Source organism: Protopterus annectens, chromosome 6.part0 (assembly GCF_019279795.1).
Source record: "Protopterus annectens isolate FY-2018-M chromosome 6.part0, PAN1.0, whole genome shotgun sequence".
Classification (NCBI taxonomy): domain Eukaryota; kingdom Metazoa; phylum Chordata; order Ceratodontiformes; family Protopteridae; genus Protopterus; species Protopterus annectens.
Window position 1 is genome coordinate 409,719,067 of NC_056737.1, and position 72,089 is coordinate 409,791,155.

Sequence of the window (72,089 nt, forward strand, 5' to 3'; positions counted from 1 at the left end):
TAGCTTCTTCCTTAGTTTTAGGATAACCAAACTATCATAAGCGATTTTTCCAAACTGTAGACTGTAAGCAAGGTTATATGACATCAGTGTTAACACAACAACATGGGGACAAACAATGCCCCATAGCTTACTATTCATCACAGTTAGACCCAGTGGCGTGATCCTTGCCGCACTGTGTACAAGCGGTAGTCGCAGCTGCAATGGCAGTGCAGGCTTTAGCCTCAGTAGTATTGTTTCACCCTCTCACATTGAGAGTGCCTCATGCAGTCGCGATTATTTTACTGCAAGAAAAAGTAGCATATCTTTCTCCTGCTAGACATCTTTCCTGTATGACTATACTGTTTAGCCAACCTCATATGACAATTGAATGATGCACAACTTTGAATCCGTCAACCTTGCTCCGAACCCCTGCAGATGGCAAACCACACTGCTGCCTGCAAGAGATTGAGCAAAAGACACTACCTAGAAAAGACCTTACAGATGTTCCCTTGGATGATGCCGAGGTGACATACTATGTGGACGGCTCGTGCAGAAGGGGTCCTACAGGACAGAATCTAGTGGAGTATGCAGTAGTTTCTGATACCAAGATTTTAGAAGCGAAGTCTTTACCACACAACTTATCTGCACAAGCAGCAAAATTAATTGCCTTGACGAGGGCATGTACCTTAGCAAAAGGTAAAAAAGTAAACATTTTTACTGATAGTCAGTATGCTTTTTCTACTGCACATGTTTTTGCGCAGCAGTGGAAAAATAGAGAAATGATAACATCTACTGGTAAACCAATTAACCATGCGCAATTTATTTTAGATCTGTTAGACTCTATTCGGTTACCTCAAAAAGTAGCTATTTGCAAATGCGTAGCTCATACCAAGCAACAGAATAGAATTTCAAAAGGTAATGCGAGGGCTGATACAGCTGCAAAACAAGCAGCTTCAGCTTCAGAAGTTTTTCTTTTGAGTGAGGAATTACAACCATCTGAGATTTTAAATTTAGAAATGTTAAAAACAATGCAGACACTTACTACAAATGTAGGAAAACAAAAGTGGATAAAACGAAAAGCAATCCTTAAAAAGGGACTGTACATCTCCAAAAAAAAAAACAATCTTACCATCTAACTTGTTTAGATATGCAGCTTTGTTGAGCCATGGGCAGTGCCATGTCTCAACAGGGGGGATGGTACAGTTAGTGAATCGAGTGTTTACAACGTATGGATTTACTAATTACACAAAAAATTTTTGTGCAGCATGCCATGTTTGTAACAAGCATCATGCACAAGGGACATTGAAACCTAAGCAAGGAAGTTTCCCTATACCACCATATCCATTTCATACTATTTATATGGATTTTACAAAACTGAACAAATGTGAAAATAAGAAGTACTGCCTTGTCATTATAGATATGTTTTCCAAATGGGTGGAAGCTTTTCCAACTAAAAATCCAGATGCAGCTACTGCTGCAAAAGTCCTTGTTAAAGAAATTATTCCTAGATTTGGCATACCGGAAAAGATTTATAGTGACAATGGCACACACTTTGTAAATCAAACTATACAACAACTTAGTCACTATTTCGGGATATTGTTGAAAAACCATTGTGCATACCACCCCCAATCTGCAGGATTAGTAGAGAGGCATAACGGGGTGTTGAAGAATAAACTTAGGAAATTGATTAGTGAGACACAAAAGAACTGGGTGCACTGTTTAACTCTGGCACTGTTGAGCATGAGAACTTCCAAATGCAAAAGGGTTAACTCTTTTTGAAGTTCAGTTTGGGAGGGCATATTATACACCTCAATGGAAACCTCTCATGTCTGCAGAGCAGGAGGCTGACAGTTCACTTGCAGGGTATATGAGGCGATTTTTGAATAACAAACTTTTGCAGTTAAATTCTGTTTCAGATAAAGAGCAAACGAAACCATCAGAAGCAGCAGTAGCCCCAGGCACCTGGGTCTGGGTGAAGATAGTGAAGAGAAAAAACTGGAGTTCTCCGAAGTGGGAAGGGCCGTACCAGGTACTACTGTCGACACCCACTGCAGTCAAGATCACGGAGCGAGCATCCTGGATTCATTTGACACACTGTGAACTGGTTAAGAACTTTGAACTGGACAAAAACCTTGTTACTGTTGTACAACGAGAACAAAATGACCAGGTATAGAGCAAATAGAGACACTGAACAACCTCAGAAAACTTGCATGATTATTCTGGTAGCTATACTGATAACATTGTTCCTTTTGTTGTGGCCTTTCCTTTTTTCTGCCACAAAAGTTGAACTGATTAAACGTGATGAACCGAACATAGACTGGCACCCGAACTTTAACACTTCTCAGGCAATTACGCGTGTGTATGCTGAGACTTTTAATGTTTCGAACTGCCGGATCTGCACAGCCATACCAACAGCATACAGGGGGTTATTAATGACTGCTATTCCCCTAGGGGTCAATGATACCTGGGAAAATCTGGTTTATGACACAGTATCTATTAAAGCATATGATAAGGTAGCACTGTATTTGCCTGTGACACAAAAGGGAATTGTATGTTTTTATAAGAATGACACAATTCAAGTGGGTTGGAGCAAGTGTAATGTGACTGTACATTATAAATGTTATACTAAAGCAAACAACATGGGTGGAACTTGTAGTTCAAATTATGACTCATTTCTTGCGTCGATGCATAAGACTATTGACCAAGTGCAACGTAATCCTGTACTTTTTAAACAGTTATCTGTAATAGATAGGAAAATGTTTCATGCAGGGCAGCCATTTTGTAACAAAGTAACTACTAAGGTAGAGGATTGTTATTTTGTGTGTGGTAAAAAAGCATATAAATGGTTACCTGAGAATTGGTCCGGCAGTTGTTTTTTGGGGTACCTGGTCCCGGCCATACGACACACTGCAGTCTTGCCACAGGGAAATATTCGAAATACCCGAGATGTGACCAAAAAAGCTGTTAAAAAGCCTGAAAATCCAGTGGGACAGATCGAGGCAGGCTAAAAAGACCATCATACTGTGGGTACCAAAGTGACGCACATGGACTTGAGTAATGCTGTCATATTGTGGGCAGGCATATTACCTGCATATGGCACAGTTAAATCGATTTGGGAGCTGTGAAAACTGTCTAAACTTCTCAAAGTAATGAGTAATGCAACTTTCTCTGCTCTTAAACTGATAACTGATGAACTGAATGCTATGAGAACTGTAGTGCTCCAGAACCAAATGGCTCTTGACTTCACCCTAGCGGCGAGGGGTGGTACGTGGGCTTTAATCAAAGAAGAGTGCTGTGCGTATATACTAGATCATCAGCATGAAATTAATGACCACCTTGAGGTGATACAGCAAGTGTCGGCCATGACCAAGCCAGGCCCAAACCCTCTGACAGACTTTTTCCAAAATTTGTTTGGGGGGTGGGGTTCCATCCTAATGAACATCTTGATTGCCATTTGTGTGGGTTTGCTCCTGATAGGAGCTTGTGTTTGTTGTGGTATCCCCTGCATGAAAAAATTAATCAAAGAGTTTATAGATATATCAGTTTCTGAGACTATGTATCAGAATACTGAATTTGAAGAACTGCTAGAATGTAAACCACTTTCATAAAGTTTTAAACTAAATGACTTTCTTAACTGCAAATCCTGAATGAAAGAGGTTAGGAAAAGAAGCAAACTGTTTATTCTTTTTAAAAATAGAATTAAAAAGTATTAACAGGGGGGAATTGTCAGGAAAATATGTATTAATGTGTGTATGCTTAATGCTAATTAGAAACCAAATAAGTTAACACGTTTTTCATTCTATTTTATATGCACTGTTTTATATATAGTTGAGTTTCATATGAGACGGAAAAGATGCTTTTTGAAACTGCAGTGTGCTTTCTGAAACTTGCAAGATGCCCTCTGACCTAGTAATTGCTAACACAGCAATATTCATGTTTATGCCTTTTGGAAATGTACTAGAGAAGCAGGTGGTTATCTGCTAGGTCAGGAGAGAATGAATGAACAATGCTATATCCTGTAAATGTAATGATCTTAAACAATCATCTCTGTTCGAAGTATGAGAACATGTGCAGCTGCAGAAGTTTAGAGATAGTGTAGACAAAGGATTGTTAGATAAATGAACTGCTTGCTTTGTGCTTGAATTAGCCATAGTACCTTGAATGGTAACATTGCATGTATCTAACGGGTGGTAGCCAAGGCCACGTTGTTTTCCTTAGGAAGTTTCTCACAAAAATTGATAAATCAGCAGAATTTTATGAAAGCAATTATTAGTAAATGATGATGACTAAACTTGTGATTCACTACGTCAGCTTGGTAGGCAATATCTTATTAGAAAGTGTATAAAAATGTAAGCATTTCCTGTTTCTAGTTAGACAAACTCTGTATTAGCACGTTTTTGTCTCCTTGCTGCAAGATTAAAGTGCCTTAACCTGAACCTACCGTGTTTTGATCATTTTTAAAGTATATTTTTCCTTTGACAGGTGTCTATAAATGTTGCATTGAAATGGTTTACTGCATCATCTAAAGGTAGAGTTTTTGGAAAGACTGTTTCATGATTTTTACTGAGTCAAATAAAGAATGCTGGTTAAATTTTGAAAGATTGTGGGTAGCATAACATTTATGTTCTTTGGTCAACTGAGAAATAGTTCTATAGATATCTGCTGGCAGGTGGTCATCTAGGGTATCTGGAAGTGTACCAGCTGTAGTAAAATTGCTTAGGACTGTAAGCAGTTTCCAGTCAAGGGTAGAATGCTGGTTGTTAATTTTACTATATCTAATTGGTGTTTTAATAAGTTATATGAACCCAAATAGGTTCCTGCTGGAAGATGGAAAGTCAGTAGATAAGATCTGCCAGTCGATATTAATGTCACTTAGAATGACAGTTTCAGTGGGAATTATTATTTGTTCAAGGATTGGAATGGTATGTCCTGGAGGGATTTCAAGCTCTCCGATGCATGAACATTTGCATCATTTGGTTTTAAGAAGGTAATAAGAATTTCAGCAGTGGCAAATTTTGTGATGGTATTTGAATAGGGAGTTAATGTAAAGGCATTAGGGAACAATACAGCTATACCACCTCCTTTCTTTTGCATTCTAACTGATCTGATTGTATTTTAGCTCGGTGGAAAAAATTGCCATCTTTTACATTAGGTTTAAGCTATGTCGCAGTAGTAGCTTGGATGCTGGGGTATATTGGGTTATGCAAGACTGAAAGTCAGTCAGTTTTATTACATATGCCTTGCAAATTTACTTTAACCACATTTACGGCCTTATTATGGGGGTGGGGTGGAGATTGTATAGGACCAGGCTTTAGGTGTATGTCACCTCACTGTTGGATGTAGGAGAAATAAAGTCTGTCTATGACAAAATTCTTTGCAGTTATGGGAAAGAACTTTAAAATTAAGAAGCTATGTGTAAAGTATTTTTGGTTTGGAATAGTAGAATGGACTTATGTGAAATAAGTCTGGGGATTTATCACAGAAACTGTTAAAAATAATAATTAATTGTAGTTGAAGTAACAGTTGAAGTTTGCATTATTAATGCTGGGATGATAAAAATGTGATATGTGAGAGGAGAAGTAAGGGAAGGATGAACGGAAGGAGCATTGTTTATGTAAGAGTGGGAATAATGCTATAAGAGGCAGAAGAAGAAGTTATGAGAGGCTTGTAGAGGAGTTAAGGAAGTGAAAAACATGAGGAGAGGCAAGAAGGGATGCTAGAGTGGTACGGGGTAGGGAAAAGGGGAGGAAGTGAGGATTTGGGTAGGAGTCACTAATAGTTTAATTATGTGTGAGAGGGGACTGGAGAGAAAGTTATTGGGTGAAACAGACACGGGTACAAGTGTAGATGATGTGGGGGTATGTGTGAATTGAGGGTAGGGAAGCAGAGTGAGCCTGAGGGCCCACACACTAGAGGATGGAGTGAGATATCAGTTCTGTGGAAACAATACGTACAAATTTTTCTCTCTTTGCTGACAAGATTGCAGTACTATGGGAACAAAAAATGAAGTTTTGCTCAGTTAGCAAACTGGTTAGAGACCTGCAGTGTATATTTATATTATTTATGTCTATTTCAGAGTACAGGTTAGAACTATTAAGTACAGGACTCAGTAAGGACAGATGAAGGAAGATAGTGAAAGGTAATAAGATTATCAGGAGAGATGGCAGTAACTGTGGTGCAAAAAGCAGAGTAAAATGTGATGGGGGTTAGTGGGAATTTTTTTGGGGGGAGTGCATCCTCTGGGAGAATGCAGGATTAAGGAATAGCAAATTAACTGAGAGCAGCCAACAATTATTACAGTTTAAGTATTAACTCTGCTCCTACTTTATAAAATAAATATTTTTTTGAATGGGCTAAAGTTTACAGATAGACTAAGGGTCCACAAACACTGCAGTAAAAAGCTGTAACATCATTAGGTGAGAGGAGGTTTATTTCCTGGGATAATTGCAAAATTTCCAGATGAATGTCCCAAGGCCATGGAGACACATTATTTATAAGGAACCAACTAAACAATTGCTGTTTGAGCATTGTATGCCGGGTCTATATTACATGATCGAATATTTAGTTGATTGAATAACTAAAGCTCGATCACTAAATGTCATAATCCCAAAACAGAGAATGTCAGTTTCCACACAGGGAAACAATGCTGTTGCCCCAACTAAAAAAAAAAAACAAACAAACAAAAAAAAAACATTAAACACAAATAAAGTGGGGGCTTCGACCCCCACACCCCCCTAACTAAATATACCAACTCCGAGATTGCTCCACATTGTAGAAAGGCAAAAACTGCGTAACAACCAAACAAATTGTTTCCCTGTGTGGAAACTGCCATTCGCGGCTTTCAGTCTTTGACATTTAGTGATCGAGATTTAGGTATTCGACTACTAAAGCTTCGATCATGTAATATAGACCCTTGTATGCCAACATAGTAATCTTACCAATTGCAAAAAATACAGATACATAGTGTAACCACAGAAATGGAGTATACTAAGTGAGAACTGCTGATAAATCATTGTCAGTATATGAAGTCTGAAACTTCAATCCTTTTTATGAGGAATAGACGAATAATATGGAGGAAAAATATGGACAGTCTGCAAAAATATGGACAGTTGAGAGGTATGCTACCTACCTACCTACCTCTTACATACACACACACACACACACACACACACACACACACACACACACATCCCTACCCACAGATCTTAACCAAAAAAGGACAAATCCCAACAGAATCAGGGACAAATCCAAAATTAAACAGGGACAATTTTAATATATTAGTATTATTAACTTGAGGCATTGACAAAATAACAGAACATGAGTGAATATGCATTTTCTAAAGTAAAAGAAGTCTGTAACTCTAATTATTGTCGTTAAGTGTAATTCATCATATTTTTTTCAAAAGTCACCAGTTTTAGGTGGGATTAAGAGGTTCAGAGCTAAAATGTCAGTAAAAATCAGGGATGCCCCTGAAAATCAGGGACAGCTGAGAGGTATGCACCTACCTCCCTCCCTCTTAAACACACACACAAACACATACACCTACCTCCCTCCCTCTTACACACATATACACACATGCCTCTCAACCTCTTAGCAAAGCCAACCATAAGAACAAACTTTAAATATTGCTCTCACAAACTTATAAAGTTGCTAGAATAAAATGTATTATGTTACTATAATTTTCTGAAGGATATGAAGTCTGAAACTCAAATGCCTGTCATTATATAGTGAACTCTGTCCTCATGGATTTGCCACAATATACCCTAAAAAAACACAAATTTTATGAGGAAAAGACTAAAAGTATGAGGCAAAAAATCTGGGGACTCTCTGAAAATCAGAAATGACAGTTAAGAGACACTTCCCTCCCTCTTTTTACACACACACACACACACACACACACACACACACACACACACACACACACACACACACACACACACACACACACACACCATACTGCTCAACCCCTTAGCTCAAGAAATCTGGATGAAGCATAAAATAATGTGGGGACAACTGCCTAAAAATAGGGAAGGATTTTAAATATTACTTTTATAAACTTAGAAAGTTGCTAGAATAACAGGATTTGTGTTAGTATGTATTTTTCTGAAGGATATTAAGTCTGAAACTCAACTTTATGCCATTATTTAATGAATTCAGTTATAAGTAATTTGCTAGAAAACCGCTCATTTTATGAGGAACAGACCAAAAATATGAGACAAAAATCTGCACATTATGCAAAAATATGGACAGTTGAGAGCTATGACACACACACACACACACATATCCCTTCCTACCTACTTCTTACACAGACACACACACACACACACACACACACACACACACACACACACACACACACACACCTACTTACTTACATGCACACCTATCTACCTACCACTAAAAGAAACACACATCTACTTCTCACATGTCTGTTTGTGGTCTACATTTCAAACTTGTAGCATTCAAACTGCCGGTCACACAGTAGTGACAGCTGTTGTGTGACTGGATTAAAGAATGCCCTTAAAAAATAATAAAAATTAAAAAACAAGTCTCCTGTTTCAAGGACTGTCAGGAAATTTCGGCTGTATCAGACCCGGTCCCCGAACCAGCAGTAGAAAAACACTGAACTAACTAAGAGGAAAAAAGTGGAGCCAGCAAATGTTGATACAATAAAGTCCAAATTTATTATGGGTTAACAAACCTACACATTTATGTTACAGACCGGTTTCGGTAGATAAACACAACCTTCTTCAGTGTATTGAAACAAAGCATAAATGTGGTTAGTTAATATAGAGGCATCTAAGTCCCTATTGGTGGGTCATAAATTCTCATTGAGACCAGGTGGGAATAATCCCCCAAGTTTAATTATCCATTTCTTCTCTTTATTATTGAGAATTTGGTGCCATCCTAGTTTGTTTGTCCTGTTTCCTGATATGATGTCAATAATAATAAAAGTGAATTTGGCAGAATTATGTACCAAAAGATGTTTATACAGTGCACAACTAGTTTTCTTGTTACGAATGTTACTGGTATGCTCTGATATTCTAATTCTGAATGGTCGTGACGTTTGTCCTATGTAAAATGCGCCACAATGACAACTGGCCAAGTAAATGATCCAATCACTACTACAGTTTGCAAAGAAATTGATGTCATATACCTGTGGACAGTTCCTGCTAGAAAATTGTTTAGATTTATTGATTTTGTCGCAGTGGGTGCAGTGTCCACATGGAAAACAGCCTGTTAAAGGCTCCCCAGAAAGTGTAGTTTGTTTGAATTGCGTACCTATGGTCTTGTTGCCATGTTTGAAATGATTAAAGAAACCACCTAGGTTTTTTCCTTTCCTGTATGAAAATAGACATTGGTTTGGAATGAAATTGGAGATGTCTGGATCATACTGTAAAATGTTCCAATGTCTATTGATGCTTGCAATCAATTGATTGGTATTGCGAGCATATGTGGTGGTAAATCTAAGTGTGGTACAATCCACATAATAAATTTGGACTTTATTGCATCAACGTTTGCTGGCTCCACTTTTTTCCTCTTCATACAGCTGCTTTGAGGGCCGTGCAGTTTCTCACCGTGCAGGAATCCTTTTTTGGTTACAGTATCTATTAAAGCATATGATAAGGTAGCACTGTATTTGCCTGTGACACAAAAGGGAATTGTATGTTTTTATAAGAATGACACAATTCAAGTGGGTTGGAGCAAGTGTAATGTGACTGTACATTATAAATGTTATACTAAAGCAAACAACATGGGTGGAACTTGTAGTTCGAATTATGACTCAATTCTTGCATCCATGCATAAGACTATTGACCAAGTGCAACATAATCCTGTACTTTTTAAACAGTTATCTGTAATAGATAGGAAAATGTTTCTGCAGGGCAGCCATTTCGTAACAAAGTAACTACTAAGGTAGAGGATTGTTATTTTGTGTGTGGTAAAAAAGCATATAAATGGTTACCTGAGAATTGGTCCGGCAGTTGTTTTTTGGGGTACCTGGTCCCGGCCATACGACACACTGCAGTCTTGCCTCAGGGAAATATTCGAAATACCCGAGATGTGGCCAAAAAAGCTGTTAAAAAGCCTGAAAATCCAGTGGGACAGATCAAAGCGGGCTAAAAAGACCATCATACTGTGGGTACCAAACTAATGCACATGGACTTGAGTAATGCTGTCATATTGTGGGCAGGCATATTACCTGCATATGGTGCAGTTAAATCGATTTGGGAGCTGTGAAAACTGTCTAAACTTCTCGAAGTAATGAGTAATGCAACTTTCTCTGCTCTTAAACTGATAACTGATGAACTGAATGCTATGAGAACTGTAGTGCTCCAGAACCAAATGGCTCTTGACTTCACCCTAGCGGCGAGGGGTGGTACATAGGCTTTAATCAAAGAAGAGTGCTGTGCGTATATACCAGATCATCAGCATGAAATTAATGACCACCTTGAGGTGATACAGCAAGTGTCGGCCATGACCAAGCCAGGCCCAAACCCTCTGACAGACGTTTTCCAAAATTTGTTTGGGGGGTGGGGTTCCATCCTAATGAACATCTTGATTGCCATTTGTGTGGGTTTGCTCCTGATAGGAGCTTGTGTTTGTTGTGGTATCCCCTGCATGAAAAAAATTAATCAAAGAGTTTATAGATATATCAGTTTCTGAGACTATGTATCAGAATACTGAATTTGAAGAACTGCTAGAATGTAAACCACTTTCATAAAGTTTTAAACTAAATTACTTTCTTAACTGCAAATCCTGAATGAGAGAGGTTAGGAAAAGAAGCAAACTGTTTATTCTTTTTAAAAATAGAATTAAAAAGTATTAACAGGGGGGAAATGTCAGGAAAATATGTATTAATGTGTGTATGCTTAATGCTAATTAGAAACCAAATAAGTTAACACGTTTTTCATTCTATTTTATATGCACTGTTTTATATATAGTTGAGTTTCATATGAGACTGAAAAGATGCTTTTTGAAACTGCAGTGTGCTTTCTGAAACTTGCAAGATGCCCTCTGACCTAGTAATTGCTAACACAGCAATATTCATGTTTATGCCTTTTGGAAATGTACTAGAGAAGCAGGTGGTTATCTGGTAGGTCAGGAGAGAATGAATGAACAATGCTATATCCTGTAAATGTAATGATCTTAAACAATCAGCTCTGTTCGAAGTTTGAGAACATGTGCAGCTGCAGAAGTTTAGAGATAGTGTAGACAAAGGATTGTTAGAGAAATGAACTGCTTGCTTTGTGCTTGAATTAGCCATAGTACCTTGAATGGTAACATTGCATGTATCTAATGGGTGGTAGCCAAGGCCATGTTGTTTTCCTTAGGAAGTTTCTCACAAAAATTGATAAATCAGCAGAATTTTATGAAAGCAATTATTAGTAAATGATGATGACTAAACTTGTGATTCACTACGTCAGCTTGGTAGGCAATATCTTATTAGAAAGTGTATAAAAATGTAAGCATTTCCTGTTTCTAGTTAGACAAACTCTGTATTAGCACGTTTTTGTCTCCTTGCTGCAAGATTAAAGTGCCTTAACCTGAACCTACCGTGTTTTGATCATTTTTAAAGTATATTTTTCCTTTGACAGATGTCTATAAATGTTGCATTGAAATGGTTTACTGCATCATCTAAAGGTAGAGTTTTTTGGAAAGACTGTTTCATGGTTTTTACTGAGTCAAATAAAGAATGCTGGTTAAATTGTGAAAGATTGTGGGTAGCGTAACATTTATGTTCTTTGGTCAACTGAGAAATAGTTCTATAGATATCTGCTGGTAGGTGGTCATCTAGGGTATCTGGAAGTGTACCAGCTGTAGTAAAATTGCTTAGGACTGTAAGCAGTTTCCAGCCAAGGGTAGAATGCTGGTTGTTAATTTTACTATATCTAGTTGGTGTTTTAATAAGTTATATGAACCCAGATAGGTTCCTGCTGGAAGATGGAAAGTCAGTAGATAAGATCTGCCAGTCGATATTAATGTCACTTAGAATGACAGTTTCAATGGGAATTATTATTTGTTCAAGGATTGGAATGGTATGTCCTGGAGGGATTTCAAGCTCTCCGATGCATGAACATTTGCATTATTTGGTTTTAAGAAGGTAATAAGAATTTCAGCAGTGGCAAATTTTGTGATGGTATTTGAATAGGGAATTAATGTAAAGGCATTAGGGAACAATACAGCTATACCACTTCCTTTCTTTTGCATTCTAACTGACCTGATTGTATTTTAGCTCGGTGGAAAAAAAATGCCATCTTTTACATTAGGTTTAAGCTAAGTCGCAGTAGTAGCTTGGATGCCGGGGTATATTGGGTTATGCAAGACTGAAAGTCAGTCATTTTTATTACATATGCCTTGCAAATTTACTTTAACCACATTTACGGCCTTATTATGGGGGTGGGGTGGAGATTGTATAGGACCAGGCTTTGGGTGTATGTCACCTCACTGTTGGATGTAGGAGAAATAAAGTCTGTCTATGACAAAATTCTTTGCAGTTATGGGAAAGAACTTTAAAATTAAGAAGCTATGTGTAAAGTATTTTTGGTTTGGAATAGTAGAATGGACTTATGTGAAATAAGTTTGGGGATTTATCACAGAAACTGTTAAAAACAATAATTAATTGTAGTTGAAGTAACAGTTGAAGTTTGCATTATTAATGCTGGGATGATAAAAATGTGATATGTGAGAGGAGAAGTAGAAGTAAGGGAAGGATGAACGGAAGGAGCATTGTTTATGTAAGAGTGGGAATAATGCTATAAGAGGCAGAAGAAGAAGTTATGAGAGGCTTGTAGAGGAGTTAAGGAAGTGAAAAACACGAGGAGAGGCAAGGAGGAATGCTAGAGTGGTACGGGGTAGGGAAAAGGGGAGGAAGTGAGGATTTGGGTAGGAGTCACTAATAGTTTAATTATGTGTGAGAGGGAACTGGAGAGAAAGTTATTGGGTGAAACAGACACGGGTATAAGTGTAGATGATGTGGGGGTATGTGTGAATTGGGGGTAGGGAAGCAGAGTGAGCCTGAGGACCCACACACTAGAGGATGGAGTGAGATATCAGTTCTGTGGAAACAATACGTAAGAATTTTTCTCTCTTTGCTGACAAGATTGCAGTACTATGGGAACAAAAAATGAAGTTTTGCTCAGTTAGCAAACTGGTTAGAGACCTGCAGTGTATATTTATATTATTTATGTCTATTTCAGAGTACAGGTTAGAACTATTAAGTACAGGACTCAGTAAGGAGAGATGAAGGAAGATAGTGAAAGGTAATAAGATTATCAGGAGAGATGGCGGTAACTGTGGTACAAAAAGCAGAGTAAAATGTGATGGGGGTTAGTGGGAATATTTTTGGGGGGAGTGCATCCTCTGGGAGAATGCAGGATTAAGGAATAGCAAATTAACTGAGAGCAGCCAACAATTATTACAGTTTAAGTATTAACTCTGCTCCTACTTTATAAAATAAATATTTTTTTGAATGGGCTAAAGTTTACAGATAGACTAAGGGTCCACAAACACTGCAGTAAAAAGTTGTAACATCATTAGGTGAGAGGAGGTTTATTTCCTGGGATAATTGCAAAATTTCCAGATGAATGTCCCAAGGCCATGGAGACACATTATTTATAAGGAACCAACTAAACAATTGCTGTTTGAGCATTGTATGCCGGGTCTATATTACATGATCGAACATTTAGTTGATTGAATAACTAAAGCTCAATCACTAAATGTCATAATCCCAAAACAGAGAATGTCACTTTCCACACAGGGAAACAATGCTGTTGTCCCAACTAAAAAAAAAAAAAACAAATAAACAAAAAAAAACATTAAACACAAATAAAGTGGGGGCTTCGACCCCCACACCCCCCTAACTAAATATACCAACTCCGAGATTGCTCCACATTGTAGAAAGGCAAAAACTGCGTAACAACCAAACAAATTGTTTCCCTGTGTGGAAACTGCCATTCGCGGCTTTCAGTCTTTGACATTTAGTGATCGAGCTTTAGGTATTCGACTACTAAAGCTTCGATCATGTAATATAGACCCTTGTATGCCAACATAGTAATCTTACCAATTGCAAAAAATACAGATACATAGTGTAACCACAGAAATAGAGTATACTAAGTGAGAACTGCTGATAAATCATTGTCAGGATATGAAGTCTGAAACTTCAATCCTTTTTATGAGGAATAGACGAATAATATGGAGGAAAAATATGGACAGTCTGCAAAAATATGGACAGTTGAGAGGTATGCTACCTACCTACCTACCTCTTACATACACACACACACACACACACACACACACACACACACACACACACACACACACACACACACACACACACACACACACATCCCTACCCATAGATCTTAACCAAAAAAGGACAAATCCCAACAGAATCAGGGACAAATCCAAAATTAAACAGGAACAATTTTAATATATTAGTATTATTAACTTGAGGCATTGACAAAATAACAGAACATGAGTGAATATGCATTTTCTAAAGTAAAAGAAGTCTGTAACTCTAATTATTGTCGTTAAGTGTAATTCATCATATTTTTTTCAAAAGTCACCAGTTTTAGGTGGGATTAAGAGGTTCAGAGCTAAAATGTCAGTAGAAATCAGGGATGCCCCTGAAAATCAGGGACAGCTGAGAGGTATGCACCTACCTACCTCCCTCCCTCTTAAACACACACACAAACACATACACCTACCTCCCTCCCTCTTACAAACACATACACACATGCCTCTCAACCTCTTAGCAAAGCCAACCATAAGAACAAACTTTAAATATTGCTCTCACAAACTTATAAAGTTGCTAGAATAAAATGTATTATGTTACTATAATTTTCTGAGAGATATGAAGGACATGAAGTCTGAATCTCAAATGCCTGTCATTATAAAGTGAATTCTGTCCTCATGGATTTGCCACAATATACCCTAAAAAAACACAAATTTTATGAGGAAAAGACTAAAAGTATGAGGCAAAAAATCTGGGGACTCTCTGAAAATCAGAAATGACAGTTAAGAGACACTTCCCTCCCTCTTTTTACACACACACACACACACACACACACACACACACACACACACACACACACACACACACACACACACACACACACACACCATACTGCTCAACCCCTTAGCTCAAGAAATCTGGATGAAGCATAAAATAATGTGGGGACAACTGCCTAAAAATAGGGACGGATTTTAAATATTACTTTTATAAACTTAGAAAGTTGCTAGAATAACAGGATTTGTGTTAGTATGCATTTTCTGAAGGATATTAAGTCTGAAACTCAACTTTATGCCATTATTTAATGAATTCAGTTATAAGTAATTTGCTAGAAAAACGCTCATTTTATGAGGAACATACCAAAAATATGAGACAAAAATCTGCACATTATGCAAAAATCTGGACAGTTGACAGCTATGACACACACACACACATATCCCTTCCTACCTACTTCTTACACAGACACACACACACACACACACACACACACACACACACACACACACACACACACACACCCCTACTTACTTACATGCACACCTATCTACCTACCACTAAAAGAAACACACATCTACTTCTCACATGTCTGTTCGTGGTCTGCATTTCAAACTTGTAGCATTCAAACTGCCGGTCACACAGTAGTGACAGCTGTTGTGTGACTGGATTAAAGAATGCCCTTAAAAAATAATAAAAATTAAAAAATAAGTCTCCTGTTTCAAGGACTGTCAGGAAATTTCGGCTGTATCAGACCCGGTCCCCGAACCAGCAGTAGAAAAACACTGAACTAACTGATATTCGGAATTGAAAGATAAAACATGCTAAACTAAACAGAAAAGTAATGCCGTTAGTACATTCAGCCACACATGGCACTTTTCTGATCAAATTTCTTTGTTAAAAAATTCTAACATGCTCTTATAACATGGTTACTATTGAATAACAGGTTATCAATATGAATGAACTAGAGCAGCTGAGGCTACAAATTAGCAGAAACACACAAACTTAGATAACAAAGATCAGTCTATTAGTAGAAAAAAATTAATTTTAAGAGCTAATGTTCCCTCCCATCATGTCTAGTATATTGTCTGAAACCTGACCATGTTACACTATATACTTTTTCAATATACGCAATCACCTGTTACATAGAATGTAGGAAATTTTACCACTGTAACAAATTTGCCTAGGAAGGTTTTATAGTATTTCTAGTATAAATCAGGGTCTCATAAACAGACTGAGACTGTAAAATGAGTAAATGTTCCATTTTTATTTATCACTACTACTGAATATCCTAACTGATGCATGTTAAAAATGAAACTCTTGAAGAAAGGCAGCAGAACAGCATGCTTCCCATTTAGTGAAGCACACACCAGCAGTACATAAGTAGATTTAACACAAGAAGAACAAAGATTTCTATGTTTGAGAGATGCATTAACTTAGTCCTGCAAACTGGTCCATTTCCCTATATACTTGATAAAGTACTGACTCTAATTAAAGCAACTGTCTGCACTGCTCATTTCACATCAGTGTTATGTGTGTCCCACTCAGACTTGAGTTCTCCCATTGGTCTAGCACCTACCTTGCAACCTTCACACTTTAGCGGTCAGTTAACACGTCACTTTCAGCCTCTACTTAAAACTTCATGTTTGTCCCTAGGGCACCATTTTTTCCAAGATGCATAAAACAGAAAATTAACCTTCCCTTTACATACCTCTCAAAAGTCCCTGATGTTGGCTCAAAGATTTGCTCTATCCCTCCTAATCCCTTCTAAAAACAATGATTTTGAGAGAAAAGGTGGCAGAGTACACTTGACAGATAGTGAAAATTATTAGAATTATAAACTGCTTTTACTTCAGAAAATGTATGTTGTCACATTCTTGTATTCTGTCAACTTTTTTACGTTAATATTACAAATATTTTAAAATGTGCCCCCCAGGCATTTGTCCCTGATTATTTCTGAATTTGTCCCAGATTCTGGAGGTAAAATGCAGAGAGTTATGTCACTTTATGATAAACTCAGGTAAGCTCAGTTAGCTAGTTTGGCATTAAATTGCTCAACTGACAATTTTAGAAGCATATTTCAAGGCAGGAGTTGAGTATATAAATGCCTGCAAATCAGCCATTATATGTTAAACCTTTATAACTTACAAACCTTATGCTACCAAGAGGTGAGATACAGACATTTTCCTGAAGTAGAAGTGTTAAAATAAATGGTTCGGTGCACAGCATTTTGAGAATGTAATTTTTCCAATCCATATTTGAGTAAGAGGAAATACTAAAGGTTTGCCAGTACCTAAGTGTTTCCCTTTTCTACACTGTGTGGAAACCTCTAAGCCGATTATAAAATCTATCATGTGATGTTGGCAGAGCCGGATCATGGTCAAATGGGTCCCCTCACCACAGCCAGTACAGTGTCCCATTGCTTGGCTATTTCTCCTCAGTTGCCATAAACTGTTTAAACCTGTCAGTGTACACACTATTTTCTTCATTACTTCTACAATGATTACAGATATTTGGATTTAATTTAAAACTTATTTCAAATTTTATAGCACAAACACTGATAGACATTTGCTAAACAAAGCAATACAGTCTCACAATGAAAACAGACTTAGCATTAACAGTAAACTAGAAATTCACATTCATTGAAATGGCATTGGAACCTGCACTCAAAGAAAATTCATGTGACCAGTGGCAAATAAAGTGTAACATTAGGCTGTTTTAAAACCAAAGGCCCCTTGCATGCATTTTTAGGACTATGCATGCATACATGCATGTGTTCTTTGATTCACCCTCCTGATTGTATTAAGTTGTATTACCTGTATAATACAGGGCCACTTGTTAGGGTATGTTTTAAATTGGTAATTTTGAATATTTTACAGTAAGCAATGAAACAAAACTTATGAACCGATAATGACTGAAAATCATTTCCTTGAAAAAGCACTGAAACTGCCATTTTTCTGTAGTTTGTTCATTGGTGTAATGGATTCAAGCTCTTGTTTCCTGTAACTAAGGTGCAGGGTTTGAGCCTGAGAAGATTAATTAACCTACCTAGGGCATTGCACACACACACACACACACACACACACACACACACACACACACACACACACACACACACACACACACACACACACACACACACACACACCTCTGCCTCCCTTACCGATGGAAGATTGTTTAAGGTCCAGGCAGGATCTTTTGTTCATCTGTACTTAAGGTTCATGCAGGAATGCATTTAAATTCTGTGCATGGAATGCAGAAATCATGAAGCAAGCAACAGCTGTGTGTGTGTGTCGATGCATGAGGAAGCAAGTAACAGATGCATGCACTGACATACAAAGAGAATCCAGCTGCAAAGGGCATTTTTAAAGAAGAATACCCTTAAAAAAAAATACTTTTTTTTGTTAATTAAAGCCAGCCACAGTGGGTCCTAGGCATCTCTGAATGTGAAGGACAAGCTCTCTTCTACATGGTGGAATGGGAATGAGTCATTCTACCCTGTGAAAAGTGTTCCTTCATAACCTTGCCTCTTCATAATACTGTTACCACATTCTGATCTGGGAAGAAATCTTAAGTGGCAAATGAAAAACAAATCTCTCAATAGCCATGATACTTCTCAGTAGGGACAGCAGTAGCTGATGATACTGAAAGCTGTGCCTGTACATTCTAAAGAAAAAGTACATTGATATGTGACAGATAAGTAGGGCTTCTAGAAATGGAAGTATACGCAGTCTTATGAAACTAAATACTTATATTCTGTCATTGCAGTTATGACCCAAGTCATGAGCTTTTATACATAATGAGCAACAAGAATATTAGATAATTGGTCAGCTGCATTTCAGTTTTAATGCAGCAGTACTTGGTACTGCAATGGCCAAACATAAAGCCTATCTATGTTTTTACATTGTTGGCCCTCTACACAATTTTTGGAAAATATCAATGAATTACTTTCTTTTTTCCATGGTAAACTGTTTTTGTGTCTAGCCACACTCTTTAAGGAAGAGATTCCAGCTTTCTTACAGATAAGTTTTTAGACCGTCTTAATATGCACCTACCCACCCATAGGAGGTGCAGGCACACAGCAACCTCAGTGTGTATATGTAAGTATGTTACACTCCTTTGCATGCTGTGCAGCACATATGACTGAATCTGCATTCTACCTACAGCTCTTCTTGCATATTTTCATCTCCATAAGGACATGAAACAACAGTGGGTGGTCACTGTTTTTTTCCTGGGCTAGGTGACCCCTCAGACTTAAATATATTCTGCTTGGATGCCCCTTTGGTGGTCAGAATGCAAAATTCAGATTATCTGGTCACAGTTTGAAGTCCAAGCCATGCAAAAATTGACTGCTCCTGGTAGCATTTACATGATTAGAACAATCCACAAGAGGTGTGGTTTATTACAGGATTTTATCATATTTCAAAGGGTGATACAGTGATGCAACAGTGAGCACTGTTGCCACACATCTATTGATCCTCCAGTTCTGTTCCTGCTTCTGGTGTTTTCTGTGCAACGTTTGCATGTCCTCCATGTGTTCATGCAGTTTTTTTGTCAGGTGCTCCAGTTCCATTCTACAGCTCACAGTCATACCATTAAGTGAACAGGAAATAATCATTTAAACCTCCCACAGGTATGCATGCAGTGTCTGAATAAGTATGTATGTGACCTGCAAAGAGCTGCTCTAGTCTGGAGCTCTGAATTGGATAAACTAAGCATTGTGAAATGCATGAATGAATCACATCTTAATTATTGAATAAATTTGGCACTGGTTTCTGGCACTGCATTATGATAAAGAACATCTTAATGTATGCAATTTTTTAATGCAGCAGAAAACTATAATCTTTTAAGTTCTTGTTCAGCTGCATTTCATGGCTGTGATGAAATCCTGTGATGCCGTTGTCAGTGCAACTAAAAATCAAACATCTGTATCTTTTGTATTTTTATAGTATGCGCACAGGGCCTAACTTTAAGAACAACCTCCAAGTATGCTTTATTACAGGAGATCATCACAGTAGCATAGCTAGAGTTTGTGCCGCCCGGGCTGTCTTTGAATTTGCGGCCCCTCCCCCTCAAAAATCATGGTCAAATGGGGCACCCCATACTCAGCCCTCCCCCCACAGCCATTCCAGTGTCCCGTTACTTGGCTATTTCTTCTCATTTACCATAAACACTGTAATGTGCATATTGTTTTATGCTTTACTTCTACAATGATTATTTGGATTTAATTTAAAACTTTTATTTTAAATTTTATAGCACAAATACTGATAGACATCTGCTAAATAAAGCAATACAGTTTCACAATGAAAACAGAGTTAGCATTAAAACTTCCCTGCCCTTGAAACTCACATTCATTGAAACAGCACTGAAACCCACATTTACAGAAAATCCATCTGGCCAGTGGCAGATAAAGTTCACCTTTGGGCTGTTTTCAAATTATAGGTCCCCTGCAGACATATTTAGGACCACGCAAACATGCATGTGTTCTTTGATTCACCTTCCTGATTCTATTAAGTTATATTCCTTGTATAATACACTACACTTGTTAGACCATGTTTTAAATTTATTGTTTTGAACATTTTTTCATTAAGCAATGAAACAATGTATGAACCAATAATGACAAAACTGCCCAATTCTATATGAACCAATAATGGCAAAACCGCCCAGTTCAGAACATTTCCATCATAAAAGTCTACTCAAACTTCTGTCATTACAATCTATCAATATCAGTAAATATGCACAAGCTCTGCAGACGTACAAGTCATCTAAATAATTCCACATTAAAGAGATCTGTAACTAATGAACAGGTTGCTGCCAGCAAACAACTTTATATTTCATTGTTTCATCTACAAATAAAGTGACTTGCCCTTGAAGAATAAATTGCCTATATTACATTAAAAAATGATAAGTTGGTAATATTGCATTAAGGAATGGAAGGCAAATTGATAATAACTTCATAGTTAATAGGTATCTTCTCCAAAGGCAGACATTCTTAGGACTGCAGCATCCACTCCCTTTAAACTACAACACAATACAGTATCAGGAATTCATCTACTTACTGTGGGAGCAGAACCCACCGTCTTCTGCATCAAAAGCAAGTATACTACTTGCTGTGCTACCAACAGCACTTTTAAGCACTTTATTATTTGCTAAACAACAGCTGCATGTTGCAATTGCAAACAGACATGGCATATGCAGCACTAAACTTCTCTTCTCCTGAACCTCTCAGCTCCTTGTAAAATGGCACTTGACGCTCAACTATGTCTCTCAACTTTGCAGCGCAAGAAATCTGGAAAAAGCCAAAACTTATGGGGGGTACACAGGCCCAAAACCAGGGACACGTTTTAAATATTGCTTGTATAATCTCAGAAAGTTGCTACAATAAAATGTTTTGTGTTACCATGCATTTCCTGAAAGACAGGAAGACTGAAACTTAAATGGCTGTCATTATTTAGTGAATTCAGTCCTCACTGATTTGTCACTAAACTTCTTGAATCAAAAGTGGTGGTAGGGGTAGAGAATTCAGGCTCTTGTACCTCAGGTGCAGGGTTTGAACCTCGTCAACCATAACCACCAGGTATCCCTAACTGTGGCATTTTACACACACACACACACACACACACACACACACACACACACACACACACACATGGATGTTAAATGAAGAAGGACTTGCTATAGTCTATAAATAAAGCAGTAAGGGATTGGCAGTACAGCACTTACTGTAGTCTATAAGTAAAGCAGTTCCCTGTAGTAAATGATGGTAAAACACCCACCTTTAACTAAAGCACTTCCAGTTCCATGAAGTAAATGATGTTAAAATAGTTCAGTGAATGCTAAAAGAAAAGATCATTTCACAAAGCAGTTCCATGACACAAGTAAGTAAAGCATTCCATGAATGTTAAAAGAAGGGATCGGTTTAAAATTTGCATGCAGAAATGACATCTGAGACGTGACTCTCAGCGAGTGAAGTAAAAAAGTGCCACCCAGGGCAGATCACCCCTGTCACCCCCCCTCTAGCTATGCCACTGGATCATCACACTTCAGGTGTTTCAGGCATTTTGTTTCTTCTCCTGTCAATAAAATACATCAGGTGTGAAAATATGCTACAATAAAGGGGTCACTGTTAAAAGTTGTCCATTTAACATAATCACTCCTGTGGAACACATCACTCCCAAGGGGCATATAGCCCAGGAATACATTTATTATATAATAAGAAACAGAGAATAAAGGATTAGTCCATATAACATCTCTTTAGCTAGCAGATCTAGAAGACTATCTATCTTTCTGATACCCTCCCTGTGGGAGGAATACATTTCCAGTAGTTTATTCGGTTAAGCAGGTAGATGGGCGAGTATTCTTGTTCTAATACATTGCATTCAACAGGTCAGTTATTTAAAGGTAGTTACAGACAATGGTGGGAGGTTCCATGGGAGCTGACTGGAGGAAAATCTGGGAGATGGAAAACAAGAGGCCAATCACAAAGTTTAGTGACCCCACCGTAGAAGAAGTAAGAACAGCAGTAAGGAAAACAAAGTCAGGGAAAACAGCAGGCTGAGATAAGGTCAAAGCAGATATGATAAAACATGCTGGGTGAGATAGAGGAGAAATGACTCCTGAGGGTACTAATAGCAGTGTGGAGAGAAAGGCATATCTCAGATGACTGGAGAATAAGCATACTCATGACAGTGTACAAGAACAAAGGGGACATCCACAACTGTGGGCAGTACAGAGGCATTAGACTCCTATCACATTGCATGAAAGTTCTGGAGAGGATGCTTGATAAACTGATACGCAGAGTAGTAGAATGTAAGATGGGAGATGAGCAGTTTGGATTCAGATCAGGATGCAGCACAATTGACCCAATGTTTGCAGTGAGACAGATACTTGAGAAGAAGCTACAGATGAGGAGAGAGTCCAACTGGGCATTCCTAGACTTGGAGAAAGTACATGACAAGGTTCCAAGAAAGCTGATCTGGACAGTACTGCGATGGTTTGAATTCCCAGAAACATTGATAGCATTAGCGCAGGCTATGTGCAAGGACCCAATGACTCAAGTACGAACAGTGTTCGGCCTCATAGAGGGGTTACTAGTGGGAGTGGGTGTACACCAGGGTTCAGCTCTGAGCCCACTGCTGTTCATACTGGTGATGAACTACATTAGCAAACAGGTTGGAGGGGACAGATCAACAAAGCTACTGTATGTAGACAATGTGGCATTACAGGCAGACTCTGAGCTAGAACTTCAGCAAAGGATAGAAGAATGGAATGCAAAACTGAAGGCACATGGGATGAAACTAAGCACAGATAAGATGGAAGTAATGACAATAAATTAGGGAAATCATAAGAAGCTGAGAACAGAGATAGAAGGGAAGATAGTGGAACAGGTAAACAGCTTCAAGTATCTGAGAGGGGTAGTTGAGGAGAAGGGAAGTCTGAATGAAAAGGTCAAAGCTAGAATCAGTGGGACTGCAGCCAACTGGCATAGAGTGTCAGGTGTAGTCTATGACAGAAGAATGCCAAAGAAGCTGAAAAGTAAGGTGTACAAGACAGTGGCGTGACTAGTACTGCTCTATGGTACAGAAACATGGGCAATAAATCCAGAACAGTTGAAGAAGCTTGAGGTGATGGAAATAAAGTGCCCGAGAAGGGTGGTAGGATGCACACTGGGGGACAGATGAAGAAATGAGTACATAAAAACAGAAGCTAAAGTAACTTCAATTGCAGAAAAGATCAAAGAGAACAGATTACGATGGTTTGCACACGTGCAGAAAAGCAGAAGACAATCTGGTGAGGAAGATTAGAGACAGACAGGAAGAAAGTAAGAGGAAGCAAGGACGTCCAGCAAAGAGGTGGATGGATTGTGTGAAAGAAGATCTGCGATAGTCATGCATGAGTGTTGAAGAAGGTAGGAGTGTGGCACTGAATCAAAAGAATTGGCGACAGTTAACACGATACCCTGACCCCATGTAGAAAAAAATGGGAAAAAGGGGGCTGAAGATGATGATGACTCACAAAGCTTAAAGGTTAGCCCCTTATTTGAATATTCCTGAAAGAGCTATGAGGGTTTATCAGATCAGCAGCCTCTGGAACCTCAAGCTTAGTTAAAAGGTTTTATTTTTATTTTTAACTATTAACAAGCAAAGAATGACAACACACTATGAGCTACAACTATAGAACTATAGAAAACACTTTTGTGTGAGCTTCATCAGGTCCATCTAATAGAGTGGTTTACACTTATCATTGAAAATGTTTGCTTTTATGAGGCTATTATCAGACTTCATTAGTCTGTTTTGTAACTCATGTAAAATGAGAGGCTGTGTCTGCATCACTCGGGCTCATGTTCCTTGGAGTCAAGTATGAAAGCTTTATTACAGAACTTTTTTCTGTCTATCACATGTAATATGAGAGGCTGTGTCCACTTTTATAGTCTATCACATGTAATATGAGAGGCTGTGTCCACTTTTACAGTCTATCACATGTAATTTGAGAGGCTGTGCCCACTTTTACAGTCTATCACATGTAATATGAGAGGCTGTGCCCACTTTTACAGTCTATCACATGTAATATGAGAGGCTGTGCCCACTTTTACAGTCTATCACATGTAATATGAGAGGCTGTGCCCACTTTTACAGTCTATCACATGTAATATGAGAGGCTGTGCCCACTTTTACAGTCTATCACATGTAATATGAGAGGCTGTGCCCACTTTACAGTCTATCACATGTAATATGAGAGGCTGTGCCCACTTTTACAGTCTATCACATGTAATATGAGAGGCTGTGCCCACTTTTACAGTCTATCACATGTAATATGAGAGGCTGTGCCCACTTTTACAGTCTATCACATGTATTATGAGAGGCTGTGCCCACTTTTTCGGGGCTCATTATTTCCTGACACGTAATATGAAAGGCTAATATTCTCTTGTATAACAAAAAAGGTTTACAGTGCCTTCTTATAAGAGGCTCATATACATGATTAATGTGACCAGTCCCCATTCTTCTTCCTCTTGATAAAGACAACCCGTTTTATATGCAGGGGAGGTAGTTACTTAAAGCTACACTTGGTGATTCCCATTTTTGAACAGTACATGCATCCAGGTAAATGGCTTACAGTGTAAAACAAGTCACGGTGCTCATTTTTACAGAGCTCATGGATGTACACAAGTAGGAGGAAAACAGTAAAAAATGAGTAAAGTTTGAGACCTCAGAACCTTTTGTGTGGGCTTACTGTGCCCATGGTATAAACCACTGAGCAGTGAACTGCAAAGTATGCAAACACTTTTACCAAGCATAAGAATCTCAGACCTTCTATGAGCATAGGCAAATTGTGCCTATTGGTTCATAGGTTCATAGGCTGGTACTAGGCTATCAGCCCTAGGGCCTATACAAGCCTAGCCATAACAATTCTCTGGCTATTTCTTCCCACACTATTTACTTCCTTGGACCCCTGTCTAATAGGTTCATAGGTTGGTACTAGGCTATCATGGTGTAAAAATATAGCAATGGTTAAGCTTCTCATAGAGTTGAAGTACAGAATTGTGGTGTGGGGGGTGTCATGGTATTCTCTCCTAATATAGGTGGGATGATGAAAGAGTCTGGGAGGGTGATGGCTACCTTAACTTTTTTTCAGGAGTGATTGAGAGTATGCAGTCTATATGGATTTTTTTTTTTTGGATACTTTGTCAAATTCGGTTGGTTGCTGGATCAGCTGTGTGAACTGATAAAGGTTAATATTATGAGGAATAGAGTCAGGAATGTTAGAGGTCCAATCTATGCTAAGGCCACCGAGCATTGTGGTTTCTTGATTGAAAGTAAATGATAAACACCTGTGTTTTCGGTAGTCTTGGCATTTTGGGATGAAGGGAGATATAGGTGGCTACACTGACCATGTCTTTCTGATTGCTTAGCTGGAGTTTGGCTATTAGTATTTTCTTCATTGCTATATTGTAGGATAGTTGGAAGGTAAGTATGCATTTGCAATATACCTTGAAAGATGATGGCCAAGCCCACAGCCCATTTACCTATTAATTTTTTTCCTAATGCTGTTGCAGCTGGGAGCAATGATTTATTCATCTTTAATTTCAGGTCTTAACCAGGTTTCAGTGATAACTAGGATGTGGGACTGATGGAATTCAATCCCTGTGTGACTGTCTGATATCACCTTATATCTTTACTACTTTCATTGATTATTACTAGTCCTTCCTTTAGTCTCTACACTCTCCTGTAATCATCAATCCTATTAACCTTTTCCTTCTGTCTTACTACTACTTTCTGTTAATTCAAACTTGTACTATATTATGTCACTGTCTAAATGTTAAGTGCTTAAAATGTAATGTTCAAATGCTATGTCATGTTTTTCTATATTTTATTATGTTGTATAACTGAGTTTTTTCTCCCCGGCTTCTGAAAAAAATGGATATCCAGTTGGTTGACTAACCCGCAAAATAACATCTTATTGCAGGTGCTGTGGGCATTGAGATTATATATTTGTAGGCTGGAGGAAGAAACTTGGGTTTGTTGTTTTTAGAGGATTGTTGAATAGAGGTGTTTTGATGCAGGGATATGGATGAGTCGGGTGCTGGGTTTGCTTAGGTGGGGCTAGTATTAGGCCAGGGTTGGGGTGTACATCTCCTCTCTCTATTAGTTTATTGGGGTGGGTGGATCTGTGGACAGGGAGTAAGTAGGTTTTTGTAGAAGATCTGGTTCGAGTGTAGGTAGGGAATGATTCGGAAGTAGTTAATTGGCTTAGGATGGCTACATTTCCTTTCGTTTAATGTCTCCAAGTCTATTGGGTTTTAATACCATGATAGGAATGGACGCCATTCTGAAGTCAAAGTATGATTAAAGTTCATGAAATTAGTATTGTTTCAATCTTTGATGTTAGCCAGAAGTGCTCTTTGCAGCACCCACAATGTGCCCAGAACTGACTCCAATTGCAATGCATATGGAGTTACATGCATCAACAACATATGTAAGTACGACTGTAAATTTTTGTTTTATAAGACCCACTGCTCCTACTACTATTGGAACTGTCTGGGTATCCCTCTTCCACATTGCCCTCATTTCTGCCTGTAAATCCAGGTATTTTATGACTTTGTGTCTCTCTGAAGTCACTGGGTGTAGCAATTTCAATGATCAATGCTACTTTTGTCTTTTTTTTCATGGACTATTATATCTCGTTTTCTCACATCTATGTTTTGCACTATTGGTAATGGGTGATCCCATGCGATATAAACTTCATCACTTTCTATAATGCTTTGTGGCTAATGTTTCCAAGACTTCTTAGCTACTTCAATGCTATAATGTTTGCACAATCCCCAATGCAATACTCTTGTCACTTTCTTATTCCTTTCAATATACAGTCCTTCTGTCATTAGTCATTCACACCCAGCAAAGAGATGTGCAACTGTTTCCAGTTCTGTTTTACAAAACCTGTACTTGTCTGTTTCTCCCACAAGTGCAATGGACTTTGCAAAACAGCATGCACATAGTCCACTATCCTGGGCTGCCAATATTAACATTTTGTCTTTTGGAGGAAGTAGATGTATATGCATATTGTGTTGTGTGAAATAGTTGTATAGAACAGTATAGAGAGGAAATGGGAGGAAGAAAACTGCAAAAATATTGGGATGCACCTGTTGGGTGGGTGGGGTTGATAAGAGAGGAATAGGAAAAAATATTGCTGTTTTCTGACTTGTAATTAATTCGTTATATATTAAGTTTTAATTGGTCGGCTATATTGGCTAGTATGGGTAGTGAAGTGTCAGGTGAGATATTTTGCCCAGTAGAATTTATGATAAGGGGGTGGGCGTGGGTCACTTAGTGGTGCTGCTGAGCAGAATGGGGCTTGTCCCCCCTGAAAAGAGTCAGGTCCTGGGCTATGGTAATGTACAAAAAAAAATCTGTTTATTCAGCATCAATGTAATCAAAATCTAATGTGTTTAATCTTTGGGTTATTTTTATCAGACTAGTTACAGGGTTGCTGCTTGCTATGTTTCTACAGAGCTGCTTAGTTTTAGGGAGAAATAGATTGAAATGCAACATATATTTCAAGGGTGACCAGGGAGAATAGCTGTGGTGGACAGCTGTTCAACTGAAGACAGGGCAACCTATTACAAGATATAGAAGAAAAAGTGTATTTAGTGAATTGTTTAGCAGTAAGGGAAGACCAGCTTGGTGTGGGAGATACTGGCTGTACTGTCTTAATAGCAGTTGGACATAAACCAGTACTTTCTTGAGCTATTAATGTCTACTCTTGGTTTAAACTTTCCTGAGATGTGAAGTAATCAGGACAGGAATATCTTGTCTGAGAGGCATCTGGGAGGGATATTCAGTCTCCTAGCAGTAGCAGGAGATGGCTAGTTCTTCTTTGTTGAGCAATTGTATTCCTGTAGAGGGGGGTGCTCTAAATGAGTAATCTGTGAGGTAGACTAGTGAGAAATATGGTTACAAGCAGGTAGTACAATTGTAATGGATGGTATGAGGTGGATGAATACGTGGAAATTGACCTGATGTGTAACTGTGTCTTTAAGCAGGTTTGTGAAGTCACTAAAAAGTGGAAGGAGAGCAGTGGGATTAAATGCATGGCTCTGGGAGGTAGCTGTGGAATTGGGGGTGGGAGGGGAGTGAAGTGGGCAATACCTCCCATTTCTGTGTGAGACAGTCAGTCTGGGACTTCTCAAACCCAGTCATTCTGCATATTCAGCACAAAAAGGTAAACAAATGGCCTGAGGCCTGAGGCTGAGTTTTTATATGGCTGTTAAAAGACAGAAACTATAAGTGGAGGTACACCACTGTAAACTAGTAATATGACAAACTCTGCAATGTGGGAGCAGTACAACTGCACTGATGTATCACTGGGTGCTCAAGGATGCTAAAACATGATGGTAGCCCACACGTGGGGGGGTGTTACATCAGTAAAAACACAGGTAAGTAATGCATTGCCATTGTCCATGCAGTCATGGCTGTGTCAAGGTTCTTAATAGTCAAGCTCTTTGAAAGAAGATACAAAAACAGCTACTAAAATTACCTAAAGTACTTAGAGCAGTAAAGAGCCAGAAAGGGTTAAATTGCAGGTTACCCTGAATGCTGGTGAGTATCTTTTTCCCTCCACTGGTGGGGTATGTCACACTTTAAAGCAGCTTCTCCTGAGTACTTGAATTCCTTCTATTTTGTAATATTATGAATGGCACCATAATAGTATCAGCTAGAAGGCAGAGTCACATCCAAGCCATGCATCCAGCGGGAAAGGATTGAGGCAGTTCATGTAAAGATATATCATTGCATTCCTAAAGCAAGTGATAGTATGTTTTTTATTGCTACATCATGAGTTTCACATGGAAACATAATTAGTGCCTTACAGCAGTCAGTTCTCTGGTTGTAGTGTAGATTTTTCATCATATCCTCTCTGTGTCTGCAGGGGTTTTCAGTAAAAGTTATGCCGTCCTCCCACATCTCAAAGAAATGCAGAGAGATGAGCTGGCAATCCTGCATATTACCCATAACTCTGTGTTTGCATGTTTCTGTGAGATGCACTGCTGCCCCATCCCTGACAGGATCGGTACCTCAGGTATCAGGACTTAAATGATTCCAAACTGTGGAATCTCTTCCTTATTTTCTTAAAGAGCATTCCTTTTACCCACCAATTTCTGATAAAAAAACAGAAGCACATTTGAAGACTTTAGGAAAATGTAACTGATATATCTCTGATATAACTTTACATTGCTCAGACTCTATTTTTGATTGTGACTCTTTTAGCATGCCAGCTCTGATAATAATGTCACTAATCTACTGCCTTTATACCCTCAAGACAACTATGACATTCACTTTAGATATAATATGTGTTTATATTCCATTCTTTCCATTTATAACTGTGGTTTCCCTAGGCTGAGAGTGAAATAGGCCAATGAGATCAGTGCCCTAACCTGGTTAACAAATTCAAAATAAAATTAAATAAATGCAGAAAATAATTAGTGCCAGTCTTTTTCACGAAGGTGAAATATTGCTAAAATATATATCACAATGGCAGTAAGCAGTGAAAGTTTACAATGGAGTAAACTTGGTTTCCAAAGTACCAGATATTCTCCTAACTGTTATCTTATGAAGGACAGAGAAAGTAGGAAAGTAAAGAGAGAACAGAATACATGTTGTGGTTAGGGGTTATCTGTCTATCCTGATTAGGGTTCATAGGTTCATAGGTAGGTACTAGGCTATCAGCCCAATGGCCTATGTAAGCCTAGCCAACAAGGTTCCCTAGCTTACGCCACCCAAGAAAGTTATTTTCCTGTGCCACTGTCGTGCAGAGACACAGAAGTGATCCCCGGGGTTGCAAGTAATGTTTCACAGGGATCTATACTGAGGCCATTTCTTTCTGAACTGCTCCTTGTACAAAAGTGAGAAATGGGGACTGCATAATAAAATACACTGATGACTGCAAACTGACTAATACAGTTATTTCAGTAAATGATGCTTACATTCTCCAAGGTAGTCTACAAAATCATATAGCTGGTACAACAATAATGACCTCAGCTTTAAAGTAAATGTAGCATTATAACAATTGTGAGGAAAAGGATGAACATTAAGATTGCAAACTAAATGATCAAATCGTACAAATGATAGCATAATTAAAGATGAAGACAAATGTTTAAACTTTGACCAGTGTGTACCTGCCAATATCAGGAAAGCATATTCTGTAGCCCATCAAATTTTGAGGGTCACGTCTATTCACTCCAGGGTTGTACCACTTTATAGGTCACTGAAACCCATTACTGAACACAGCACTACATTTTGCAGCCTTATGAAAAGCCACCTGAAAGCACACGAAAAGGTACAATGATTCCATAACTGAAAAATTGTAAGAGTTCAAAAACCCAATCTATATAGAAAGGCTTCAGGAAATGTCATAATATCTTATTTCTTATTACTTGCTTAGAGGTGACCTCAGCCTAGTCTTTAACGCATTATCTGCTCCAGGTTGTTTGAAAGTCTGTACCTGAAATCAACCACTCAGGAAGCTAAAACCAGATCTGGAAACTTGATACTAACAGGTAACATCAGTGATACAAAAATGTGCCAGACATATTACACAGCACATTCCAATTTTATGGAATATGCTTTACCTTATTATCAGAACACAGTCATTACCATAATTCAAAATCAATCTTTTGTGTTTGCGTGTGTGTGTGTGTGTGTGTGTGTGTGTGTGTGTGTGTGTGTGTGTGTGTGTGTGTGTGTTTGCGTGTGTGTGTGTGTGTGTGTGTGTGTGTATAGCACAAAATATAAGCATTAGATTACACCAATCAAGCTTCCTGAAGATAAGTAGAGTGTAAACTTAAAAAATGAACAATGAATCTAAAAGAAATAAAAAACAGTTACTTGTAGGGTGTTTCTCTTTTTTGCATGGCATATGGGACTACAGAGTTGGTATTTTTAAGTAAGGATGTATGGGGGACGGAATTCCCCACATGGGGTATAAAGAGGGGTTTGCCCAATGCAAAAAAAAAAGAATGCTATTTGTGTCCTGTAGGTAGTTAGGGGAGGCCATTATTGGTAATTTTGAATTGATATGTTTCCATTTATTGGTCTGTCAGGTGAATTCTTTAGTTAAACTTTGAAATTCTAAAAATAGTCTGTGCAGTAACAGCTATACTAACCACTTGCTTTCACAGACAGTTGTAATGTACCCTCATGACAGCATCAAGCAGTTGTATTACATTAAGCATTGTCTTATTTTGCTAAACACTACAGAAAAGCACTTCTTCTTAAGTACGCTTAATAACATGGTTATGAGAAGGAAATTATGTGAGTATCATCCGTATGAATCACTGTTGTACTACACCTGAAAGAAAAGATTAAATGTTTGCTGACATCTCTTTCATAAGCAGTTAGTTTGTATATTATGTTGGCCTGGAAGTGAAATAGTAGTGATTTACTACCTAACAGAGAATTTGCATTTTTTTTCATAGTAAATGTCCAATACCTGAATGAAGTCCACTTTTACTCAAATTCCTGACAAGATAGAACTCATTTATGATCACCACACAGAATTCTGATGACAAGTGAGTGAAACCCAAGGAAAGTAAATGTCATTCAGAAACCACAACAAACACAAAAAACTTTCTTGCAAGGAGGTAAGCCCCCCCCCCCACATATCTCAAGATGGGAGGCTGCATCTCCCTCTACCACTACCTATATAAATCAATCCTGAAGTCACATTATCATGGGGAAAGGAGAAGCCCCCAGTACACAGGCAATTCAAGCTTCTTGAGAAAAGCCCAGCAGCTGCACAATACAGACTGTACATATGGGTGCCAGTCACTGATTTCATAAATAAGCCTGCCTCTCCTTGCATTCATGTAATCTTATTTCCATTTGTTTCTTTTTCTGAAGGAAACCTCTGTTTTCACTTAACATTATTATAAACTTTTATATTGCATTTATAAATAAATACATGCCCTCACCTAGGCTCTGAGAATGCAGCACTATTTACCTAAAGTATATTAGCAGAATTAAATTTATAAATGTGGTTCTCTTTAGTTTTACAAAAATATCACAGTATGCTGCTTATCAGTATTATTTTCAAAGACATTTTATTCTGTATTAAATATGTTCTGATTGCTTGCATTTAATCACGTCATATAAGCAATCCACTATTTAATATAAAACAAACACCTCACTGAATGTATATAACCCCCTCATTGCATGTATACAAACTCATTTCAAAGTAACAATACAGTATACCACTGCATTTTATTTTGACAGAACCATAGCCAAAGACGGAGTGCAGTTGACGTACCAAGACTGCAAATCCAACTTTAAATATCTTAACATGCAATGTATACCATTTTTATTTTGGCTGTTTCACATTCAAAATGTACCTGTTCTCTCTCAAAAGTTTAATTCCTTTTAAATTAAAGCAGCTGCAGTCCAACTCTAAACTTCAGAAATACTTTTGGCTTTCTTTTCTGGTAAATATTTTAGAAATTCATCATTACTTGAATAGAATAACTTGAAAGGAATGTAAATGAATTATTTTCATTAATTAACTTCTGCTTATATCATCTGAGCTAGAAGCCTTAATTTAGAGGCACATTTTTTTTCTAAGTTAACAGGAAACCAGCAGGGGAACTAATCTGCCTTTCCTTTTTCATCCCAAATTACTTCACTTGGTTACCCTTCATTGAATAACTTTGACTAGAAAATCATGTGCTGCTCATATATGCATCACCTCAGTAAAGGCTCCTGCTGAGAAGTCATGGCAATTAAACTGCATAGCTTTTGCATCACAACTGCAATTTAAATTCTGATTCCTAACCACATTACTAATCAAATATCTCCACAGTCATAAGAAATGACCTCATGTAGACCCTAAAACATTTATTAAAATGGTATATTTTATAGCTTTAAGAGCTATTAAACCTATAGCTTAGGCAGCATACACCCAACTAGGTCTCTGTGCTCTTCTGATAAAGCCTTATTATTTATATCCAAACCTAACAGCTTGGCTGGCTGCTCCCTATACTGTCACATAGTGTCCAAAACCTGGAGCTTAATCCCCCTAATAGGCAGACAAGACCCATCACTGAAGTCTTTCAAGTTACAGCTAAAAACACAACTACTCAAATCATAGCACTGCAAATGCTCTTCACCTTATTAAACCATTCTTCTCCCCGCTAACTGCTCTCTTTGCCAAACTCTTTATCTTTCTAAAATAGAGTGACTGCATAAAATTACAACCATAAACATGTCTAAATACTGCATCAATAATGTAATAAACAACTGCCTGTTTAGATAGAATTCCACTATTGAATTATTGTTCTCCATGTTTATGTATATACTCTAAAAAAATGCCATCCCCATGCTTAAGTACATAGCATTTAATGTTAAATGTTATTGTCAAAGATCAATTGTATTATATTGTACTGGATCTTTTATCCCCAGTCCTCTGCTGAAAATGGTCCCTGAGGGCAATCGAACTTTACCAGTAAACAAAAGCAATAAATAAATGAGATGATACAGAAACATATATATTCTGATATTAGTCTGAATATTGCACAATGATAAAACTTCTCTCCCTAGTTTAAAAGCAATGGGTAAAGTACTCCTGTCATGCTAAGGAATTTCATATATGTCAATCTAATTAGATAAATCTGAACACTGTAGGGGATCCTTTATAGTTTCACAGGAAAGTATTAAGTTTGCTGCCCTTTCAGACTATTGTAAGCTAAGCTAATTTCCTTCAATGGTGAAAATCAAACCCTCTACCTTGTGTCTATGAGGTAAACCACTTAACCATTATGCTAATTCCCAACTATTATGCCAATCCCCATTTTTTACACTTTATATATATAAAACTTAGAATATCATATGGGTGAGGACCAGAAGATCAAAGTTTTGAAACTTTGAAGATGAAATAAAAAAAAAAATAAAACCAAAAAAGTTTTTTTTTACGTTTTTGTAGGGATGCAAGCCCCCCTGCACCCCACACCCCCCTGCTATTTAAATATACCAACTCTAAAACAACAAGTGAGAAGTTCACTGAAAAACCAATCAGTAAAAACAAAATGAAAACTCGAGCAAAAGCTAGAACTTACTCAGCTAGTGGGGTTTGGCATTATTGGCCTGAAATTGTTCATTAAAACGACGAAACAAGTCATGGGCATTCAGAATCGCCAATTAGCTAAAACACCTGATGTTCATAAGGATCATTTGCATATATACCATGTGCCTCTGATACAAAATATACCAACTCTGAGATTGCACTACAGCAAGGAAAACAGTAAATTTCCTGTTCTGCACTGTGCGGCAATCTCCATTCAAAATGTTCAAAGTTTTAAAACTTCGATCATCTGGTCTTCAGCCATATGATGTTCGAAGTTTTGAAACATCAATCATCTGAAGGGGACCCATATACATATATATATATATGTATATATATATATATATATATATATATATATATATATATGGATCCACAATGTAATTTTCGAAATACTGAAATCCCAAATTTCAGTATTTTGAAATTACATAGCCAAAAACTCAAAGTTCTGAAACCGGCAGAAGCGAGAAATTCAAAAGCCCGAAGCACAGAGATGTTGAATTTCTGCTTCCGCTGGTGCGGTGTGTGGATGTTTGGGTTGAATTTAGGTAAGTTTGTGTGTGTAAGTGTGTGGTTAGGGGCTCTTATATATGTGTGTTATTACTTGATCTACACTAATATGTGTGTAGTGCTGTGTGTGTGTGTGTGTGTGTAAGTGTGTGTGTGTGTGTGTGTGTGTGTGTGTGTGTGAGGGACTGTAAGATGTGTGTGTGTGAGTTTCGTTTGTGTTTCTGTTTGTGCGATCTCGGAGTTTGAATATATATGTAGGGGGTTGTGGGAGGCACAGCTTATCTATAGTGTAGAAGCATTTATTTGATTGTGGGGGGAGTTTTGTGTTTGTTTATGTGTGTAGTGTATGTGTAGCATAGTTTTGGGATTTTGAATTTCGCGGTTATGTGTTTTAGAATTGTGAGTTGTGCTTGGGTTTTCGTTTATGTAATTTTGAAATACTGAAATTCGGGTTTTCAGTATTTTGAAATTACATAGTGGACCCATATATATATATATATATATATATATATATATATATATATATATATATATATATATAGATATTTATTAGATTTTAAACATAGTACATCACAGTGTTGCTATGAATTGTAATAGTGAAATACTAATAAAGTGTATTAGCTACTAGTATCTGTAACTTTTTATGCTATGATTGTTCCTCATGATGTCTATGTATTGTTGTTGTTGTTTCTGTTTTTCTTCTGTCTTCTTTCTTAAATGTGGAGCTTTTCTCCCCGGGTCTCTGCTGAAAAGGGATATGTATCCAGTCGGACTAACCCGGTAAACAAATATAAAATAAATAAAATAAATAAATAAATAAAAATAAAATGACTCTTCCAGCCAAATAGTGCATAAAAATAATCTGCTATGAATTTGAAGTGTACATAAAGAAACATTGTGAATGTAGGTTGAGTTGAGAAAGATACAATGAGGTTGCACTCACTGGCACGAATGCTGGGACTAGTAATAGATATTAATATACAGCAGTACAACAAACACTAAACAGAACGTGTTTAAAACATTTATTCATAACTTCTACCAGTAAACTTTGATATATACAATGAACATCTACACATCATACATTTCATCAATAGCTTCACATTATGTAAACATGAACAACGCATTAAACCAGCAGTGTCCTACCTGTACTATAGCAGGCTGCTGGACTGGTCATTAGTCAGTCCTGAAATATCACTTAGGCTGGGAGAGTAAAAGTTATTCTTGAGAAACTTATCATGTACAAAGGCTAACCTACCTAATAATAGCGATATGCATGTAATGCAGACCTTAACCTAAACTACCTATCACAGAGAGAACATTCTATCAACTTATACCTGCCATCAAGCACCATCACACTTACAATAATTTTTTTCTTTGTTTGTTTGTTGACCATGTTGTTAGACTGATCCAAAGTGGCCCTTCCTTGTTCCTGACCAGGATCGTAAGGCACAACATAAACAAATTATTTAAGTTAGTAAATGAGACAAAGTATTACCAAGAGTATGAAACCATAAAAAAAAGAAAAGGTCATTTTTTCACTTAAATTTCACAGAGACATAAACAGTAAAAAAATAATTTGCATGAGCATTAAAGCAATCTAAAGAAAACATTTATGCATACCATTTTCGGTTACATAGAGTGTATTTTTAAAATTAGTCTTTAAAAAAGGGATTTCTAAAAGCATATACTGCAATAATATTTAAGGAAATTTGCTAGTAAGCATAGCCTAGGTGACATTTATACAGTGGAAAATAAGGAATTGCAAGACACACTAAAAGTATACTATTAAGAGTGGGATGACATATGGTAGTGCACACTTGTGCAGAACTCAATGGAAATTAAGATTACCTTAAGATTAGTCAAAATGCAAGAACAATAGGGTAGTTTGTTTAGAAATGCAAAATGGATACGAAGACTAATGAAGCCGTGTACAGTGCAACTAAGAGATACACACTGAGACGTAGAAGAATGCAAGTGACAGTAAGAGATCATGGAAAGAAGTCAATAGAGTACATGAGCATAGTATCAGCATTGCAAAGTAACATCTTTATTATGAAACAAGTACAACTGGAATACTATGTGAACCCACACAAGAATTGCTTACTAAAGGTCTGGAAGTGGCAAAGGTGTCAAATGTTAGATGTGAGTGGTCCTATGTAGATGAGACAATAGAAGGAATGTCCTACTACAGTGATAAGATATTTATACTACACTGTAGGCTAACTGCACATTACCCGTTAACTTAGGAGCACAGTTAGTGTCTCTGTGTTTAAATATTTTAGCTAGGGTGAGCAGTAGTTTAAGTACATTCGTTTTAAAGGGAATAGATTTATGACAAGCTCAGACATTTATATAACAGGAATCCAGATAGACCTCCAAAATGTGCAATGATGTTCTAGTTTAGATGCCACAAATACAGCTCTGTAGATTTTTTTTAAAACTAGGATTTGTAAAATGCAGTAGTTCTTATTGGGTAAGTACGTCAGTAGTGGTGGCCATATTCAATTACTGGTAACATGACATATCTTCCAACTGCATTCTTGGATTCTGGAATAAGAATAGATACTCTATGGAAAGTAGCTAGTAGTGTGCATATCTAATTTTCTTGTAGGTTCACATGATGATTAAATGATAAGTCAGAGTTAAGAGCAATATGTGTTTTTTATAAGATGTATGCAGAATTACAACTCCATCCTGACCAGTGATACACTAAGGGTTAGGCAGTGGTTCAACCTTCTGAGCAATGTGAAACAGTGTACACTTCATTTTATTTAGCCTCATAATGAGCCATTTTGTTATGATTCAAGTTTTCTCAAAACTGGAGAGGCCTCTTTCCAGCATTTGTTTTACATGTTGTCCAGCATATATTTTTAACCTTAACCAGAGTATCACAACACACAAGTAGTTTGGCAGCACAAAGATCCTGAGCAACAGAAATAGAGTAAACTGAGAATGGAGGTGGGGGACTTAGCACTGATAACTAAAGGAACTTCATAAGTAGTACGTTTTGGAGTGAAATAGCCACTTTGACACTTGCTGTTAAGTGCCATCAAGCCAATGCTGGCCCATCATGACCCTATAGATAGTTTTTCTCAACTGTGTTTATATTTAGCCAGGTGAATTATCATTAACAGAGTGTCATCTATCCCTGTAGTTATTATGTTAATGTATTGCATTGCTGATCATCTTCTTTTACATTGATATAACATTTAGTCTTGCCCAGCAGGATGAACAATGTATTTTTTTAATAATATTTCTCTTCACAAGATATGTCCCAAGTATGAAAGGTGAAGTGTTGACTTTTGAGTCTTCAGAACTGATTAATTTGTTTTGCAGTCTACCCATGTCTTACACAGTATTCTTTACCACCACAATAATTTGAAGACAACGGATTTCTCGCTGTAGTTTTTCTTCACTGTTCAGCTTTCAGATTCAAGGTAATTTTTTGAACCGAAGATACAACTTTGCACTTGAAGATCTTATTTAAATCCTTCATGGTCATTCTGCCAAGAGTTATTCATTGCTATACTTCTTGACTGATTGTCTTTTCATTACTGAATAGTCACCCAAATAAGGTGAAATTGCCAAGTATTTGTTTCATCTCTATCAAGAATAAACGTATTGATCTTAACAAAGTCTTTGCCTTCTGTGTAAGATGTTAAACCAGTTCAAAATTATATTTCATAATCAAATATTTCAAATTGTTTTAATTTCAGCCAGTAGTATGGTATACTCCATTATAGTTCATTAGTGGATGAGTGAGCTAAGGCAAACCATTTCTGGAATAGGGATTACTGTGGTTATCTTCCAAGGAAGCAGAATGGAATCTTGGAGATGACCAGCACAGTGGTGCAGCAAAAGCGTTATTGCCTCACAGCAAGACGTTCTATGGTTCGATTCTTGGCTGGAGTGCCTTCTGTGTGGAGCCTGAATGTCCTCCCTGCATTCGTGTGGGCTTCCTCTGGGTACTCCGGTTTCCTCTGATGTTACAAAAGCATGCATCTGGAACATTTCTCCCTGGGCATCCGCTGAAAACTGACTTTGTTCCAAGTCAGACTTTGCCGGTTAACAAATGTTAAATAAATAAATAAATATATATAGTGATGTATAGTGATGTATGCTGTTCATACAGGTGATAGACTACATTAGCAAACAGGTTGGAGGGGACAGATCAACAAAGTTACTGTATGCAAATGATGTGGTATTACAAGCAGACTTTGAGCAAGAACTCCAGTAAAGTATACAGCAATGAAATGCAAAACTGAAGGCACATGGGTTGAAACTAAGTGCAGATAAGACAGTGGTAATGGCAGCAAACTAGGAAAATCAGAAGAAGCTGAGAATTGAGACAGAAGGGAAGATAGTGGAACAGGTAAATAGCTTCAAGCATTTGGGAGGGGTGGTTGAGGAGAAGGGAAGTCTGATGAAGAGGTCAAAGCTGGAATCAGAGGGGCTGCAGCCAACAGGCATGGAGTGTCAGGTGTAGTCTATGACTAAGAAGCTGAAAAGTAAGCTATACAAGACAGAGATGTGACCTGTACTGCTGTATGGTACAGAAACCTGGGCAATAAAGCCAGAACATTTGAAGAAGCTAGAGGTGATAGAAATAAAGTGCCTGAGAAGGGTGGTAGGATTCACACTGGGGGACTGACAAAGAAATGAAGACATAAGAGCAGAAGACAAAGTAACTTCAATTGCAGAAAAGATCAAAGATCAAAGATAATAGATTACTGTGGTTTGGACACGTGCAGAAAAGCAGAAGACAATTTGGTGAGGAAGATTTGGGACAGACAGGAAGAAGGTAAGAGGAAGCGAGGACATTTAGCAAAGAGGTGGATGGATTGTGTGAAAGAAGATCTGTGACAGTCAGGCATGAGTGTTGAAGAAGACAGGAGTGGGGCATTGAATCAAGAGAGTTGCCGACAGTTAACGTGATACCCCATGTAGAAAAAATTGGAAAAGGGGGGCTGATGATGATAATGATGACTCACAAAGTTTAAAAGTAGCCCCTTATTTGAATATTCCTGAAAGACCTGTAAGGGTTTATCAGCTCAGCAGCCTGTGGAACCTCAATCTTAGTTAAAAGGTTTTATTTTTAACTATTAACAAACAAAGCATGACAACACACTATGAGCTACAACTATATTTAAGAAAACACTTTTGCGTGAGCTTCATTAGGTCCATCTAATAGAGTGGTTTACACTCAGGTTTGCCAGATGTCCCCAGTTGAGCGGGACTGTCCCAGGATCATCAACCTGATTCCAAGTCTTGCACTGCCGGTTAAAATCCTGGCAAAACAGCCTCTGCTTTGTTTGTTTTGATTGGCCCATATGCCGGTATATGAGCCAATCAAAAAATTGCAAAACAGAACTACTTCTGTTTAATGCGGACCTGCCTGATGTTACTTATTGAACAAAAGAAGGTCTCCTGTGTGATTTTTTTGATTGACTCTTATACCAGCATATGTCCAATCAAAATCGCCAAAGATAGAGCTACTTTAATTTTTTAATGCTTGTTTTTTTTTTTTTTTTTTTTTTTTTTTTTTTTTTGGTCTTCACTTATCCAGAAGGACCTTTTTTTCTTGTCCCTACCTGTCCCTGAAATCTGGCATTCCTGTTTAAACTTAGCATTGAAAATGCCTGCTTTTACAATGCTATCAGCAGACTTCATTTGTCATGAATGACACGTCAGTTCAAATCATTAAGCCTGATAAGGGTGGCAGTATATTTATTTAACTCACTTGATTATTCTAGCATTATGTGTGACCTTTTAAGAAATTAAGACAACTATTTGACTTTTCAGTTAATGAAATTAATATTAGTTATAGACACCTTGACTCCTTACTGGATGAATATTTCTTGGATCAAAGATTATCTACTGACCTGTATTATTTTCAAAAGATAAATTTTTCCATTGTAGCCACAATATTTGGTCTGCCAAAAGTTCATAAAAATATTGTAAAACCACCATTCAGGCCCATTGTGTCTGGTAGAAATTCAAAGACATACGATTTTGGAATAGTAATTGACAATTGATTGAAGCCTAGTTATAAGGTGGTTAAACACTTTCTTATCGATTCTTGGGATTTTCTTAGTAGATTAAAAAAAGCTGTGTGGTCTGATGAGTTAGCATTTCTCACTATACATGTAATTGATCTTTTTACAACTATTCCCCAAGATCAGGGGTTAGAATGTTTTTATGATAGTATGATAAGATTGAACTTTCTAGACTCAGATACCATTGGTTTAATTAAGGATTTAATGGGTTTAGTTTTAGATAACAACTTCATTTTGTTTGAAGGGGAATATTTAAACAGATAAAAGGAGTTGCAATGGGTGCACCATGTGCTCCAATTTATGATAATTTAGATTTGTTTGAATGGAAGAATAGAAATATTTTTAAGAGTAGTTACTATGAGAAATTTACAGAGCTTTATGTCAGATTCCTGGATGATATTTTTGTTTTTTATAAGGACCCTGTCCAGGACACTGACAATTTTATGATTTTCCTAAATAATTCCTCCATGTTTTTCAAGCTTATAGTTTTAGTTCTGAAGGTATTAATTATTTGGATACTACACTTTATAAATCTGAACATGAGCTTGGATCTAGGCTTTATAGAAAGCCCACTTTCAGTAACTCTTACCTACCTTTTAACAGCTGCCATCCTTTCCTTCAAAAAAAGAGCTTGGTGAAAGGACAGATGATTAGAGTAGCAAGAATGACTTCAGATTTTAGAGATGTTAGAGCTGAACTCGATTTTATTGCTAGTATGTTTTTGGCAAGAGGTTACCCCATAGATTTAACTAATGACATCAAGGAATATGTTCTATCTCAATGGGGCAATAAATATAAGTCGCTGTTAGGAATTCCCCTGCCACAAGCCCCTCAAATGAATATACCTAATGAGAGGTCAATTATTTTGAGTTTCGGCAGTCATACAAAAACAGTGAGAAATATTTTTCTAGCGAGATGGGCTTTGTTATCCAGTAATCCTGAGATTTTGGGAATCTTAGGACCTTCACCAACTTTTGTTTATAAAACATCTTCTAATTTTAAACAACTTTTTGAGAAGGTCAACAGGAATCCTAGATTTGATAACCACACAGGTACTTATAGATGCAGTTTGTGTGAACAATGTCAGTAGATTTTACAAGAAAAAAATATGATTTTGGAAAACAAAATTCAATTTAAATCATCTTTGTGAGGGGGAATTGTTTGACAAAAAGTGTGGTATATTTGGCCAAGTGCTCCCATTCTCCAGCTTTTTATTTAGTTAAGATGGATAGGGCATTTAGAAACAGAATTTATGAACATATTAATCAAATAAGAAAAGAATGTCAATAATGTCCTATATAAGCACTTATTATCCAGTGTTTCATATTTAGGTTTTAAGTTTGCATTATTGGAGCAGATCACAAGTAATTGCAGAGGTGGAGATTTGAAAATTCTCCTTGAATTAAGGGAGATGAAATGGTTGATTAAATTATGTGCCAACTACCCCCTTGGATTAAATGACATGTTTAATTTACAAACTATGTTGAAATACAGATCTGAAAAATATTATTTTTTTTTACATTCTATACTCTTAAGTCTCTTTATGAAATACTTCCATGTTCAAGTTTTAGGTAAGCTAGTCATCGATTGTACATTTAATATTTATGTCTTATGTACTGTTGCACTGCTTGAATACTGGATAACACGACTGAAGAAAAGTTTTTTTTTTAATTTTATTACAAAAAAGTACTTTTTAGTTTAACACTAGAATATTTGGTATTTATTAATTATTATTTGTATGTATTAGTTATATTGTTAGTCTTTAATATATTAACTTAGGTTTTAGATGCAATATGCCTTTAAGATCTACTGAAGTCATTGGTTTTAATTGTATTAGATTGATTGTTTGATTTGTTGTCCTCAAGAAATGTATTTTAAAGGAGGCTTGTGTCTATTGCAAACAGATTCTGATGAAGTCCAGCACAATGGATGAAAGCACTTAATTTCTTTGAGTGGTTAATGCTGTTTTTATTGTCGTTCATTAAAGTGTAATTTGTTTTACTAATGCTTCAATGAGGGTGGTGTTTTAGGGTCCGATTTGATTTTATTATACTTAGTAGTTTTTTGACCATACTTACGTATGACAGAAGAATGCCAAAGAAGCTGAAAAGTAAGGTGCGACCAGTACTACTGTATGGTACAGAAACCTGGGCAGCAAAGGCAGAGCAGATGAAAAAGCTGGAGGTGATGGAAATGAAGTGCCAGAGGAGAGTGGTAAGATGCAGTCTGTGGGACAGATGAAGAAATGAAGACTTTGGGCTGCATGATGCCAGGGAATCTTCTTGGGCTAGGCTTATATAGGCTCCAGGGCCATTAGCCTAGTACATACCTATGAACCTAAGAAGCCAAAGTGACTCCAATTTCAGAAAATATCAAAGAGAATGGATTACAATGGTTTGGACACGTGCAGAAAAGCAGAAGATAATCTGGTGAAGACGATTTGGGACAGACAGGAAGAAGATAAGAGGAAACAAGGATGTCCAGCAAAGAGGTGGATGGACTGTGTGAAAGAAGATCTGCGACAGTCATGCATGAATGTTGAAGAAGGCAGGAGTGTGGCACTGAATTGGGAGAGATGACAACAGTTAGAAAATGTGAAAAGGGGCGCTGATGATGATGATGATTTATATTTATATATATATATATATATATATATATATATATATATATATACATATATATATAGATAGATATATATGTGTGTGTGTGTGTATGTGTGTGTAGGGAGAATGCTGGATGTAGCCCATCAGCTGTTAAAGACCTTGAATTAGCTAGTTTAGTAAAGCAATAATTTCTTTCTCAGTAAAGTGTATAAATGGAAGGCTGGAGAGAAGTCATCATGCAGGTTTCAAGGCTGCATAGTCATTTACTTAGACAGATGAGTTACAAGAGGGCAAATGTACCCTCTTTAGGTATCAGTGAGGTTGTGGCACATACATTCTTCAGTAATCTTTAATTCTAGCTCACAATCTATATGGATTGCACAGGCAGTCACTTGTTTTTTTGTTGTAATATAGATGGATTTGAGTCATCCAATACTTTTTTATTCAGTTATATACTGTAATATATGAGTAAGACTTTTGACTATCACCTATTTACTTCCATTCATGCCAAAGTGAGTCACAAAGACTAAAAGGGTTTTATGATTCACTGTTCTTCATGGGATATTGATCACAGGAAGCCTTCTGGTAAAACCTATGAAATCTATCTTGTATTTTAAGCAGGGTTTTTGGAGCACTGTTCCATGCTGAATCAATGTTTGGGTCTATAAATATGTATATCTGGCTTATTTGGCAGTCTGTGATGAAACATTATATATTTAAAACATGAAGTAAGTGTTAAAAAAGCTGTAGTGTTAAAAAAGCTGTAGTGCTTCAACTCCATTAGTTTTATTTTCAGTCTGTGAAACAGTATAACAGAACACCAGACTACATGGCATATGTACTTTGAAAAAGACTGAAGGTACTAATTGAATGCCAAGTTCCATTTTTTCAGATGTAAAATATTTCCCTCATTTTTGAGACCGATTATTAAAGGTTTGCTTTTTAAATACAGAAACATTTCATAGAAACACATTACTACTATATATATTAGGATTTTTTAATAGCATTACCATGGTGCTTACAGGAAATCTGTGCCTCTTTATTATTACATGATTTTGCATATCCAACATTTAGCTGTCATCTCTGTTCTTGTATTTTGGGTCTAGCATTAGAATACATATTATTTTATTGTGTATATACCCCTTGGTTTTCTGACACATATTCCAAGTCTAGAAAACTTAGGGGATTCTGAGGTCTGCATAGCTAATGCCGCTGCATTAGAAATCAGTTTATCTGAATACGCTCTTGCAGTTCATTAATAGTGTCTGTTTTAGCTACCAGTTCAGACAATGTTCTTTTAGTATCTCACTATATATCTTTCTAGACAGTTCTTGAAATACCTTAGCACTTCTGAAAGCATCATAAATACTGACATATTTTGTCAGACAGTCAGTGAGAATCATATTCATTTTCAACAGGTCTGTCTTGTGCCTTCTGAGGAGTCAGTCATCTGCAATGCAAACAATAAATGATTTTGGTTGTTCATACTGCTTGAAAACATCACCTTCAGGTTACTTCTTGCTTGAATATAGAATTGAATATAGCTGAATTCTTACCTTACCCCCTTCTTTCAGTGATGACAGATGTCTATTTTATTAACCATAACCATAACAAAATTTCTGACTTGATTGATTTTTGTTCTATGCTTATTGAACATACACTTAATTTTAATGAGTTTGCAAAAAGCAGATACAGGAGCTAACCCTTTTAATCTATGAACCATAAGAAACTGAGTTGGGGGTAGACAAAAAACTTGCAGTGATTAATTCCTTTATTGTAATAAAGTTAAAAGGCAAATCATGCAACAGCCACTGCTAATGCTGTCTAGCTTCTTCATAAAGTTTTGACAATTTGGACTGTAATCTAGACTTGAACATCAGACTGTGCATAGTTAAGACTAAATGAGACATGCAGAAATTCTCAATACAGCCACATCTGGAATATACTAACTTAAATATATAGTTTTCAGTGCACTGGCCATACCTCTACTTGTTGCATCTGTTAACTTTGCAAACTCCAGAAAATGGCAAGAACAAACCAAATATTTATTTTATTTATTTTATTTTACATTTGTTGACTGGGATAGTCAGAATTGATACATGACCATTTTCAGCAGTGGCCCAGGCAGAAAAGCTCCAGAAAAGTAATAATAATAGTACAATAATACTCAAAGAGAGCAAAAAGGATGTAGATATATCATTTCAGGAGGTATAACACAGTAGGAATACACTGGTGCATGCTAAAGGTTAATAGAGCGAGAAAATAATATAAATAAATCATTTCACAAATGTTTAGCACAATAGGAAAATGGTACAGTATACAAAAAGGTTGAACTCAGCAGGCATAACTGTACATTATGACATAACCCAACAGATCAATAAAATGGCTTGCTTGCTAATAGTCAGTTAAGTAGAGAAAGACCAAGATGTTGGATTGGGTTAGTCAGGGGCAGAGCCAGTTAGACTTAAAATATATTTTGAGGCCTTTTTAAACAGGGGTAGAGATGTTTCTTGGGTAAGAGTTGCAGGGCGTTGGTTCCAAATTTTACCAACTGAGTTTGCAAACAGGGAATTCCCTGCTGTGCTGTTGAATTTTAGGGTTAGGACCAATAGTTTGTTGGAGGAACAAAGAGCCTGAGAGCATTATGTGGGCTGATAATACTCTTGAGAGTTGGGGTATTATCAGGTTGGTTGAGTACTTTGTGTGCTACTTGTAAGCTGGTTGAACTTCAAAAGGGAAGGAAATTCCAGCCAGTCAAGTAGAACTAGGTTGTTGCAATGGTGAGTCCTGTATGCCATACCAGTGGAAAATCTAGCTATATGGTAGTATCAGGAGGATAGTTTGTTGAGATTAGTTTTAGAGAGGTTAGTAAATACCAACGAGGCATAGAGGAGAGTGGAGAGAAGATGGATTCGTGCAATAGCAAACCTAGCAAAAGGGGTGAGGAAAGGTTTGACCTTGTAGAGGGAGCCTAGTTTTTTGTTAATGGACTTAATAGTGTGGTCAACATACGCATCAAATTTGAGGTTATTGTCTATTAGTACTCCTAGGAGTTTAGTTTGGATATCTGGGGAGATGACTGTGCTTTCAATACTGAAATAAACTTATTATTCTTATTCTATAGTCTTCTCAATACTAAGCTATATGTCATATTTTAAATTATACTATATTAAATTATCACTACAATTTTTTGAACATTCTATTCTGTTTGTACAGACATAGCTAGCAAAACTAAGGCATCACAAATTCTTTATTTGTACCTATATCCTGAAGCTAGTGTACTACACATTTGCAATTCAGGATCAATCTCAGTACATTTTTGAATCTCTAAGAAAACATCGTTGCATTTTTATTTATTTATATATTTATTTACATATGCAAATATACATACTTCACTAAACCAATAAGTGAGAGACCCCTTTCTGCCACATACAAGCTCACAATGACAAAGACAATAACAAATAAGAATTGCACTCAGGATTACAAAGAGAAATTAAACAGTGTTGCCATGCAGACATTTGACAATGATTTCATGTAAAAAAGATAGTAAAGGGGTGACAGTGAATAAGCTCTAAGTAACATTTACAAGAATGCATATATATCAATGTTTAAATGTATAATCAAGAGGATGTAAACGTCATTGTAAATGCAAAATTGTATGTAAGCATATTACACACTTCTTGGCATTGTAAGATACATAACTTTCTTTGAGCAGATAATATTTAAGTATCTGGACTTTCTTTAGCAAATATAGGTGATTCAGCACATCTCCTATAGGCATCTTTTTTCTTTGCTTATAACTCCTACCAACATTCTTTGCAATCTACGTTATGCTTTGCGCAACAACCTGAATACACTTTGTACAATCTTAAGGTTTCTGTCCACTAGCACTTTTTCCCATAAATTTACACCTGTATACTATAACTAGCAGTCATATTTCCATCTGAGGTTGAAAGGTCCAGGATAAAGTGGACTCAATACCTGAAGACAAGAGTCTTTTGAAAGTATATGCTGAATTGTGGGGTACAAGAAGGCAGAAAATCCAGAAATGTAACCACCACTAATTTATGGTGACAGAAGTAGTGGACTTCTGAATTGTGAACTCTTTGACCAACTCCTTGGATTTGCCTATTAGCAGTACATTTAAATTGTAAATATATATATGTGTATCTCTCAAACACCTCCTCTAAATACTAAAAAAAAAGATGTGGGAGGTTGAAGACAGAGCTTCAGGGATTAGTAGATCTAAAAATAACTTTATCCTTGATTTTGGACAGAAAATATGGTAAAAACTCCTGGATAAATTACGGCAAATACAAAGAAATATGTGGTGGTGCTGCGGTAGCATTGTCACCTCACAGTATGACGTTTCACTTATAGACACATCCAGAAAAAGGATAAATTATTATTATCGTCATTAAAGACATTTTTCTCATTTTATACATGGGGTCAGCGTATAACATGAACTGCTGCGACCTCTCTTGATTCACTGCCACTCTCTAACCTTCTTTGACAGTCAAACTTGACTGTTGCAGGTCTTCTGTCATACAATTTGTCCATCTCTTAGCTGAATGTCCTCATTTCTTTCTGCATTCTTCCAGTTTCTGCCATATATTATTCACCAAACTGTCTGCTTTCATGAGCATATGTATGAACCACCATAAATTATTCTCCCTGACCTCCTTTGCAATTGTGACTTCTTTGCTATATGTCTGATGCCCTCATTTCTTTATCTGTCCCATAGAGTATTTCATACCACCCACCTCAGGCACTTGATCTCCATCACCTTCAGCTACCACAACTGCTCTGCCTTCAATCTCCAGGTTTCTGTATTATACAGCAGTACTGGCTGCACCACTGTTTTGTACACATTACTTATCAGCATCTTTGACATTCCTCTGTCACACACTACCTCTGACAATCTGTACCACTTGACTGCAGCACCTGTAATTACAGCTTCCCTTCTCCACAACCACCCCTCCCAGACACTTGAAGTTGTTAACCTGCTCTTCTATTTTCCTTTCTATCTCAATGTTAAGCTTCTTCTGATTTCCCATTTTTGCTGACATGACAACTGTCTTGTCTATATTCATGCCGTGTGTCTTCAGTTTTGCACTTCAGTCCCCTATCATTTGCTGAAGTCCCTGTTCAGAGTCTGTTTGTAGAGCCACAATGACAGCATCCAGCAGCTTTTTTGATCCATCCACTCCAGCCTGTTTGAAAATGTAGTCCATCACCAATATGAGCAGAATCAGGCTCAGAGTTAAATCTTGATGAACACCCACCTACTCCCATTGGGAACCTGTCTGTGAGTCTGAACACTGTTTGTACTTGTGCCATTAGATACTTGAACATAGCCTGCACTAATTCATACAATGTTTCATGGACCTTGAACCTTCACGGGGCCTTCCATGTCAGCTTTCCTGTGTCCTTATCATAAGCTTTTCCAGGTATAAGAACAACAAAGTTGGAATCATTTGCTTATCTCCAACCTCTTGTCTACTATTTCATTACAAGGATCAGAGTGGTGGTGCTGCATCCTGATCTGAATCCAGCTGCTCGTCTCCATCTTACTTTCTGCTACTCTTCAGTACTCATTTATCAGATACCCTCTCTAACACTGTCATGTAGTGTGATAGGAGTTTGATGCCTCTGTACTACTCACAGTTGTGAATGTCCCCTTTGTTCCTGTAATGTAGCACTAGAAAGTTAACCCTCTAGTCATCTGAGACATGCCTTTCTCTCTATACTACAGTGAAGAACCTCAGAAAACTTTCCTCCCCTAATTCACCCAACATTTTGATCATGTCTACCATGACTTTACCTGAGCCAGGTGGTTTCTCTGACTTAATTTTCCTGTTCTTATTTCTTCCAGGATTATCTTCTTCCTCTTTAATCATAGGCTATGCATGGGCTAGTACAGTTTCTGTGGGGTTTTCTTCATTCAGAAGCTGCTGGAAATGCTCCTTCCTTCTGTCTCTGATGTAAGGTGAGCTGGTGTCAAAGAAAATACTTTAAAAGACCAAAAGCATAAGCTTCAGTTCAGGTATCTTTATTCTTGCGCAAGGAGACAAAAAATGCAGTTACAGAGTTTGTCTGACTAAAATCAGGAAGTGTCACAATTATTATACCTTTCTTTCAAGGCATTGCCCACTACGGCTGATGTAGCAGATCACCAGTTCACAATTCTGTTACTTTACAGATGTTTCTCACATTTCTAGCTGACTCTTCAAAGTTTAAAAAAGATTTTTCAGTAAACAGGATGGCCTTGACGACCACCGGTCAGTTATAACTTTCTTGCTATGTGATGTTACAAGTCTAGGTACTATGGCTAATTCGAGCACAATGCAAGTACAGATTTCTGAAGCAGTTCATTGTTTATAGTATCTAACTTTCTTGCAGCTTGTGCAGTTTTTCATTAGCACAAACAGAGCTTATTGTTCATAATGAATGGATCTACAGAAATTATTATTATTATTCTCCATTTAATTTCCTGACCTAGCAGAAAATCACCTGCTTTCCAGTACATTTCCAAAGCATAAACATGTATTTTGCTGTGCTAGCAAACTAGGTTAGTGTGCATCTTGCAGTCAGAAAGTACAATTTTAGAAAAGCATGTTTTCAGTTTCAAATAGAACTAATGCTGCATATAGAATAAAAACGTGTTAATCTTCCCTTATTTAAAATAAGCATTGCACACATATGTTAATACGTATTTTTCTAACAGCTGGTGAACAGATTGTTGTTGGCATCCATTCTGAAAGGTGTATGATGACAATCTTGTTTATAATTCTGTCTTGGTCTTACAACATGATAGCTATTCTTTATGCTATCTTCAAAGTCACTTTCTAAAAGATGGTAGAGTTTCTCTGATGCCTTGTTCTCTGCAATTACAACTCCTCTCTTAACCTGTTTGTTAGCCAACCAATATTCCTTCTTAGACTAGTCCTTCTTCCATATCTCCCACTTCTTGCACTCCATTCTTTCGATAACTTCTACATTCTAGTCATTTTTAGCAAAGGAGTTCCAAAACTGGATTCATTTTATTGAATCCCTGGTTCCTGTTTTCCTCTGTTGTGCCTGATTTGGAAGTGTAACTTCTACATTCTCCCATCAGTTTTCCTAAAATTTCTTATAACTATACCTGTCTAGACTATCTATCCATTGTACAGTCTTCACATATCCAGTTTTGAGACGCTGCTATTCTTCTTTAACTTCACATATTTTCACTTCTTTCAGAGGTTCTTGAGCCCTGACTATATCCCAACTACTGTGATTTTGCTATTTCTACCCCAATGCTGCTTCCTTAGTAGGAGGAAGTTACTCATGTGGCATGTTGTGACCGTTTCCTCTTGCTGAACTATGTGTTGGCCACTATCAAGCCATTTGCAGACACCCCACCCATGAAGACCAACGCAGTTCTCATATCCTATTTGTCTGTCTGTCCCAATAAGAGCTTTCAGGTGTCCCATTAACATCATCAACTCATTTTGTCCCTCTTTGTCTTGTAGGTCCTGCAACTGTGGCCTGAATGCACTCTTTTCCCTCCCATCAGAACCCTGCTGTGGGGCATAGGCTGAGATTGTCACTACTAGCTTAACTTTACATAGGAGTCTTACTGCCATGAGTCTATCAATAATACTGATAACATCCCTCATTGTCTTCAGAAAACTGTCTCACTACAATTCCCTCATACAGTTTTTAATCTTTCCTCTCCCTCAGTAATAGACTCAGGATCCCAAGCCAAATGACTTTGGTGTAGTGCCCTTCCACCATCTCTCTTGGATGGACTGGAGATCCAGTCTCCTCTTTACCAACATGTTGCTCACATTCATGCTGTGGCGTGTCAATGCTCCTATATTCAGTGTTGCAATCCTTAGTTACGTTTTTGAAAGGTGGACTAGTTTTCTATCTGGCTTTCACTCAACAAAGCTATACCATGTACCCAGGCTGGGCAACTGGGCACTAGTCAGCTAGTAGCCAATTGAACAAAAATATGAGTAAAAATATAATAAAAGAATAAAGTACTTAAATGAGATTGTATCAAATCAACATCCTGACAGACAGGGGACTGAGGTCAAATTGGTAGGTCTAAAGAATGCACCAAAGAAAAAAAAATAGGTCACCCTTGGTATCCTAATCAGGAAAATAAATAAGAAAGTGTGCAAACTAATGCAATACAAATGAGTAAACCCCACCTCCTGTTGGGACAACAAAGGAGGGCAGAGTGTATGACATGGCACAGAATGATACCTAGGGCAATAAAGTAGAAGTGGAGGTATCTGGAGGTGCAGCGGTTAGCATTGCCGCCTCACAGCAAGAGGTTCTCCAGTTCAATCCTCGGCTGGGGTGCCTTCTGCGCGGAGTCTGCATGTGCTCCCTGTGGTCTTGTAGATTTCCTCCGGGTGCTCCGGTTTCCTCCCACATCCTAAATACATGCTGTAGGTGGATTGGACACTCTAAATTGGCCCTAGGTGTGAGTGCATGCATGTGGAAGGTTGGGTGCCGGGATGGCGACTCAACACCGTAAAACTCCACTGCCAATCATGAGCAGACAGGTGATCCACTGTGGTGACCCCTAACTGGGAAAAAGCCGAAAGAAGAAGAAGGAGGTATCCAAAAATGATTACAATCTGATTTCCAGTATCTAGGTCTTAAGGCAGGACTGTAAAATAGAAGTGTAAGTGTTAACCATGTTAACAGTTCCCTGGACTAAGGGGAATTCACAGTGTGTTGAGAAATGTTAGTTCTAAACACAGAAGTAGGGCAAGCTTCAGATCAGAGTTAATGACATTCATTCCACTCTTCATCAAGCTAACTCCATAGTGTTAAGCCTACAGGCTGACTCCAGTGTAAAGTAAGCCTAGTTTTGAGCCAGCATTATTGGCATTGAGAGCAAGAATCAAGATTGATGTTGAGATAATCAAAATACTTGTTCCCAGAAAGATGATTGGATCTGAGAAATCCCAAATGAGTCACCTTGAAACCAAATAAGTATTTAACCTTCCTGATAATCAAAATTTGACCTAATCCCAGGATCAACACTGGGGCAGGTAACCAGAGTGAGCAGGCCATATCAATATACAGCCACAACTGACACAAATCAAAAACAGGTCTGCTGTTGTTGTTCTTTTGGCTTTTCCTGATTAGGGGTCGCCACAGTGGAACTCCAGTCAGCTAATGATTGGCAGTAGATTTTCATGAACGCCGAGGTGCCAGCTCGACGTTTAACCTTCAACGAAGGCACGCCCATTTACCCATGTCTTTCGAACGCCCACCCAACCACGGGCAGGACAAAACAGGTCTGATGAGAGGTCCAAACTGAGAAGAACTGGCTCAACTGTAACAAAAGATAATTACAGAAAGGCAGACAAGCCCATAAGTTAATTTACATGTCAGTCACATTGAAATGTATCAGTATACCAACACAAGTGAGAAAGAAAAGAAAACAGGGTTGGTGAGAGTACTAAACTGAGAAGACATACAACTATAACATAACACATTTATGTCCATGAAAGACAACTTCCGAATACATTTTGCATGTGAGATACACTAAGCACAACTATATTCCAGGGATAAACAAATGATAGCTGCTAAAACAACTGAGACACAAAGTCTAACAAATGAAAGAGGTTTTAGAAAGATATTCTTAGATTAGTAGCCCCAAGTTTAGAATTATCTCTCAGTGGACCACCAAAGAAAATAACAGCATCTGCCTAGTAGTAATATAACAGTAAGAAAATAAGTTCTTAGGGAAAGGGGAGTAGATAAATTAAACTTTCAAATACTAACATTGAAACAGGAAATTCTGAGTTTAGAAGGTACCTGGAGAAGAAACAAAGTGAAAACATCAAAATCTTTAGGAGAAATATAAAATTCACATGAAATTCTGAAAATTAGCAACAGTTGCTTGAGGTCATTTACAGATGCAATTCAACCATAGCTACACAGGATTATGGAGAAAATGGAGAAAATTTGTAGCTTTGGAAATTTTTAGATGCAAAACTGATGAGCCCCGCCTGTATCAAGTCTTGAGAGTAATAGAAGATGGACCATTCATATCACATTTAAATTCATTTGGATAGAGATGGAACATAAAGCTTGGCTTTGGGACAAAGAAACAGGCAAGATATTTGGCTGTCATTTTAAACAGCAAAAGTAACGGGTATGTAGCAACACTAATAGCACAGATAGATAGCAGGTAAAGAAAATTAATGAAGTGGTGAAATATTTTTATGATGGTGTGTCAGAGAAGCATATAACCGAGTTGGTGGAGTGGAGAATGAGAGATGTAAAGAGATTTTGACAAATGTAAAACATCCTGTCCCATCTTCTAAGCATGACTATTTGCAGTTACCTATTACCTGGGATGAAGGGAACATTACAATTAAGAAAACTCCAAAAAGAAAAGCTCTGTGATCAGATGGCTTCACATGGATTTGTTCCCCCTTTTTCAGGAATATTAAAGGTAAATAGTGGCCTTTTCCATCCTGTTCTGTTATTCCAGTGCTCCAAAACTCAGGGAGTATGCCTCTAAAATACTGAATTATCACCCCATATCTCTTGTTAATGTGGATTAAATAAAATGCACCTGATTTTATTTTATTTATTTATTTATTTTAGATTTATTTTTTATTTTACATTTGTTAACCGGGCTAGTCCAGCTGGATTGTATGTCCATTTTCAGTGGAGGCCCGGGGAGATAAGCTCCATTTGTGAACACAGAGATACAGTAAAGACATCACAACATCATACAAACATTTTTTTTTTCATCTGATCATATCACACATATATATCCTGCAACAATAATACAAGGAAAGAATGTTATAATGCTAAGTATCAGCTAATTCTTGAGGAAAGAAGCACAAAACACACACCTACATTCGCGGAGGCTCTCAGTAATAACCTGCCCAAACAACAGAGACCTCCAAAGCAGAAATGTGAGCAACCTCCACCCCCCACCACAACCCAAATGACACATAGCCCACATACTCAGTGTGCCACTCAGCTACAGCCCATAAGGCATAACATACCCAACACTCTAGTCATAGGTGACTATAGTCAGGCACACTGATGTTCCACTCACCAGGCTAAACAAGGAAAAAGTTACTGTCAGCTGCCTGTCAGGTGCCAGGATCCACCACATAATGCACGCACTCAGGTCACTCCACAACAAGTACAAATATGACTCTGTCATTGTCCATGTTGGTGTGAATGACCTGAGATGTACCTCCCTGGACTACATGAAAAGAGACATGGAGGAGCTCTCTGATCTTGTAGCCCAGGCAGGTATGACCCTAGCCCTGAGTAGCATCCTGCCATCACCCAGAATGATACCACAGTACAAGGACAAAATGATTGACTTTAACAATTGGCTAAGCTTCTGGTGTCATTCTAAGGGAATCCAGTATCTGTCTGCCTGGGATGACATGATCGACAGACCACGCTGCTTTGCCAGAGATGGCCTGCACCTGTCGCCCTTAGGATTCCGGATACTGGCAAAGGCTCTTGCCACCCCTATAGTGCCTTTTTTAGGAAAGGTTCAAATGACAAATTCACCACTGTAACAGGTACAAGCAAGCAAAATCTGAGGGTAATGCTACTCAATGCTAGAAGTCTAAACCTCAAACTGCACTCACTTGAGGCACTCCTTAAAATGGAGAACATTGACATCTGTGCAGTGACAGAGACCTGGTTCAAAGCTCCAGAGAGCACCCCTGCATTACCAGGCTATAATTCATACCACACCATTTGGCCACCAAACCCGGACCGAAACACTAAACGTGGAGGTGTGTCCATATTCATTAAGGATATCCACACCTCCAAGCTAGTTACTCAGCATAATGCATCCGAGATTATCCAAGTTCAACTAACTCTGGGCAAAACCGCAATCCAGATTGTAGCTTGCTACAGACCCCCCCATCATGCCCCAGGATTCCCACTCCTCTTTTCTTGATACACTGGAAAATATTAAGGTACAACCCAACACTCTAATGATGGGTGATTTCAACTACCCTACCATTAACTGGGAAAACTACTCATGCACCAACTCTTTTGTTCAACGTTTTCTGGAAATCATCAATTCCAATGCCTTGGATCAACTTATCCACACCCACACCAGGGGCAGCAATATCCTAGACCTGGTCATCACCAACATGGGTGACCGGTGTTCCACACCAGAGGTCAGCTCCTCGTTGGTCAGATCCGACCACAAGCTAATCACCTTAGACATCCACATCCCGCTCCCACCCCCCATTAGAAAAACAGCCATAAAAAATGTCTCCAAAGCCAACTTCACGCTTCTTAAGCCAGAAGTGGCAAACTTCACGACACCCATGCAGATGGACAATAGAGGTACGACTGCTGAATCCTACACAAATGCACTTTATAAGCACTTACACGAGTGCATGGATCATGATATCCCTAACAGAACCAAGATGCTATCCTCCAAAAAAGGAAGCCAATCTGGTGGTCTTCTGCCATAAACAAACTCTACAACAGAAGAAAGAAACTGTTGCAAAAAAGAGTAAAATTCCACGATTGGAGGAACTCCCTGGTCAGCCTCAGTAGGAAGCTGAGATCCCTCATAAAATCCTCCAAAGCTAGTTATGAAAACAAAATTACCACTGATTCTAAAGACAACCACAAAGCATTCTATAGCTATGTCAAGAATCTCAATGGCAATACTCAGATCTGCTCTGAGTTACAGCACAATGACACTACATATACAGAACCAACTGATATTGCCAACATCCTGGCAGATAGGTTCAGTGCTATCTTTACCCCCCTCTCACCCCCTAAAGGGCCAATCTTTATACGGGAAGAATGCAAAGTTCCTGTAATCACGGCTGCACAGGTAAAAACCTCACTCTCCAAAGCCAAGAACACAGCATCCATGGGACCTGCCAACATCCCAGGCTGTCTTCTACACGTACTACAGAATGAACTGGCACCCCACCTAAGTACCATGTTCAATCATAGCCTCACCTCAGGCTTTGTGCCCATTGAATGGCTCACCGTGACGGTTATCCCACTCCACAAAGTGGGGGCCACAACAGACCCCGGGAACTACCGCCCCATTAGCCTGATGAGCCTGGTCTGCAAGGCCATGGAACGTATCATCATGGAACTCTTAAACAAAGATATTGGAGATCTCCAAACTCTGGACCCCACACAGTTCGGGTTTGTAAAAGGCAGATCATGTCTCCTAAACCTGATAGACTTCTTTGAAATAGTCACCAAAGCCATAGATGAGGGTAAGGTAGTTCGCACAGCCTATCTAGATCTCGCCAAGGCATTCAACACCATCCCCCACTCTGGAATTATAGATAAACTCACTAAACTAGGTATAAATCCCTATGTCACAAGATGGGTTGCCAATTGGCTTACTGACAGAACCCACACTGTGAAAGTAGCAGACTCCAAATCAGACGTCAGACCAGTGACAAGTGGAGTAACACAGGGTTCAGTCCTGGGTCCTCTCCTGTTTGGTATCTACTTCTCTGAAGTACAGGCTAACACAGAAGGTCTTTGGCTAACTAAATTTGCAGATGACTGCAAACTAGGAGCATAATCAAAACTCCTAACGATGTGGACATCCTACAAAAGGGCCTCACTGAGACAGATGCCTGGTGTCAAAGCCATGATCTCAAGCTCAATGCCGAAAAGTGCATTGTCATCCTCTTTGGTAAAAACTCTGTACCCATGAACTACCACATAGGCGGTAGTCTACTTAACACCGAAAGTGTGATAAGAGACCTTGGGACACCGGTGGACAGTAGTCTCTCCTTTGATAATCACATTGCCACAGTGGTCAGGAAATCCTTCTACGTGGTGCACCTCATCACAAAAAGTTTCTCATCCAGAAAAAAAGAGGTCATTGTTCCCCTCTACCCATCACTCATTAGACCCATTATAGAGTACAATGCCCCTTTTGGTATGTACCTCACAAGACATCTACAACAACTGGAAAGGTCTCAAAAATACCTCACAAAGAGGATTACCAGCCTCAAACAGATGCCCTATGCAGACCGTCTCAAAAAATTCCAGCTTTACTCTGTTGCATATCGCCTACTCAGAGGCGCTCTCTGCCTAACATACAAAGCTATGTCAAACCCAGAGCTGTTGGACATGCTCCACTTAAAGAAATCCCAATCCCTCTGAGCTACACGCTCTAGGGACCTAAACCTTGTCACCACAATAAACAGATCATACTGGAGGGATAGATTCCTGTCCCAGAGACTTCCCATACTCTGGAACAGACTACCTATCTATGTCAAACAGAACTCCTCATTAGCATTCTTCAAGAAAAATCTTGATGATTGGATGGGTAATAGGAAATTCACCCCGGGGATCACTTCTGTGGTTCTGCTTGACAGGGGCATAGGAAAATAATTTTCTTGGGTGGCGAAAGCCAGGGTACCTTTTTGGCTAGGCTTGTATAGGCCCTAGGGCCAATAGCCTAGTACCTACCTATGAACCTATTTCTTTTCAATGATTATACAAAAATAGGAAAGGTCATTTTACAGAATGTTATTTGAGAAAATAATATACAGAACGATTGAAACAGAACATTCATGACAAGACTTATGAAAATTACTTGAGATATTCACTACTTAAAAGGGCTATATCATAATAGTTTAGCGAAGAGGATGCAGTATAGTGGTAGAGTAGAGGAAATCAGAGGATTTGTCAGGGTTGGAACAGGAGCATAACCAGTGTGTCTTAAGGTGTTTCTTGAGTCTTTGTTTAAAAAACGGCAGCGAGTGAAGTATAGTTAGCTCTTATGGCAGCTTATTCCAGTTTTTTTCAGCGGTATTGTTGAATAAGGAGTCGCCTGCCGGGTTATTAGACTTGCTTGTGTTAGCAAGAAGTTTCCTGGAAGATCGTAAGGAGCTGAGATTTCTTTAAGGGGTAATAAGATTGGAAAGTATAGGGGTATTGTTTGGTTGGTAAAATATTTTATGAACTATGGTAAGTTGTGAAAATATCAAAATGTTTTTAGTTCTAACCATTCAAGTTGCTGTAGGTTCAGACAATGGTGAGTTCTATAATGGCTCCCAGTGGCAAATCTGGCTACATTGTTATAGGAGTTGACAATTTTGACAAGATTAGTTTTTTGTAGGTTAGTGTATATGGGTGAAGCATACAGAATGGATGAGATTAAATTACGACCTAATAGAGTAAAACTCTGCCTCTGTAATTTAATTTCATCGATTCAGGCAGAATTTGTGTGTGGCTATACAAGTGCAGATCATTTGTGAATGCTCATCACTTTGATGCATGCTCAAAATACAGAAGGGACGCAGGACCCAACAGGGCTATGAATCAGTGGATTTCAAACCAGTATTCAATTCCATTTCAATGGCCTACATCTGTAAGGTGACAGCAGTTGTGGGGTGCTCCCCCAAGGTTTGAGTTGGTTGCTAGTGATTTCTATCATAGTCGGAAGATATCGGTCCTGATGATTTTTTTTCTGTTGCTAAAGGGGGCAAAGCTTGGGTGACAGCTCTTGTTTGCTTTCCTCCTTTTGACTATCAAGCTTCTGCAATGTATTACCCACTTTGATGACTTTGATAAAGGGTGGTTATGTGCAGATTTGCAGATGAACTCTTTGTTGTTTACTAAGGATTGGCATTTGTTGAGGAAATATTTTGAGTTGTTCATGGATCCAGCTATTACATTAAGATTGAAACTTAATGCAGGAATAACAGAAATATTTCCAGTTAACTTCTGTGCTATGTGACTTCAGTGGGAGCAGAGATTTAGTTTCACTTGATACCAATGACTACTAAAATACACAAGAAAACAGCTGTATATAAAAAAAAAAAACAACAAAAAAAAAAGAAGGGCAGTGAAAGCTAACAAGAAGCCATTACGGTAGACGTTATATCTGTAGTTCCATACCTGGGAATTTATAAGGTTCTCCACCTTTTATAGACTGTGAATAGATAAGATGCTTGTTATGCCTGCGCTGTTTTATGTTTTGAGGCATTTACCTTGTAGTGGATCTCACCTTGGCAATAATGTCAATTAAAAATTATTTTTAGTACTTACTGGAGAGTAGAGTGCATAAGACGTCACTTCTTTTTAACTAAAGGGACAGGAGCATGAGATGCCCTGTTATACCTCAGTATGCAGTAGCTTTAATTTTGCAGTACATATGCCAGGCAAATATGAAGTCTGGGCCATGAGAGGAGGATAAAGAAACCATGTTGTGAGGATAACACCCTGTCAACTTATTAGTATTCTAGGTTTTGACTTAAACACCTTCTATGATGCCATCTTATTGTAATGTTCCACAAGGTAATGCAAAAGATGAGAACAGAGATAAGTACATCTCATTTAACAGGAATGTGATATTCTACTTTCAGGCCATCATTTGTTACAAATATGGGATGTAAAAACATACTGGAAGAACTGGGAAGATGTGAGCATTATCACCTTTGGAAATTTGCAGCAAAAGGTTAGACACTACTCAATACTGGCTTCTTTTAGAGATTTCCATGGTAGGTTTGGTCTTCCAAATAAAGATCATTGCAGGTATTTACATTTGAGTGTAGTATTTAAGCCAGCATTAATAAGTCTTATCTTACATGAAGCATTACATGCACTGAGTTCAGTAAACATGAAGCACACAAAAGGGGAAAGAAAAGTAAAGCTGATTAAAACCTCCTAGTGATAAAACCTTCCTAGGGAAAAAAAGATGTAGGCAGAACATAGAACTTGCAGAGGACTTGGGTCAATATGTTAAAATGGAAGATAGGGCAGGAGTCCAAATTGCACTGTACCAAATTATTTCACCTGTTTCTACCTTATGATTAATATTATTAAAAAAATGTTCTTGTTTATGAAACAGGGTTACTGGACTGCATCAAATTTGCTGAATAAATTCCAAGAGTACATCAAGGTGCAGTCATTATGGGAGTGGGCCATACAAATATCCGAATGAGTCCTCCATTGGCATCTATAATATTAATCCCTAGTAAGTAAAAAGATCTTCCACTTTTGTGCAGAATGGGGCTTTGAGTGAGGTCTCTTGGCCAGCTGTGGCAACTACACCTTTAGCCAGCTATGGGAGAGGTGTGTGATGGCTATTCAAACCTTGAGATCTGGTACTGTTGATGTAAATCTGGGGTATAACTATAATGTTTAATACCTGACTTGTACATTTCTTGTGAACCTCTATCTGTGATAGGCACTTTTGCACGTGCTGTTTGAATATATTTTTCAGTGCTCATATACTTAAATGTTGCAGTTTTATATTTACGGTTCTATACAAGCTTTGAAAATGGTTGTTTAGAGAAATAAAAATAAAAAATGAATCCCTGAATCACTGTATAGCCTACAAAATGTTTGTTTTGTTTTTAGTAAAGAAGTACAGCATTAGTCATTTGATCATAGCATATAACATTTTTCATAATGGTAAGTACAGTTTACTACTGAAACCTTGAAACTGCATCTGTCGATTGGCCTCAACGTTGAACCAATATCTTGAAAATTGCAACAGCAAACAAGCAGGAAACTTGAACCTGAATATATCGACTCCCATAGTTCGATGTATTCGACATAGCAGGAGGTGACGTCAGTCACCCAAGCTATGCACCGTAATGTTCTGTGACACTCTAGAGTCAACGGTACATCACTTTTACTATTTTGCAGGGGTTCAAGACCCCTGCACCCCCCACACCCTCTGAAAATTATATATACCTGCTCCGAGATTGCACAACAGTGAGGAAATAGGTTAATTCCCTGTTCCTCACTGAACTGCAATCTCCACTCAAAATTCCGAACTCAAATACTTGAACTACACTACCCATGTGATGTAGTATAGTCGATGTATTTGGGATGGCAAAATTGCTTCTTGGAAAACTACAAGTTGAAACTGTCACTCTTGATTGACTGCAGTTCGCAAATCTAATTGTAAACCTATAACTACAATAGATGAGGAAATGACATAAACTCATATGCACGTGTTGGCAAAATAGTGAAATTATGTGGAATATTTAGCATTACAACATTTTAGGTTCATAGGTGTTTACTAGGCTAACAACCACAAGAGTCTTTTCTGACAAGTTTTGGTACCCTTGATAAGTGTAAGCAGGGGCTTGGGAGATAAGATATGTACAAGCAGGAGCCTGAGGGATGTAGCATTTACAGGCTGCCTGTGTCCATTAGATACATAGGTGCCATACCAGGGATGAATGTCCTGTTCCCCATACAATTGTCCAAGTTACACTTGAATTGTGACAGAGACAATTCTGCTTCACATGGATAGGGATCCTGCTCCAGAGAAGGGTTAGTCTCTAGGATACATACCAGTCTCTCTAGGAGGTCCTACTTATATCACAGGCAAGGTTTAAGTCTTTAAAACAGGTGATCCCGGTGCTATTTGTTTTGTGGATACGCAGGATGTCCATCAGAGTGGGGGCTGACAATGCCTTGTATGCCAGGCACAGATCTCCCCTCAACAGCCTATAGAAGACAGAATAAAGGGATAGGGCCTTGAGGTGGTCTGTATAGGACATGTTACTTATACCCATTTTATATTACAATTTTTTTTTATTTTATTTTAAACTCCATATAGCAAAAATAGCACCTATCCCTTAAGCAAATGTTACCATTTTACAGTCATGAGATCCAGTCCTAAACTGTTCCATTTCCTTTTGAACATAACACAAACAAATATTCAACTTGCTTGTGGAGTTAAGTATAGCAGGTAACTAAACTGCTGCACTGGATGCCGTGCAATGACAGACTCAGGGAAGGAAGTAAAGAGACAGACTGGGGAAGTGTATGTAGGGATTTAGTTAAATGGGTAGAGGTATAAGGGAGAAGGGAAATTAGTAGAAGTAGATGGGAGTTTATTCATGATACACATTACTTTTGAAGTAAATTTGTAGGCACAGCAAAGTAACAGTGGTAAGTAATGAAGACTGTAAAGTCTATCGATGGTGCTGAATGGGGGACACAGTAGGATAAAGGACAGATATAAGTTTAAGGCATTTACACAATTCAGTTTTAAATGCTCCATAGTGCTGAGAGTTTCCTAAAACAATGTAAACCTCATTTAACAACAGTGATCGAGAAGGAATAAATGTCATATTCTCAGGTGTACAAAAGTTTTAAGTACAACAGGTTGCAGTTATCATGTACACCAAAGATATCTGACAGATGACTGTCACACTTAAGAATGGATCCCTTTTAAAGTGACCACTTAATTATATTCTTACTAAGCAAAGGCTAATTACCCTTGTTGACAAGTGGCAACAGTTATTCCAGTTTGTTAGTGAATGTGCAGTGATGAAATGAGCTGGATGTATGTAATACAACACTGTTCATGATAAGTACTAACAAATACAAGAGAAGAAGTAAAATTCAGAGTAAAATTTCACATTTTGCATGTTATTGTACATACTAGGTAAAACAAACTGAGCAGAATGAAAGAAGGCACACACGTTGATATTGTAAAGCGCTTTTCGTTTATGACAATACACAAACTTCATCAGACAAGGAACAAGGTATATCCATCTCATTTAAATACATTCAATTAACCAATCAGCAAGAGATAAAAATAGAATGACAAAACATTCTAAAAACACACTGTTACCACCCATTTTTCAGATGTTACGACAATAATCACTCAATAAACAAAAATACATTAATACACTAATATGTAAACACCTTAAAAATTAAATCACTCAACGATTTAAACTTTTAAGTTTTTCATTGAAATGCCAGACTCTCTTTTACACACCCCTTTTGAATAAACTAGTTAGGAGTCCATCTAGCGAAAATGGAGTTATCATTAATTCAATTGATGTTACAGTTGTTCAACACGAAACAAACCAACTTAATTCTTCTTTTATAACTACGTATAATATGGACAGTAGTAGTTGTTATAAGATTTTGAAGAAAAATTGGGAAATTTTCAAAAGCGACAACAATGTTTTCACTAGTGTAGGTGAACAACCCTTAGTTACTTATAGAAGGGGTATGAATTTAAAAGCCTACTGTGAAAATAAGAAAATAAATCCTGCTAGAATTCCAGGTATGTATAAATGCCAAGCTTGCAACTATTGTACATATATCCTGGAATCTAACAGGTTTAGTGTTAATAATTTACACTTTAATTTGAAATGGAGAAATAATTGTAATTCTAAGATGGTTGTTTATCTCGCCAAGTGCCAGTTTTGTCCAGCGTTTTATGTTGGCAAAACTGAAAGAAAACTTCGCAACCGTATTTATGAGCATTTGTATTCAATAAGGAAACATAAACTTGAAAATGCTTTAGTGAAACATGTTGCAATTTTCCCTGACCATAGTTTTAAGTTTATTATTATAGACCAAGTTCGCAGTGATGTTAGAGGTGGCCCTGAGGTTCTTAGACTGGATGAATTAGAACTTACATGGCAAATAAGGTTGACCGCCTATAATTTGCCAGGTTTAAATGAAGGATGCATTTTGAGCAGTATTTTAAAACTTAAAAGTTTAAATCGTTGAGTGATTTAATTTTTAAGGTGTTTACATATTAGTGTATTAATGTATTTTTGTTTATTGAGTGATTATTGTCATAACATTTGAAAAATGGGTGGTGACAGTGTGTTTTTAGTATGTTTTGCCATTCTATTTTTATCTCTTGCTGATTGGTTAATTGAATGTATTTAAATGAGATGGATATACCTTGTTCCTTGTCTGATGAAGTTTGTGTATTGTCATAAACGAAAAGCGCTTTACAGTATCAACGTGTGTGCCTTCTTTCATTCAGCTCAGTTTGTTTTACCTAGTTTGTTCATGTCAGTGTTAGTGGTTTACATGTTATTGTACATACTATATCATCAAGGCCCACCCTGAGTTATAGCACGAGGCCCATGAGACCCATAATCTGACGCTGATCAAAGACAGTCTGCAGTGTTCGATATAACACATACATCTTATTATATCAGTTGAACTATGCAAGGACCCTTCCTAATGTGTCTGGAATACCTCCTCTTACTACTCCTTCGTGGGTGGTTGGGAAGCTCCTATCTTCACCCACTGATGTGAAATGCACTGTAAGATATACAAGAACTCTTTCTGATATGTCAGGAATAACTCCATCCTCTATTCCTTTGTTGGGGAGGGGGGGGGTAGTTCCTACCTTCAGCCTCTTGGTAAGAAATGCATTGTAAAATGGATAAATATATAGCTTTTATACTGCTTATTACCTGCTAAAGTGTCAAACTTAATTGTTATTTTTTGACTGTCTGGTAGTTTTAAAGTGAACTAGTGGGTTCTGGGATCAACTGCACTCAAACGTCTAGTGTAACATATTACAATATGCATCAGCTAGCGTGTTCATGTTACTGATTAAAGGAGCTTCTAGAAAGTGTGCCAAATTTAATTAGTGGAAAAGTAAACCAAAATAAGAACCAGTCAAAGAAGGTCTTTGCACAGATCAACTGATATGGTAAATATATATCATCTGCTATTTCCTTTTCTTTGAGAAATGCATTTATTCAAGTAGTATCAGTCAAAAAGAAAGATTGTTTTAGACTGAATTAGATCAAGCAGTTTTATATATGAGATTAGTTGTTTAAATATTGCCCCTGAGATTCATTAACGTCTTCCCTAAGTGCACACTGTTCTGAGTGAACAGACAAAACAAGCATGACTCTCATCTTATAGTTTCATAGTATAGTATTAGGCTATCTGCCCTGGGGCATTTGTAAGCCTGGCCATAGTGATGTGGCTTTTGCCACCCCATGAAGTGGTACAAAAATGTACAGAATAAATCTAGAATACTGTGCCTCTGTCTAGTAGTGACACAGTGAAGGTCCCCTTATATAATAGAATTAGTTTACTGTGCCCCTGTCTAGCAGTGACACAGATGTGACCCCTGGGGTAAACTTACGATCTCCTATCCACTCATCAATATTTCTCTTGAAGAGAGTCAGTGAGGGGCTCTGCCTAATACGAACTGGGATCCTGTTCCAAAGCATAGGAAGCCTCTGGGTTATGAATCTATCCCTCCAGCATGTCCTATTCATACTTGTGCCGAGGTTTAAGTCTTTAGCTCGTGGTCCTGATGGATTTGGATTTTTTGAGGTGGAGCATGTCCATCAGATCCTGATTGGACATGGCCTTGTACGTCAGGCAGAGATCACCTCTGAGCAGGCGGTATGCTACTGAATAGAGATGAAGTTTCTTTAGTCTGGCAGAATAAGACATATGTTGGAGACCCTTGATCCTTTTGGTGAGGTACTTTTGTGGTCTCTCCAGCTGTTGTAAGTGCCGGGTGAGGTACATACCAAATGGGGCATTGTACTCAATCATGGGTCTGATGAGGGAGGAATATAGGGGTACAATGACATCCTTGGATTTGGATGTGAAACCCTTCATGATGAGGTGTGCAAGGTAGAATGTTTTTCTAACCACTTTGGCAACGTGGGTGTCAAATGAGAGGTCGCTGTCTACTTGGGTCCCTAGGTCTCTGATTACTTTTTCCGTACTCAGTGGGTTGCTGTCTATGTGATAATTTGTGGGTACTTTGTTTTTTCCAAAAGGGATGACTATACATTTTTTTGGCATTTAGTTTAAGGCCGTGACTACGGCACCAGTTGTCCATTTCAGTGAGGCCTTTTTGTAGGATGTGTGTATCTGCTGGTGTATCGACTATGGCGCTTAGTTTGCAGTCATTGTTGTTGTGAACCAACTCTGAGCATATCTGAGGGTTTCCGCCCAGGTTTCTAACATAGCTGAAGAAGGCTTTGTGGTTATCTTTAGTGTCCTTAGCGATTTTTCTCTCAAAGTTTGCCTTGGATGTTTTTATGAGGGAACGTAGTTTTCTGCTAATGTTGATCAGAGATGTCTTCCCTTCATGGGATTTCGCTCTGCCGTGCAGTAGCTTCCTTCTTTTGTTATACAATTTGTTTATGGCTGAGGTCCACCAGACAGGACGCTTACATTTGGTGGAGAGGGACTTGGATTTGTTTGGGATTGCATGATCCATGCATTCTTGGAGATGTCCATAGAAAGCAATTGTGAAGGATTCAGCATTGTGGGATGTGGTATCCACTGGCACAGTGGGCTTAAAGGATACCATCTCATTCTTAAGAAGAGTGAAGTCTGCTTTTGAGAAGTTTTTCACTGTGGTCTTTTGTGCTGGGGGTGGAGGTGGGATATGTATATCCAGGGTGATTAGTTTGTGATCAGATCTCACTAGTGAGGGGTATACTTCCGGTGTGGAGCATTTTGTCCCCATGTTTGTGATGATCAGGTCTAGTATATTATCTCCCCTAGTGGGAGAGGTGACTAGTTGTTCCAGTGCATTTGAATTTATGAATTCCAGGAACCTTTGGGCTAGGGTATTAGGGCTAGAATAATGTACCCAATCTATGTTTGGGTAGTTGAAGTCTCCCAGTATGATGGTATTTTGTGATACACTCATATCCTCCAATGTCTTCAGGAAGGCTGAGTGGGGTTCTTGAGATTGGGAGGTTGGTCTGTAACATGCTACCAGTTGTATAGCAGTTTTGCCTATGGTTAGTTGCACCTGTATGGTCTCTGATGCTTCATGTGTTGTTGCTAACCTGGAGGTGTGGGTGTCCTTTATGAATATAGACACTCCCTCCTTGTGGTTCGCCCGGGTTTTGGGGCCGAAAAGCATGATACGAGGTATAGCCTGGTAGTGCTGGGGTGCTCTCAGGAGCCTTGAACCAGGTTTCAGTTACTGCACAGACATCGATGTTCTCCATGCTGAGGAGTGCATCAAGTGCCTGCATCTTGAGATTTAGACTTCTGGCGCTGAGCAGCATTACCCTTAGTTTTTTTCCATTTTTGTTTTCTAAGGAGGTGGGTTTGTCTTTTGAGCCTTGCCAAAAAAAGGCACTCTGGGGGTGGCAAGAGCCTTAGCCAATATCCGGAAGCCCAGTGGTGACAGGTGTAAGCCATCCCTAAGCAGCGTGGCTTGTCCAACATATCATCCCAGGCAGACAGACATTGGATCCCCTTAGAATGACACCAGTACTTGAGCCAATTGTTAAAGCTGATCATCTTGTCTTTGTATTGTGGTATCATTCTTGGTGAGGGCAAGATGCTGCTCAGGGTCAGGGTCATACCAGCCTGGGCTACATAATCGGAGAGCTCCTCTATGTCTCTTTTCATGTAGTCCAGGAGGTACGTCTCAGGTCATTCACACCAGCATGGACAATGACGGAGTCATATTTGTACTTGCTTTGGAGTGACCTGAGTGTGTGTGTTATGTGGCGGATCCTAGCTCCCGATAGACAGCTCACAGTCACTTTCTCCTTGTTCAGCCTGGTCAGTGGGACATCAGTGTGTCTGACTATGGAGTCACCTATTACTAGTGTATCAGGCAAGGTGTTTGGCCTTAAGGGCTGTGATTGGTCAACACACTGATTTATTGAAGTATGTGTTGCATGTGTTTTGTTTTGAGGTGGTGGATTTTTGGATGTCTGCTTTGGGAGCCTCTGTTGTTTTGGTAAGTTTTTTATTAGAGCCACCGAGTATGTCTTTGTGTTTTTATGTGTTTGGTTTGCAGTTGTGGTAGGTCTATGTGGGACTGGGATTGTTGTGTGTGTGGTTGCCATCTCCTCCTGTCTCATCATGCCAGCCCTGAGTTGAGAGAGTTCAGCCTCCAGTTTGGCTATATAGTTGCATCTCTCACATGTATTTGTGTTTGTTGGGAGGAGGAGAGGGTTGTCTGTGTACATGAGACAATTGTAGCATTGTCTCAAGATGCCCAGATTGACCAGCTGAACTGGAGACGACGCCAGTAATCTACCACTCGACATGCAAGAACAGTATAAGGGAGTGGTATACCTTTAACGGAAGTGGGTATTCACAGGGGTGGTAAGTAGATGTAGTGCTTTACTCAGTACGAGAGTGCTTACTTAGTAGAGAAGTATTGAGAACAAGTGCTAGGCTTATAATACAGTGAGTAGCCTGGTTATACTAAGAGTAGAGCTTCCTTAAGGGAAAATTTGAAGAACAGACTTGGCGGAGCCAGAAAAAGTTTAACCGGCGCTGCGCTATGTGTACGACCATGCAAAGCCGTGCAAATGCGGATTTTAAACAGTGAACTACAAAAGAGCTGGAAATGGTCCCAAACAACCAATTACTACAGCTTCTTGTGCTGAGGTCACTTCCCCCAAGGACAGGTAGGCTGCTCAAGGCTCCCCACTCCCACTAGTGAGCAAAGAAACTTCCTTCTATACAAGTAAGGTAATGGACAACACAGGAACTACACCACAGCCCAGAATACAGCAATGCCTGTAAACTGGTCTAAACTAGTTGAGGAAGGCGGGAAAACAAGGATTATTTTTTTGTTTTTTTTTTGTTTTTTTTGGTAGAAACACACAGAAAATGCAGAAACAGTGATTAATTAGTTACACAGGCTAGCACACTTTAGTGGGCAGCCTCCACAGTTAAATTAAACAAACAAACAAGCAAACATTCAATCAAATTCGACTAAAATGTAACTTTAAGTGCAGATTTTAAAATAATGCAACAATCAGTTAAATAACAGTTCAGGCTAGTTCAAGGTAAGCTACAGAAGCTATTTCAAGTGAAAAAAAAAGCAAAGATACTTAAATCCAGAAGGTAGTCGCTTTTCTGAGTTCCCTGCTGCTAGGACCACTCTGTAAACCCACGTGGAGCTTGTCTGAGTAGTATAGCCAGAAAAAAACGCCCAGAGGCGGATTTTAAACAGTGAACTACAAAAGAGCTGGAAATGGTCCCAAACAATCAATTACTACAGCTTCTTGTGCTGAGGTCACTTCCCCCAAGAACAGGTAGGCTGCTCAAGGCTCCCCACTCCCACTGGTGAGCAAAGAAACTTCCTTCTATCCAAGTAAGGTAATGGACAACACAGGAACTGCACCACAGCCCAGAATACACACACAACAATCCCAGTCCCACATAGACCTACCACAACTACAAACCAAACACATAAAAACAATTTTAATTTTCCTACTGATTTTCTTGCAGCTTTAAATACTGAGGGAGATTCAAAAGGTTACCACAAAGTGTAGACTAGATTTACACTTAGTATAATCTTTCTGAGTCACTAGAAAGCACAAAAAATGTGGTAAGGATGTTCTTGAATAAAGATTGTGTACACTTAGTGTAGGTGTTATTGAATTTGGCCCTGTATTTTAAAAAGTCCTAAACAGCTGAACCTGGAGATGGTTTTATACTTAATTTACTAGCCACTTAATCAATACCCTTATATGCAAATTTTGCAATTATGTCAATCAATTATTTTCCGATCAGTTCTTACTTATGTACTGCAAGCCGCAGTTTTCTGTTACCTTAATGCAAGAAGCATAGCAGGTATTTAACCTCTGAGTGAAACTAAATTTGATATCAGTAGCTGGCATTCTTATTTTATGGCTGCACCAAATGACCGCATAATGTGCAATCTTGTAAGAATACTGTTTCAATAATGGAGTTTATCTCTCCAGGGATCCACTGAAATAAATTTCACCCAGTTCAGCCTTCTTCATCAGTGAAACAGTAAACATACAAATAACTAAGTAAATCCTTAAAAATAAAACAAAATTATGAATTTAGCAGTTCTACACACAAAAGCACACAAGCATGCATGCACACAAACACACATGCATTTTCATGCAGGCACACAAACATTTATACATGTATATGTGTGTGTGCATATACATATATATTTATATATAGAGAGAGAGAAGAAGGGGACAGAAAAAAAAGATGTTTTATGTTTCATGAATTCTAAAGCTTTTTCCAGAAATAGTAAATTATATTATCTGAGTGCAGTTAGTCATAATGTTCTAAATGTAATTATATTTGTAATGTACCGCTTTGGGAATGCTAGACTATTAATCATGTATGATTATCTGAATCTAAATAGCATCTGTTTTTAAATATTTAGTCTGGTCTAGAATCTAACCGTTCTGCTACTGTGAGTCACGTTTCTTTATATATTTTATTTCCTTTTATTTAATTTTTTGCTCTATACTACAATATAGTTTAAATTATGTAACACATATTTCTAAATAGTTTTAATCTACTTGCTTTCTTACTTATGGCATTTCACTTTAGGTCTTCAGTAGGATTTATTTGAATCCCAATATATCTTTCATTCGAGTGTAAATAATTAAGGATCTGCACCTGTATGGCTTGATATCTCAGAACTATACACTTCATTTTTGCAAACATTTATTAGAGCGAGATTTGAACTCAGCATTGTGTCAGTCATACCACTGCCTGTTTTGTCTAGGGCAGTTTTATACAAAGAGTGTTTGCAAAGGCTTTGACACAGACCTGACTTTTTAGTCAGCATAACTCAAACTGAATAATGATTTGGGTACATGGAACGTGCCATCAAGCTTTGAAAGTTGTCTGGTTGTTATATAATCCATATAGCTAAGGCTACTACAGCAACAATCACTTTGAAGAATATTAACAATGATAGTGAACTCTCATAAATAACTTCTTCCCTGTCTTCCCCACATAAAATGCATTGTAAGCATCACATTTTGCCACATAAACAATGCTGACTGCCTGCTGTGTATCTTCCTTTACTGCCATATATAACACTGTATTAAGATCTATAAAATGGGGACTATTTGCCATATGATGGTAATCAAATCCCAGAAGCATAAATCTCCTTTACCTTTCTGGTATAACATCCTGATTTGACCTAACTCTCTATCATCCTCTAACATTTCTTTAATGCCATTTTCTTTACAGAATAAATTTGAGGTACATCAGAAATACATTTGAAAATGAAATAATTTCTTAGTACTGCATTCCAATTGCAGGTTGTAATCCTTTTTATTCCCCCCACATCTACATTAAATCCAACTCCCATCCTTTCTCATCACTCCTATCATGTTCTGTTGTTCCATTTTTTATCTAATAACACAAGTTTAAATTTATACTTCCTTTTTTCTCATATCTTCCAGTGCTCCATTCACTGACATCATAGGATACCCTTTCTTTTCAAATATACAATGCAATTCCTTTAACATACTATTGTTAATCTTTACTTTATCTACTTACTCAAAGTTGCTTTTAATAATATTAGTTTTCTTACTTAATGGGTGTCTGCTCTTCCACTGTAACACGCTATTACTGTAACAATCCTTTCTATATAATTCAATAACCATATTCCTTCTAAATATTTGTAAATCTCTACATCCAAGAGTTTCATCACAACTTTGAAAGTAATACATTTTATATCTCAAATAAGAGGTACTATTGTTAATACATTCTGTGCATTTCTTCAACAATTGTTCAGTTCTCTTTCATAAAATAAATATATATCATCAGAAAGTGCAAACAGAGCACTTCATG